This window comes from Fundulus heteroclitus, chromosome 19 (genome assembly GCF_011125445.2).
Source record: "Fundulus heteroclitus isolate FHET01 chromosome 19, MU-UCD_Fhet_4.1, whole genome shotgun sequence".
Taxonomy (NCBI): domain Eukaryota; kingdom Metazoa; phylum Chordata; class Actinopteri; order Cyprinodontiformes; family Fundulidae; genus Fundulus; species Fundulus heteroclitus.
In genome coordinates, this window is record NC_046379.1 from 16,060,133 (window position 1) to 16,132,221 (window position 72,089).

Below are 72,089 nucleotides of genomic sequence, written 5' to 3' on the forward strand. Positions count from 1 at the left end.
CTCAGACACACTATGGGTCATAAAACACTAACTGTGTCTAAAACTTAAATAGACTCTTTGATGGAAGAGTCTATTTCTATTGATGTGTTTGAACTGGAATGAAATGATGATATAAAAGGTCGCTTTCAATCCCTTTTAAAAACAAGAATTTGGGACATGACCTTTCATGTGTGGTGGATTTTCTCTTTGGTCAAAATTCTACATACAAGTTCAAATATATACAAAAATATCCCTTTTATATATATATATATATATATATATATTTATATATATATATATATATATATATATATATATATATATATATATATATATATATATATATATATATATATTGTCACAGTTGTCAGAGTTCATTTAAACTGACTGACTGTCTACTGCCATTGTTTCCACTTTTAAGCACAGTCCACATATTTTCAGTGGGGTTGAGGTGTGGACCACTCCAGAAGCTCAAAAAATTACTTTCTTTTTTCATTGAAGTTGTGCTCAGGTTTCAACCATCAAGCAAAAACAATTTAGGATGAATAAAAAAAAAAAAAAGGATGCAACGCTCCTTGCTCGTTATTCTATGCACTTTGTACAATACATCATTACAACTGGAAGTAAAAAAGACCAACCACAGGATGTGCTTCCACAATGTTGGACTTGGATTTGAATAGTTCATAATCACTCCTCCTTCCTGGGTTGCTTCTTAACATCTGGACAAATTTAATTCTATTTAGAGAAACCAAGAAAAACATTTTAAGCCTATGAACAATGCATCAAATATAAAGTGGTAGTGGTAGCATCATGCAGTGGTCTGCAAGTGGTATGGTTTCATTGGACGAAGTGTGTGGAACAATGGGAATCAAACCTATTTACTTAATCATAAATCAAGAGCTAACTGGTTAAAATTAGGAAAGAATCATCTGGAGTTCAAGCAGGAATTTGACCACAATCCCATCAAAACAGGCCTTAAAATGCTGAAAACATTGATGTTTTGAAAAGGTGCTTGTCTCACCCCTGTCAAAAATATTTGAAGTATCCTTAAAATCCAGTTCTGCACTGGGAAACTGATCTATTTGAGTGAATAATTATTAGACGCAAGTTCTCCTTCCTACTCATTTCACACACCTTTTGCAATGTACCAATATAGAAACAGACCCACAGCCTGATGCTACCACTTCCATACTTGACATTTGGGACTCATTTGAGGACATTTGGTTTGGCGGTTTGGATTAACTTCCGGTGCATCTAGAACATAGATGCGCTGGAAAATCGAAGGCTTCACTTTGTTAATCAGCTCTTTCTACACTAACACAGACCCTATTCTATCAATCTTCTACTCCATGCTACCGTTACTTGCCACAATACTTAAATAGTTCCGCAGTAGGACAAAGTCTGACCTCTAACTTGGAGGGAGTAGTCTAATATTGCATCAAAAACATTTCCCCAATAACTTTCCTGATCTTTGCTTTTTTATTTAATTTTTATTTTTTTATTTTTTTTTACAAAATAAGGATGCATTCTTTTCCAAAAAGACTGCATGCAGAGTTTGACACCCCCTAAAGCTGTTACGCTGTTCCTTTTCATCATGTAGAGCCTCACAGGTTGAACCGGTATTAGCACTGAATTACTTTTCAGACATTAAAAGGAAGAGGAGGGTTGTTAGCTTCCTCTGTCAGTGGGAATTACTGCTGATTTTTCCCTTAAAGCCATGGCACTTCAGATTGGAGATTTATAGCGAACTGGAAGGTGATCATGTAACATTTTTACTTCTGAAATATATCCATAATCCGTTTCCACTCTCAAGAGAAGCAATAAGAAATTTTTTTTCTCAGACATTTACTGTTGATAATGGCAACATTAGGGCTGGGGTGTTGAGGCAAATTAAAGGCTTTGAATTATCTGAGCGGAATTTAGATTTCTGCATGTTTTTTCTTGAGGATAACATGGACTGTTTTGTCCCTCACACATCTCACAACAAAAGCGATATAACGTTTCCAAATGCACAAACATTCTCACTGCAAAGAAAAAACAAACAACCTCAGGGAATGTCAGGTTGTTTGAGTGGAGCTTCCTTCCAGCTTACTTTAATCAGAAATGCAAGTGATTAGCACCTGGAAAACCTGCCTTAGGCCTGTTAGAGCACAGGCAGGGGACCTCTGATTGCCAGCATTTATCAGTTTTTCTCTAGCATACAGTTTGTGTACAGAAAGAAGCCAAGAGGGAAGGTCACACGTCAGCGAGATCCGCAGCTCGCTCCTGCTCCCGGCATGACTTGTAAGTGCTACTGATTTGTAATTTCCATGTGACCGCAGGTTCTCTCAGTGGAGCGGACTCTTGCTGCATGGGCTCGCTCTCTGCATTAACTCTCATGAATGATGGAGGAGACACGTGGCGGCCACGTTCCGAGCCACTTCTTCAAGCGTTCGGATGCTTAAAGCCGCACATGTTGGCTGTATGAACAGAAAAAGATGTGGGCTCGGGTAAGAAAAGAAATACAAAATCAGAAAACAACCTCTTCCTTGTCAAATTTTCAATGAAATACATGATTCTGTGACTCAGTTGAGAGATGACAGGATGTAATAACAGCTTGCAACGAAACCTGCCGGGGCACCTGCTCGGATGTGAAAGTAAAGTGCTATGGCCTTTTTTGTAACTAAATGAGATCATTTAACTTCAGATGTACTTTGAAATAACTGCTTTCTATCTCACACCTATGCATATTCTGCAAAGTCAAACTCAGTCAGATTGAAGCGTTTAGGCCATCCTGACGACGATGATCATCTACTGCGCTCTTATGAAACTGTGTGTCTGCCTCTCATTTTGACATCCAAATGCTCCTCATCAGCTGTCTTCACTGCATTATTCATGAAGCGAGTGGGAATGAGTGACTCGAACACACCCCGTCTATCTGAGATGAGCGGGGGAAGGCTTACCTTGCATTTTCTTTTTTTACTTAACAAGAGAAACTGTACCCAGTAAAGCTGATTTAAAACATGAATTATCTGTAAGAAACAACTATCTGCCAGTTTCATGCACCAGCAATTAACCTAAAGAAGCAATGTATGCATATACAGGACTGTCTCAGAAAATTTGAATATTGTGATAAAGTTCTTTATTTTCTGTAATGCAATTAAAAAACATGAAATGTCATACATTCTGGATTCATTACAAATCAACTGAAATATCGCAAGCCTTTTATTGTTTTATTATCGCTGATTATGGCGAACAGCTGAAGAAAACTCAAAAATCCTATCTCAAAATATTAGAATATTTCCTCAGACCAAGTAAAAAAAAAATTATAACAGCAAAATAAAATCAAACATTTGAAAATGTCCATTAATGCACTCAGTACTTGGTTGGGAATCCTTTTGCACAGATTACTGCATCAATGCGGCGTGGCATGGAGGCAATCAGCCTGTGGCATTGCTGAGGTGTTATGGATGCCCAGGATGCTTCAATAGCGGCCTTTAGCTCATTTGCATTGTTGGGTCTGGTTTCTTTCAGCTTCTTCTTCACAATACCCCACAAATTCTCTATGGGGTTCAGGTCAGGGGAATTGGCAGGCCAATCAAGGACAGTAATGCCATGGTCAGTACACCAGTTACTGTGAGAATCTTATGTCGTCTCTTAACCACTACCATACTTGTGATTTAGTTTACTGAACCAAGCTGAGTGTTTTTTCAAGGCTCAGGAAACCCTGCAGTGTTTCGAGTTAATTAGACGATTCAAGTGATTAGTTGAATAGCCTACTAGTATACTTTTTCACGATATTCTAATATTTTGAGATAGGATATTTGGGTTTCTTAAACTGTAAGCCATAATCAGCGATATTAAAACAATAAAAGGCTTGCGATATTTCAGTTGATTTGTAATGAATCCAGAATGTATGACATTTCATGTTTTTTAATTGCATTACAGAAAATAAAGAACTTTATCACAATATTCTAATTTTCTGAGACAGTCCTGTATGTATTTGAGTGGTCAACAATCACGATTTATTCTGTATTTGAGTGGTCAACGATTTATTCTGTCAATATTATTGACAGAATAAATCCTATATTGCTATATAGGGCGCTGCTTCACAAAACTGGATGCTACATATACTGCACAAATGGTTCTTGCCTCCTTTCCCAAAACTGACTGAAAAAAGATGTTGAGTTGTTTAGGTTGCGGACACTAGAGGGCGCATTAATTCCTCTGAAACAGGGATGGGTACCAATTACTTTTCCCAAAGGAGCCACGTGAAAAGATTGAATGATGTTAGATGTCTGTTTGTCTGTCCATCCATCCATTGTTCCATCTAATTTATCTAATTTGCTTGCAATATTTATCATCATAACTTGATGTAACATAGCAGCATCAACTTACATTGACAAAACGACAGGAAGGCAAACATGTCAAACGATGCATCAAGAGTGGAGCACAAAAGTGTTGCACTGTTTAACATTTATATAACATATTTAGGAAATGTGCATTTGCAGCATTTATTAAATTGCATCATTACTTTATTAAGTAGTTTTCAAAGACCAACATCACATTAACTACATGCAAAAAAACTATAAAGTGACCTATTGTTTTTTTTTTGTTTGATTCACCTCAGTTCTCCTGGTGTTCAGTCAGAGAAATCTAGCCTGTTTTGAATTACTTAGGTGGGTATGCGAAGGAACACGACTGATCATCACTGGGAGACGATCTGTATCAGGATTTATTAAAGTGCTGACAGGATTTATTAAAAGTCGTCACTGAGAGTGATTGTTCACAGATGTGGGTAGATCCAAGAGAACTGACATCCTCTGAACATGCCTCCTCAAGTGTGGAAAGACTTCGCCTTTTAGTGAGAAATAAAACGCTGACAATAATACTGTCTTAAAATGCCCTGACAGTAGATTATCAGACTGCAGATCGATGAGTTCAAATTATCCACACTAGTAAACATTATTTGCTCTGAAGTTTTCCAATCTTCTGGACAACTCGCCATGTAGTGCCCCTAACATGGATGAGTAGTTGTGGAGATAATTAACTGGAAGTGTTACTTTCTGCAGTGCATATATGTGAGAATGTTGTCCTCTAATAATAGTAATAGTGAAACACAGTAATGAGTATTATTAAATAAATTACACTATTGGACCTATATGTTCATCCATAGGAGCACAGTGGTGTGTTTAAATGAGACATAGAGACAGGTATGTGAATTTGAAGAACAATCTAGCTTTAGCGAACCAAACCACAGACAGTGTAGTATTAATAACATTTATTTAACAGGAAATCGCCGACACAATAAATGCACAAAAGCCACCAGGTTACACTGGATGCACCCTGGTAAATGGTTATTGCAGTGTGTTATTAAAACACTTTTTCTAAATTGCAAAATAAACACTTCTCAAAAGACAGTATAAAAACATTAGACTTACCCAACTTTCTCAGTAAAGTTATTTCATATGTAAAGGTTTTTAAACAGCTCAGACCAGTACGATGATTCAACAGAATGAAAAACTAACTAAAATTTATTGCATATGCTCACCAAACACAGTGCAACAACTTCAAAGTGTGTGGCTTCTCTGTCAGAACACATGGAGCTCTAAATAATGTAACAAGGAATATTTTTACTCTTTAATCACAGAAATATGTTTTAAGTTAAATCAAATTATTTGTATTGCATTTTCAATCAGGAAATCAATAGCAAATAAGAGCTAAGGAGCTATAGAAATTTAACTCCAAGCTGTGCTCTTTAAAGTGGGCAGAACAGCTGCAACGCTTGTCTGTTGACTCATTGAAACTATTTTCGCCTCAAAAAACAGCTGAAAAAATGTGAAGTTATCTGCAGATTATGTCCACTCTCCTCTCTTCTCAAAACTTTAGTCTCTCTTGATAAAGAAAGGTATTTATAATCAGATATATGAATTGTGGTTTTTAAATCTCCATTTAGAAATCAGATGTGAAAATACTTATTCAAATTGTAGTATTTAATAATGGATTAATAAATACAATTTCCAATTCCTCTTTAATAATTCTATCTATGTAGAACCTGCTGTATGGTTGGGGACACAGTTGTAATCACTTAATGTATGCTGACGACTTAGTGGTTTTTAGTCCAAGTTCAGCTGGTCTTCAGAAGCTGCTTAGTATATGCTCAGTATACAGTGAACTACACAATGTTAAATTCAATTCATCAAAATGTGATATTCTAACATGTCGCACTAAAGAAGATAAATATAGGGTTTTCCCTAATTCTAAGTTGTCTGGGATCTTGCTGAACATCTCAAATGAAGTAAAATATCTTGGTCATGTGCTGACAGACCATCTATCAGACGATGAGGACATTTACCGTCAGGTTCGAATGTTATATACTAAGCTAATATCCTAGCTCGGAAATTAGGATATCGTTCTGATTAAATTAAACTGCACTTGTTTAGATCATATGGTACCTTACTCTACACGGCACACCTATGGTACAATCATAATAAAGCTAGTCTTCAGAGACTGAAGGTGGCTTTTAATAATACATTAAGACTTTTGTTAATGGCTAATGTCAGCTCTTTGATGGGTTTTAAAGAATCTTATCTATAAATATATTTGCCGACTAAAGTCCAATAACAGAATTATCCTCCTGTTGACTAACATCAAATATAGTGCAGTGAGATATACATCTGTATATTGGAAACTTTGGTATGACTGCCTTTTAAAACATTAGGAATCTTTTTATGTATATTATTTAATGTACTTTTATTCTCCTTTATCTATCTAAATTTAAAATGTGCAATTCCAAAAAAATTAAATAAAAATTTAAATTGTATTTCTAATTGTATGATTCAAATGTTAAATTTGAAATGGATGTATTTATTTTTCAGTGACTCTCCTGATCCTTCAAAGCAATCAGGGGAGTGAGCTAGTTTAAAGAGATGGGTTTTGAGTTTGGATTTGAAATGTGGCAGCGAGTCTCTGCTATGGAGCTAAGAAACAGAGTAACTGAAAGCTATCCTCCCCATGGTAATAGTTAGGGGAGGGGGCAGTGAGATGAAAAGAGGAAGACGATATGATGTAACAGGAATAAGTTGAGAGTTTAGTTTTTATTTGGATTCATGTCTGGACTTTGACTGGGCCATCCTAACACATTATCTTCTTTTGAGCCTTCCATTGCTTCTCTGGCTGAATGTGCATGGATGTTGTCCTGCTGGAAGACAAACCCCCTGCGGACAGCTTTGCCCTTTAGCGATCTGCCTTCTAACGATCTTACAAAGCTTTCTTGTCTTGTCATCTTCCATCTCTATAGAATACAAGGAGTCAAATCCAGTCCAGCTGTTCATAGGGCATGGACCACACTATAATCTTTGTGGTCAGACTATTGTGGAGCAAAACTGCCAAGATGAACATCAAAAAGAGCAGAGCGAGACAATGTACAAAAAGAAAGACGTATTCCTCCCAAACAGAATTCACAGCAGCTCTGTTCCTCCCCAGCAATAAAACCATCATCCAATAAATCTGCAAGTTTCTTTAGTATATTTAAAAGGTGGATAAAATATTTTCCTAGAATTTATTCAGGTTTTTCTTCAAACCATCATGGTAAAAAGTGATAAACATATCAACAGATGATCAAATATGGTGTATTTGAATATAAATGTAATTGGTCAATATGATGGTCTTTACCATTAATTTAGAGCAGTAATACATTACAGGTGTTTCTAACATGTAGGTAGTGAAGGTCTTAATGACATATTTTCAGATAAAATGATCAGATGATGGAAATTGTACAGTGAAGCAGACTCATATTTTTTTTCAAACCTAATAAACAAAGGGCACAAAATGTGGATTCTAATGACTGGTTTGGAGATTTTACAAAAATAATTATCTAATTTGGAGCTAGCAGGTGTTCTCTTTGGCATCAGTAAAGAGGAAATATTATTCAGCCACAGTAAACCTGATGAAGGTTAATTTTTCAGTTAATCTGATTGCAGTGGAGGATGAAGTAACTCCAAGGTTCAGACCATGTTAGGAAAGTCTGCAATCTTGCAAGATTCTTCCTCACTTATTATAAACGCTCCATGTAAATGAATAAAAATATCAAAATATGTACGTATGTAACTTTTCAGATATTGCTCACATCAAAAAGATAAATTACCAATGCAAAGAGTTACAGCATTTTAAAATTTAAAATCATTTTGTAATGAAGAATATTATCTTCAAATTAAATAACCAATTTTGTCATGAATTCGTTTTGTTATTGTGGAAAATGATATGTTCACCATTAAATACAGCGATAGGGTACCTTGTAACATGGAACAAAAGTGGCAATCAGCATCAATCTTTTGGTATTTTGGGAATTTGACTAAAACTTCCTTGCCTCCACTGTAAATCGCACCATCCCTCCAGCTCAGTCCAGAGCTCCTCTGTAGAGCCTTGCTGGCAAAAACAATTTCAATGTTACACAAAAGTCATGCATTATCTCAGAATGTGTTCTTCACCTTTTTTGATCTCAGTCCTATCCCTCCATGTGTGTGTGTGCGTGTGTGTTTTTACTCTAGTCCCACCCAAAGCCCCGTATATTTACTTAAAGGACAAAAGTCCGCGCCCCACAATCACGCTGACCTCCATGACAGTGATCTAGCTCCAGGTCTGCTCCACATGGGGCTCTCAGGGGCCCACGTCTCAAAGGTCACATCATCAAAGGCATCCCAGGTCAGGGGGCCAAGGAGAACCTGCTTCAACCCTCCCATGCCCTTTGCATTATAATATAGAAACACTCACTCACTTTACTCCTTACTTTCCCTACGATATGCAAATACCACTGGAAACCTCAAGAACTTGAAGGATGGCTGCCATTGTTGCCTTTGATTTAAATTGTGACCATTTTTGCACTTCTTAACCTTGAAGACGGTTTTGTTTGGACAGTTGTTTTGAAGAGTTGCCTTTCTTGCCATAAACTGTACGCCACATTTCAAATCTTTCAATGAGAAAAATACAAATTAGAAAATACATGTGCATCCAGTGACTCTGAGTCAATACGTTTCAGATCCACCTCTCACAGCAGTTACAGCTGCAAGTATTTTGTAGAATGTTTGTATGTGCAAACCGAAATGTTGGTGTTAATCAAGAAAATATCTTAAGCTCAGGAAAACTGGATTAACAGCATCTGTGGGCAGTGCTTTTCAAATCTTACCACAGATTCTCAGCTGGATTTAGGTACGGACTTTGACTGGGCCTCGACGGTTCTGCAGCTTTTAGACGTGTCTCTGCTTCAACACACCTGATTCCAATATGAGCTCATTAGCAAAGATCTGCAGAGCTCGACTGCATCCTAGTGAGGCAGTTTAGCCATTTGATTCAGGTGTGTAGAGCAATGGACACTCCTAGGTACAGGACACCAGACCTGAGGGATTTGTTTTTGAGACTTCACCCATTGTAGCCCTAACCTGACTCTGCCAGATGGATTTGCTCCACATATCCATCTGGAAACCTTCCGTTGAAGTAATTTTGGGAAGGGGCGAAAATACTGGTTAGCTGATTGGCCTATGTTGGTGATAGACGGGCCAAATAAACCAGTCAGATCAACGCAGCATATGACGTACTCGTCAACATGCTTCGTCGTCGCTCATAACAGAGCAACAACGAAAACACAACCACAAGCCAAGCTACTCTTGCTGCTGCAGGTAAAGGCTCGTTAGCTCAGCAAAGAAATACTCTGTAATTCCTATAAAACTTGCTCGATAGCCACGCTAACGCTAGTTTCATTGGCTGAAGCCGCCATGTTCTTTAGACTGAACTGTCGTGCTTCTCGTTGCGTCACACCTCAACCCGCCTCAAAGCCAACACTGATTGGACTTTCGTTTGGTGAACTGCTCCAAATTTTCTTTAACGGAAAGTAGCCAGACTGATCTGCAAGTGAAACCTTGAAAGCTCGCGAGATCAGGATGGTCTCACGAGGCTATTGTAGCCCTGCCTGTGTATTTACAGTCACTGTATTGTACACTTCTCTCCTCCAGTCTCAAATGTTGTGCTGCCTCTGAAGTGCAGTCCCTAGAAGTGGCATTGGGTGTATGGTACAAACTATGCCCCCTTTTACTTTTTATTAAACATGTCCCACCAGTGGTCACGATGTTGGAGATTTTATGTAAACCTGTTCTTTTCAGAGGTTTTGGCAATTGTCGCCAGGTAGTTTGTGCTGTGCTGTATTTCTGTAAGATGTGCCCAAAGGCATCTTTTACCATGTGCCGTTTGACGCATTGCCCTTCAGCGCCCCAAATGTATGAGTTCTCCTAAACAGGTTTTCATTGCAAGATTTTCCTGTACCTAGCTACATCCGTCTTATTAAATACAACCAGATGTGTCTGGTGTGGAAAGCCTCCCCATAGCATGTTGCTGCCACCACCATGTGTTGAATTGTGATAGTATTTTTAGGTTGATGCATAGTATACATTTTCTAGAACACAGAGAATCTTGCTTGTATGTCAAAAAGTTGAATTTTGTTCACGTCTGACCAGAACACTTGTTGTTATTCTCTTCCTGATGGGTTGGGCCAAAATTTAAACAGGACTTCTTTTGGCTTTCTTTAAACAGCCACTTTCGACTTATCTGACTTCCATGAAGGCAACATTTTTGGAGTGAGTTTATAGTTTATAGATTCTTTCACCTATTCTGTGGATCTCTGCAGCTCCTCCGAAGAAAACAGTCCTTTTTGAATTGTCAGTTTAGGTGGATGCCCACGTCTTGGTAAGTTTGCAGTTGTCCCATAGTCAATCTCTATTTACAAATGATTGTTTGAATGGTGATTCACGAAACATTCAGAGTTTGGTATACAGCAGAGGGTACACTATTATTCTTGCCCCGCTGCTGTTTTATTTGCTCTTCTTGATGCTGTTTTTCTCTAATGCCCTAACCTTGGAGGTCAAAGAAAAGCATAATTTATACTGACATTAATTAGTCAGTTGAATGACTACTTGAGACATTGGATCGCACTGAGTTTTAATTGGAGATGTTAGTGATCAGAATTAGCTTTATTGGCCAGGATTGTGTGGACACACGTGGACTTTTACTTCAGTTTCACATGCTCATACCAGACAAATGTTAAGTATAAGGGGAGTGGATGAAAAAACACACCACACACTATAATACTGTGAGGTTTGTGACAGTGACATTATAAAATGTATCCGTCTAGAGATCCAACTCATTCCTCGCTGTGGGCGACTTTTAAAAATTGTATGAAACGGGTAAAATTTCCCTAGAAGGACTAAAGCTTCTACCAACCGTATTAACCTATAAAGATGTCAAAGCATCCCGAATCCCATCACCTCTCAGCCATTTCCAAAAGGCTGATGAACGCCGATGCAGAGCGAAACACATTATGCAACACAGTTACAGACTTGCCATTTAGAGTTAATGGGATTATATTTCAGTCTGGGATGCTCTGACATGTCAATAAATGGGGTTTTGCTAACGGGGGGAACTTCTTTCCGTCACCAAGATCTTCCAGGACACAAAGCTTGTGGGATGTGTTTTAAATTGAGGGATTTCCACTTGCTTACTCATTTCTCCATTGAATTGTGCCAATTTAAAAGTTTTGGAAGGAAGTAAGGCACTTTGAAATCAGAAATCTCTGTGAATATTTTTTACATATATTGGATGAAGATTTAGTGTTTTGTCAGGAGTTTACTTTTCAGAATCTAAGTGTTTGCTTTAGAGATAGACTTGTCTGAAAGGAGGAGCGATGGAGGGCAAGGGGCACAATCTTACACGAGTTTCCTTTTACTCCGCAATCCAATAAATTTGTGAAAGGATGTAAAGGGAAAGAGGTCACTGAGCAGCACAAATGTAAGTAAAGGAGAGAGGAAATCTAATCGGCTTGGAGATGCTAATTTTATGGAGCAGCAATTAAGGAGATTTTTTTTATGACGCTTTTTTTGGAGAAGACAAAACAGCAGAGCGAGGGGGGAACATTAGATTGAATGGTTCTCTGCCCCCAGTCCCCCCCCCCAACCTTTCCTCTGCAGGATTGAAACCAGTCTCTAATGGGATGGCACCCACTTTACGCCTGCCCTCGCCCACATTGAAGAAAGGAGGCAGAGTCTGTTTGTTGTTCTGGATGGTCGTGCGTCCCGTTTATCACTGTCACTTCACTAAAAAAGGAGGACCAAGGGGGTGGTGCAGAGTGGGTTGCTGGGGAGTTTAGCCGTACAATCTGTCCTGCTTTTGGTTTTTACGACCACGGGGGCCCCACGTGGCGAGACCCCCACCCTGCACTAATACATCTCCATATCTGCCTTTCGGGCATCGGCGGCCTTTGTATTGGCTCACTCCGCCTGCCAAGATATGTGTCTGCGCTGCTAACTGGGGCCCGGGTGTAGTACCTAACTAGACAATGACGAGAGATCCAAGACTGCCAATATTTAACCAGGGAGCAACCCACTCACGGCCCTGCATGGCCGCATAGCCCCCGGGGCCTTTGTGGACTCTGAGTTAATCTTTCAAAGATCCAATCCTTGCCCACTGTCCCCTAAATATACTACCCCTCAGTCTCTTGAGCAGTACTTTTTATGGGACCTTTTGTCACTCCTTGTGCTGTTTAGTCTGTCTGCACGGCACTCCATAACTCCGTGATCCTTAAATCCTTTTAGGAATGAACCTTTCATTAGAGTGGAAGTGAAGCAGATCAATGCCTGCACTTGGTAAACAGGAATGAAATCTGCAATTGATGATGCTGAAATTGAAAGCTGCACCGAGAAGTTTAGAAACCCAATAGTTAGTTTTTAATCTCACTTCCAGTTCTTGTTTGTTTTCTCTTCTTTTCTTTCCGTCTTTTATATACATCTGGGAAACACTGCTCTTTAATTGGCCTTTCCTTTTATCGAGTATTTATGGACTCTTGTAAATGAGTCCTGATATTTAATGCTGCCCTCGGCAGTGCACTGCTGTTTTTAAGAAGCCCGACACTCATTGAGACAAGAAAACTGAGACAAAGCAATTATATTGAAACCAAAGATTCTACAAACCCAAACTGAACCCTGCTGCATGTGAGATACCACGCAGTCGCATGACTAAGACCTGCTCTGGCAGTTGAGTTACATATTTAGATTACTTTACTTGAGAATGAAGAAATCTCAGTGTTTCATTTCCTTTTACAGAAACTATGCAGTTAAAGCACCATACAAAAGTCTCGAGTAATCTTGTGTTTTCCTTGGACTTTGGATTATTTCATAATTCATTTTTAGGCTATTTCCACAGCATTTTCAGAAAAGAATTACATTGTATTTGTGAAGCCTCCTAAAGCTGACCTATGGAAAACTATTCTGGCTTTAACAGTCCTTTAGTTTGTTTGATCATGTACAATCTTACTCTTGTAGTCAGCTTGGATGTTACGTGATAAATCCAATGTGAGTGCCACGTAATTGTGAGGTGGAAGGCAAAAGATACTTATTTTTTACAAACTAAATGTCATGATTTGGGTTTTGGTTCACGTTTATTTATTTGATCAGCTATCAGGTTTTGGCTTCTTCAGCTTTTGTACCGTTTTAGGTTATCCGGTCTATGTTTATTGTTTTGGTTAAGTAGCTTATTTCTGCCTCTGGGTTTATTTCTGTTTTGAATTCTAGTTTAGCCTTTTTACTTCATTAGTTATCTGGTCCCTGTTTTAGCTCTGCGTTTAGTTCTGTGATCTAGTGTCCTGTCAGTTCTGTATTGCTCCCGCCTTCGGTTAATTACTTTCAATTCCGCTCACCTGTTTATCCGTCTATTTAAGCCTCACTCCCTCCTTAGTTAGTTGTCGGGTCGTCGTCAATTCATACCATGCGTGCATCCCCTGTTTTCCTGGTAAGAGCTCCCAGCGTCTTGATTCATTTTTTGTAACACGTTTTGTATTTTTCTGCCCAGTTTCTGTTTGTCAAGTATCGTCTGGATGTCTGCCTTACCCCTCTTTTGGATCCTGTCTGTTTGCCCGTTTTATTCCCTCAAATAAATCTCCGTAAAGAGCATTCCTAGTGTGTTGGTTGAATTCCGGATTCATCTCCCTGCTATTTCATGACACTAAAATCTGTAAAATGTGTACCTTTTATTTACGACGACCACCAAAGTAAATGATTATCATCCTTATTTGCAGTTTAAGCTTCGTTTAAAGGTGCGTCTCCAGCTTTAAACATCTAGGGATTGAAATTTATGTCTTCATCTTAATAAACATAGTTCAAGGTCATACAAATTGAATGTAGTGTGTTTGTTAACATTAGTGTTCAATTTTTGCCACAGATTCTCAGGTGGATTTAAGTCTGGCCTTTGACTAGGCCACTCAAACACATGGATATGCTGTGATATAAACCATTCAATTGCAGCTGCATGTTAAGAGTCATTGTCCTGCTAGAAGGTCTGTGATTGTCTTTCCCATCAACACTGACCAGCTCCACTGTCTGTGCTGAGGACAGCATGTCTGATGTTTTCAGTTGCTATCTATCAAATCTTCATAGCTGGAGTGGCCCCATATTTGCTTCTGGCAATAAAATATCTATATTGTTCTGTCTTTTAAGTTTAAAGTAACTGAGAGTCATAATGTATAGAGAAAAAATATGTTTCTTCATGCCAATATGTTGGTGCTAGAAAACGTTTAGGGGCTTATTAAAAATATCACTATAACAGAGAAGATAAAAAGACGATCATGCAAAATCACAAAAGGCTAACTTTCTCATAAAAATGTGTTTGCGTTCCATGAAATACAAACGTTTCACTGATATTATCGACTGATCACATTATTTTCAGTGTCCTTTGGACTTTGACTTTAGTTCTCTCAGAGTTCAGTGTTTAGTGATTTTGTTTAGTTGTTGGTCTATTGGTCCATATGTTTCCCTGTGTCTGATCAGATCAGGTATTTTGGGCAGTGTTCTCCATGTAGGAAATTCTAGTTATTCTCTCTCAGATCATGCTCTCCCTCAGCTGCATTTAGACAATCACACACCTTTCTGAATCCTTCTGCTGTTTCTAATCATAGTTCTTGTAATATCCCTGCTGCCATTCCCTGTCTCCTGCTCCTTGTAGTTTCTCACTCCATCTTCCTTGCAGTTTATCCAAATGCTTTTAGACACTGAAATCAACTTCATTGTGTTCCTGCCTCCTGTTTGCATCTAGGTTCTACTAATCTACAAAGTTTGAAAATTATATTTGCACTGGTGTCACATTTATCCAGAAATGATGCTAATATGCTAATTGTGCACAGACTTAAATTCCTATGTTTCTCTACTATTGATGAACATCTTGATGTCTAGTATGAATTTTGAAAATACAAAAAAAACAAAACAAAACAAAAATGCAACCAAAACAATTAAAATCTTTTGTATTTTCTTTTTCTCTGCATTCTCCTTATAGTAAATTACTATATTTTTTCTGAAATGTGCAAATATGGAAATTAGCCTGCTGGGGGAGGTATATCTAGGTGAGACCTGCTGATGTAAAACAATTAATGTATTCACGCTTATGATTGCATAGCACTTCTCATTAATGTGCTAACCAGAATTCACGCCACTTTAATTCTTCTCCTAATGAGGAAATAAATAGAAGGGCTAATGATGGGTTGTAATCATAAAGTGGGGCTGCAGACCGTATAGCTCTGAAATGAGCGGCAAATTACTTTGCCGAGAGCCGCAGAAGACAACACTATAATTACAAAAGAGAGGTGAACATTTAAAAGCAATCGTATCATCCTCCAGCGTCATTAAATGTACAAAACAAAGGATAACTCATACAGACAAAATCTATTTGCATGCAGTCTTCTCGTTATCTTTAACTTCAATTTAGAATTGTTGCAAATGATCCGTGTTTATACACATGCAGATTTGAAATCTGTTCCTCTTACAGCTTATCAAAGGATTTGCGTTTTGTGTAATTAGCAGTCCAATTACAGTCAACTTTTTATTAAACACAATTACTTGCATATTTTGAATTATTCTTTGTCTTGACTTTTCAGATTCTCTCAGACATGCTAAAGATTCACTTCTCAACTTAATTGTGACTGAGGAGGCTTCTTTTATTTCTTGTGCTTGGAGTCCCTCGCAGTTTATTGGCATCTTTTTAATCACCAGCTTTTTGAGAAATGACCACACGTTGTGCATTGGGGTTGACACCTAAGCCCTTTAGGTGTCTTGTGGAAGGAATATTCTATGTTCAGAAGAAAAGGAAAGGTGGAAGGGCTTTAAAGAGCGGCAACAAAGGGATGTCAACATGACAGGAGATGACAGGATCTTCGAAAGAATAAAATAGAATAGATTAATCCTTTATTGTACCACAGTGGGGAAATTCAGGTACACCAGCAGCGAGTAAATGAAAAAGTCCACAACAGAATGTGATAAATCTTTTTTAGTGACTCATAAAACATAAGAGTTGTAGCAGAAAATCTCATTCGTACGGAGCCTGACTCCTGGCAAATAAGAAAACAAATTAGACCTCACTGAAGTTTTTTTTTTTTTTTTTTATCTGTGATCTATTCATTTTTTATCTGTGATCTATTCATTTATATTATTGAAAGAAAGTTTTTTTGTGGCTCGTGTCTGCAATTTTAGATAAGCACAAAGCACAAACCAAAACATCCAATTTTATATCATCAGTTTGAAATCAAGTTTAATGTGTCAGCTTAAGTCACTGTGGTGTAAGATGTGCATACATTACAATTCTATTTATCATTTAATCCTTATTTTAGATTTAGTTTTTTTCTTTTACAGTCTCCGCAAAACTTGAAAGTCAATTATACATTTAACATTACGAGTTAATCAAATGATTTGCTCATATTATTTCCAAGTTTAGATGTTTAAACATATTTACCTGAAAACAGCTCAGTATGATGACTTCATTTAAAGCTGTGAGGGAGCTACTTCGCAACACACCGCACCCAAAAAAATCTGTTCCTCTCAGCTGTTTGTGTCCGCATGTTGCCAGAAGCAGGAATGTACTCTTCTGCCTCACTACTTTAGCCTGATGGCCACATCTGAACAACAGAGACTTAATTAACAACTTCAATTAATCTTGTATGGAAAGTTAGAAGCAGACGTACCAACAGTTCAGCTGAATAAAAAGTGTTCTTTTGGCTCTACGGTAACATTTGTTTTCAGACCTTTGGGAAGCATCCTCAGTGCCTAATAACTGCATGGAAATATCTTCTGCAGCATCCCTATTGGGACCACTGTGTAAAAAGCCTTGGAATTACCTGAAGTTTTATTGAAGTTGCATTAAAAATATAACCTTTATTGAGACTTTAATATATTCAACAGGGAAGAAAAATCCCACATGGAAACAATAACTGTTTTCATAAAATTTCACTGATACCATACATATTCACAATGATTCATTTAAAACACATTTCATTTGTCCATGACTTTTTTTTAAACACTGATTAGAGGAGCTTCTAATTACTAATCCATTATGTCTTGGTTCTCTGGGTTATTAATCTGATGCTAGACCAATTTCAAAATCAACCACTCTTCAAGATGGGAGATGTGGATATGCAATTCAAATGATTTTCCCATGTGGGGCAATAAAGGCATTTCTATTCTATTCTAAAGCAGGTAAGATGTATGTTGATCTTCAAAGATCACAAAGATGATACAATAAAATCACTAATGATTTAAACTTCCTAATGTCAACACAGCAATAATAAGAGGAACAACACGCTGGGTAAAAACCCAAGTTTATGCGGCCAGTACACATGATGAGGATGATAGTAAGAAAGCAAAAGAAAAAAAAATCTTACTGGCTATGAAATACAACAGAATCACCCTATCATCACAAGTGTAAGTTAATGGGTTTGCTTAGAGCTACCGGGACTTTGACTGGGACCTGGAGCCCTGTTTTGATGAGACCATCCAAAAACCTCAACTACAGTTGAGCTTTTGACAACAAACATTCCAGAAAGATTTGGCATGAAACTACGGATGATAATCCTAAAACCTAGCTTATACCTACTGTTAAGTAAGGTAGAGGATCTGATTTTAACTACAACTCAGCTTATCTCTACCAGGATACAAAACAATGGGTCATTACTGAGTCTTCCCGCAGGACAATAATCTGAAATATATGGCCAAGTCTGTACAGAAATAGGAACAGTTCCATGGGAATAGTAAGTGTTTTCCCACTGGCTAAAGGGAGTATAGCAGAGGTGCTAATAAACGTGGCATGACAAAATAATAGGAGACCTTTAATCTCTGAGAGGATTTCTGCATTACAAAAGTCAAAATAAGATATTAAATACATTTTTTATTTGAAAAAACGTTCTTATTTAGAGCAACTGAACCAGATAATAAAAGTTTTGGAGTTGTCCTCCCTTCAAAAGTGCGGTTAACAAATCTTAATGTGTGGTCTCCGATCCCAGATTGATTAAAAATAGAAACACAGGACATAGTTTTTTTTTGGTGAAGTTTAAATTGCTTAACTATTAAGCATTTGTGCAGTTTTTCTGAAGTCCTGTTGATTTAGGAGCCATCTGAGCTGTAATAACAGCCATTTCAGAACATCAAGCTAACAGCCCAGGAAGTCAATTGTGTCTTACTAACTACTCTGATGCCCTCAACAGACAAAAACTAACAACACAGCATGCTTTACTCAATGAGCCTGCAGAGGCTGTATACCAACCGAACACATGTGGGCGCACACAGAAACCATTGATCAGCCCGTCAATCACTGGTCAATGAGGATGGCCAGTGGCCACCAACACTTGGATCATTGTGCCTGGTGACCCTGAGGTCAGCGGTAAGTAGTTAAGAGTGGAGCCCCCCTTACAAAAGGACTGCATCATGTATTTTCCACATACAGTGCTGCCGGCGGCACCGTTATGAATGGACACATGGCAGGCCTGCCCACAGATGGGACGTGAAAGTGTGTTTGTGTGTGGTGGGGGGCTGTTGCTGTGGAGAAGGAGCACAAGCCGAGGTAACAGACTGAGACAATGGTGCTGATGAAAGGCAGGTTTCGTGCCTGGGCTTCTAGGAGGGAGATTATTGGGGAGAGAAGTTCCCCATCAAAATGGATAGCACAGAGCATGGGGGGGAGAAAGGGGACGTGTAGTAGGCAGCAGAACGCTGACACAAAGCCTCCCCCATGCACCCAGGAGCTGCCAACTGTTCAAATGTGACCAACACAATACCAAACAGATACACTGAGCTGCCATGCTGCCATGTAGGTATTTGGTTTTTGTCTGAAAGTACTTTTGCAGATGTATGTCCTATTTCACAATAACGCGTACTCAGAAACACTTTTGCTGTATACTTTATTGAACTAAACCAGCTTTTCTTTGATAATGGTTAGGATAAGTCGTTTAAAAAAAAAAAATGTTTACACCCCTTTCCTTAAAAAAAAACTAATGAAAAAAACACGTCTTTCAAAATAAATCCTCCTTCATAATCATATTTTTAAAGACATTTCTCATTCAATGTGTTCTTATGCCAATTCTGGGGAAAGCCAATTTGCAGTTTATGGTGTTGTGCTATAAACAAAAGTATTTTCCCCATTTACATCACATTCAAATGTTTTTATAACAGACAAAGATAATCAGAGTAAACAAAAAAATCGAAATTCAAATATACATCATTGATCCCAAAGGGAAATTAAATGCAATTAAAAGCAGTTCATCAATGATGACATAAAGAGTCAAGAAATCACTTAAATAGAATGTATTTGAAGACATTGAAAAGGATAAAAGATGTCAAAAAGCAGCACTTTGTCCTCTGATTTGATTCAGGAACAGATGAGGAAAAATAGTAATAGTAACTATTAGTAGCATCTAGCAATCTGGAAAGAGTACAAATACATTTTAAGGTGTTGGGACTCTGGTGAGCTACAGTAAAATGAGTTTTTCCACAAATGGAACAATGAAAAAATAAACATGGAACAGTCAGAAACCTTCCCAGGACTGGCCTGCCTACTAAATCTTCTCTTATAGTGCACCAATGACTCATCCAGGAGGTCACAAAGGAACACAGAACGTCATTTAAAGCACTGCCAGCTTTACTTGCCTCGGTTAAAGTTGGTTTTCAACATTTACACGAAAGAGATGGGCAAAACTCCGTCCATGTGAGAGCTCAGAGTCCAGAATCCCTGCTGAACTGAGAGGCTTAATGATCCCTAAGACTGTTGAGGAATATTTTCTGTGATCTGACAGGATAAAGGGGAATTTTCTGAACAAATTCTGTCCTGGTCCATCTATTAAAAAATTAAGTACTTCAGAAAAAAAACAAACATAATCCTTATCTTCAAACATGGTGGTGGTAGATGTGACATGATAATTGCCCCGTGTAGCAAATGCTTGACTGTTAGCTGTTGCTACCAAGTTTGGTACAACTAGTGGTCAGATTTGCAGGGCAGTTACTTTTTAACATAGAGACAGGTTGGTTTGGATAGCTTGGATGGTTTAAGGTGTTCCAACCAATGCCACAGCCACAGGTTTATAAAACCAAACACCCAGGCATGTATGCTGCTTCTACAAACATTTGGGAAAGAATGGAGCACTCTCAGGAGCTCACTAAATTGTATCCTGATGCCATGATAGGATGCCACTTTGCAATAAATACAGAAGCAAATGTGCTTCTGAAAGAATGGTTAAAAAGTCCCATAAACATACCCGATTAATGGAAAACCTTCCCTCAAGAGATAAAACTGATTATAGATGCTTAAGATCAAGTCCAGATTGACTTTCTCACCAATCTTCTACTTACTTTCAGTTTCATCTATTTCAGATTAGATTTAATAATTTTGTTTTCCTTGGTTAGGTCTTATTGTTACAAGGACATGGAAAAACACTGCCTTAAACAAAACTGCAATTTGTAATAAAAAAAAAATTGTTGCTCTGACTTTTTTACTCGTAAATATAGTTGCATGCTTTGGAGAGCAAATCATTTTTGCTGTATAGTTTTGTTTTTACTTTTTGTTTCAGTACTTACCTTTTGCGTATGGCAAGCAAGGTAAAGTGCATCGACTCTGTTACTGGTACAGCTGCTTAACATACTAGGTATCACAGCAAAGCTGTTTTTTAGCTAAGCATACACCACCTGTCAAAGGTTTGGACTCACCTGTCAATCAGTGGCTTTTCCTTATTTTTATGACATTCTACATTGTATATATATATATATATATATATATATATATATATATATATATATATATATAGTGAAGACATCACAAAATTATTAGTCAGCAGTATATAAAATCATGTATCAAACACAAAAGTGTGAAATAATTTAAATCAGCTTGTATATTTTAGTTTTTCTAAATACCAATCACACTAACCTCATAAAGCTCTCAGTGAGATTTATGAGGTTAGTCACCTGAAATGGTTTTCCAACTGTCTTGAAGGAGTTCCCATAGGTAGTAATAAAAATAAAGACAAATTACTGAATAAGAAGGTTAGTCCAAACTTTGGACTGCTGTGTTTCTTAAGTAACTCTTTTTGCACTTCTGTTTCGATAATCATCCTCCATCCAGGTGACCATCATCTGCACGTTGCTATCGCTCGCCCTTCCACTAACCTGAAGGCCAACATCTGGATACGGTCCCCGCACCTCCTGCTCGGCAACATGTTTGGCTCTGTCCCCTTTCACTCTTTCTCTCCCCCCTTTAGGCTGTCTGTCCTCCCTCAGTGTTTCCCCCTGGGGTAATTGCGGGGTAATTTATGAAGTTCTAGCAGCATGGAGCAGGCCAGTGTATGAGGCAGCCTGCTGACCAAGCCCCATTCAGCTCCTGGACTCCTTTCATTCCCCTGCGCCTGGACGCCTCCTCCTGACTACCCTCGCCCCGCAGCCTTCCACAGCATGCAATCCTCCACGGCCCCTTAAAGATGAAGGCGAAAGTTATTGGAGTCTTTACTGACTCATAAACATCCTGGGGGATTTTCATACCGCCTTTGTCTCCTTTTGTTGTGCGTGAGATAATGCAATTGTTTCAGGCAGTGTAAATGAATAAATCACAGAGCAGTTTGCGATAACAAAAGGCTGCACTCCCTGTTCTCAGAAACACTTGTCGGCCTGTTCAGACGGTGGGGGAAACAATTTTATACCTTTTCCCCCCGCTAAATCTACAGATAAGAGCAGCTAAATTCCATTTAAAGTAGGATTTTATTCAGGTGTATCAGAATAAAGGTAAATTAAAATGTTCCACTTCACAATTATGTGCTATTCTTTGCCGGCCAGTTACACACAATCCCAATAAAACATTTTGCGGTTGTAATGTGATGTGGTGAGGGAAATTTCAAGGAATATACAAACCTTTGCAATGGGCTGTACATAACCTCATGCGAGAGCCATAATACGCGAACCACGCTGAGAAAACTGTAAACAAACATCTCCTGTTGTTTATTCTCCGCAGGATCTTCTTCCAGCCACATGCCCAGATTAAAGCCTGGTGGGTGTAGGGAAGATCAAGCCACTGATCCCGTTAAACAATGACCAGCAGAGAGCAAAAAGAGGCCTTATGCTGAACAGCAGCGGTTTGCTCTTCAGCTCAGCGCTTTATTGAGCTATGATGGGCCCTAATCTCGACTGATCCTCTGTCACTGCAAACATATGCCTGTGATAATGCTCTCATTTTATGGTCACCTGAGCACTTTCATTGGAGTGCACCCCACGAGGCGTCAGAAAGCGGGTCTGTAAAGCCGGATAGGGAGGGGAGGTGGGTGTCTTAGAGCTCAGAACTGGATGAAGGGTCCTGAAAGGTGGTATCTAGAGAAGAAAGTCAAACACTCTGATGGAGGGTTAAAAACTGAAGGATTATATCGAAACATGGATGGTGGCTACGCTTTCATTTGTAAAATGCAAAGCTCGGGGGTCCTTCTGTCTCTCTGTGTGGCCCGTTGCCTATGCAAACACATGAATGAGAATAAGAATGACTCGGAGAATGGGATTTATTTGGCTCATGCATATAAAAATGGAGTAATAGAAGGACTGCTGATTCACTCCATTGATCAACTAGGGTCCACATGTTTTCCTATTCTTGGTCTCTTTGACACCAAGATACTTCTTCTGTAAGATTTTTTTTTCAAATAATTATCTCCAAATATTTAGCTTTTTTTTTATCGCATGTCAAAATCATTTATTTTCTTCTGAATGTTCTGCACTGAACTCTTAAAAGACTAAAATATTGTGGCTAACATCTTTAATTAGGATCTGACTCAATTAACGGATCAGAATCCAGCAGCTATGCTGGCTCGGAGCCTAACGATGGGAAAATCCATATGCTTCAAATAAATGGCTTATGTTAGCTCTCAAGGTTCCCCTTATTATCATATCGCTTAATACTGGCTGATCCAAAGCCCCCTGATGGAGCAGTGATTGATTCACGCTTGAGACGCTCCTCTTTAAGTCCGTGAGTGGAATCAGTTTGGGAGGATTTCTTGCTTTGAGGTTGCACACGAAGCAACATGCAAAACACTGAGATTCATCTGGCATGTAAAAATGGGCAAATAAGGGGAGAAATTATCGTTGTCTGCATCCGTTCTTCTCTGGTGATGATGGTGTAGCGTCCAAACGTGGGTTCATCTGCACTTACCTGAGTGGCCGTGAGGAGCAAAATATATTCAGCACAAAATGCATAATTGTTTTCTTTACCTGTCTTTATGGTGAAAAGATTATACAATATCATCAAAGCATGAAAGAACTTTTACCAGTTCAAATATTTGATCATTAAATGAGGAGGGAGTCGTTTTTTTTAATCTGCTTGATAAAGATTAACCTCATATCAAAAACATTAACATGTATTCTGTTGATGGTCTTGTAATAACTTTGATTTTCATTTATGTGGATACAAAGAAGGAAGATTGTATGCAAATAAGAATCAAGAATTTTTTATTGTCACCACGTTTTACCATGGTGAACTCACCTCTGAGGCAGACACCGGTTTGGCATGTACACAAATAACATGGCACACATACACAACAGACTTAGTATTTATAGTTTTCTTTTTTCACACATTAGAATATGTAAGTTTGTATTAGATATATGCAAAACAGTTGTGGCAACATTTTTCCAAAATCTTTACCACTTGCTTTTACTACTGATGTTTTAAGCACACATGAGAGTTTTACAGCTTTCGAGTTAATAATATAATATTCAACAATGTTATGGACTGTTGGGAGATTTCATAGTTATGATAATATTGAGTAAAAATACCAGAGTTTCATTGTTCTGCAGTATTGTCACTAAACTTTAGAACAACACCTAACTGCTTTGTCTTGAAACAGAAAAGAAAATATTAATTATCCCGCTACTAAAATACCATAACAAATCAATTATCATAGTTGTATTCTATCACATTTTATTGTTGTTTTTATTTAGGTACTCCAAACTTAATGAAAAAAGGTTTAAATAAAAACCTGTTGTATTTATCCATAATTTACCAATCAACATAGCAGGACACACCCAAGACAGGTTAGAGGCAGAGGAAGATAAAGAGATGCACGGGACAAATGACCATGCATGCGCACACTTACACTTATTCCTAAGGGCAATTTAGAGAGACCAATTAGCAGTCATGCACCATGAGAACCATGGTGCATGCATGGTGCTTGCAAGGAGAACGTGTAAATGCCATGCAGAATGGCCCCAGGGCAGGATTTAAATCCAGGACCTTCTTGCTGCAAAGCTACAGTTTCAATAACTGTGCCAAAATACAATAGCACAGTTATTGAATTTAGAAACTTTCAGGTTTTGAGACAAGGCCAAGAGACAGAAATATGGTCAATCAGTGGATTTTCTAAGCACCACTTTGAGTTAGCTTCAAATATGCTTTAATTCCCCCTCCTTCAAAACATCAAACCCCTGTTAAAGCAGGTATAGATAACATACAGTTTTCAGTTTTCCTATTTTGTCCTTTTGCGTTTGAAAGCCTCCAAATATGTCATGAGATTGTTTTGAAACGGGGAGCCGGACAAAGCCACAAAAACACAACTATCCAAATGTCAGCTTTAAACAGTTAAAATGTTTCTTTTGAAGGATCTGAATGAAAGCGGTGTGGCCGCTGCTCCCTGCAGTAAGCTTTGCAATAGAATCTCTCTTACTGCTCTGGAGACTGCAGCTCCTGTTCTCCTGCCACGATCGCATGTACTCACTAGAGGATTCATTTGGTGCTGCAGGAAGAAAATCATGTCTTCGTTCAAAGATGTTTGTCCCAAAACAACAGAAAATACAAGCTGTATATGAATTTGTATCCCAAAAGACATTTTTAGTGTGTGTCAAACTTTTAAAGCTGAAAAATGGAAGATTTCATGGAAGTATTCATTGTGTGAACTGAAATAGGCTTGAAATTCAACTGTATGGTTAATTTAATTAACCATACAGTTGAATTATCAGGAGAAAGTGTTTTTTCCTGTGGCTAAGTGTCTTTTTAACTAGCTTTACTCAAATGAAGGACCCCCTTCCAGTGATGGGATTTCACAGACTGTTCGGAGAGCTGAGTCAAATTTATTTGACCTTCTTTGTCTTAACTACGAGTTGAATTGTACCAAGTCTCCCATTAACGCTCCTCTTTACATGTTTAAGCCACCTCATACGGTGCCTCATACCTTTCTCCAAAGTGTCTCATAGAAACCATATGTAAATAAGGCCTGGGAGGCATCATCTATCTGGTGCAATGGGAGACGGCAATAAAAATGGTGGCCTGTTGAACCCGGAGGTCACTACTTTCACTTTCTTTTCAGTCAAAATACAAAACTGCAAATAAATCTATTCTATTTTTGATTCATCTTTGTTTTTAGTACTAACCATCCATATCTTTTGCACGCCCGTGGATGATTCCTGTGAGTAGCCTATAGCTCAAAAAAGTATGTGAACAAATCCCGACTTGGTTAATGTGTAAGGGACTCATTAGATTGGGGGGGGGGGGAGTTATAAACGGGGTGTGGGAAGGTGAAGTGGGGGCTGCTAGAAGGAGGTGTGAAAGGGGGGGTGAAAGTGTGTCCCTTCTGCAATTGGCTATGGCCCTAAGTGTCTCATTATGCAGCTTATTGTTCCTTTGTTGTGTCCGCAATATAAAAACACGCCAGCAGGCCCACGGCGTGACAGATTTCAAGCACTTTCACTCCTGTGGACGGACTGTGTAGCAAGAACTCCGTGACTCTTTTAAAGTTAAGGGTTTTGGACGATTTAAAAAAAAAAAAAACCTGAAATGGATTCAGATGCCAGCTCCACGTGTAGCCGATCCTCGTCTCCAGACCTGGTGGTGGACGACTCTGCCGGGAGCTTCTTCTCCAACAACATGTTTCAGAAATACTGCCAGGAGAACAGAAGTGGCAGTGAGGCGGACCAAGGCAGGACGGACCGCTGCGACGGAGGTGGGAAGACCAAGAGCCGTTCTGAGCTCAGCAAGGAGGAGGTGCAGGACTTGAGGCTCAAAGTCAACAGCCGGGAGAGGAAGAGGATGCACGACCTGAACCAGGCAATGGATGGCCTGAGGGAGGTGATGCCCTACGCTCATGGACCTTCTGTTCGCAAACTCTCCAAAATCTCCACCTTGCTTCTAGCTCGAAACTACATCCTCATGCTGTCCAGCTCTTTAGAGGAGATGAAAAAGCTGGTCGGGGACGTTTATGGAGGTGGTGCTGCTGCCCAGAGCCGCTCCACTGCCCACCCAACTATCAACCCCGCAACCGCATCTGTTCACCTGCCTCTGCATCCTCTGGCCCAGTCCCTTCACTCTCTGGTGGGCAGCACCCCCGCAGCTCTGCAGCATCACTCCTCTCCTCCCTCTGCAGCTCCAGCTCCTCATTCTCCGCCATTAGCTAGCTTCCTGGGTTTTCACGCTCCGGTGCAGGGCCTTCTTAAGGACCCGCTACACCTCGGTGGCTCCTACAGGCACTTCCCTGGCATGCCATGCCCATGCGCGCTCTGCCAGCCTCTGCCGACCGCCACCTCCACGTTGCACAGTTTGTCTATGAACAAATGATGGGGGGACTCACAACAAACAGACTGATGCCAACCTTGTACATACTGTACATACAAACAGCTGCTATTTTAAGAAAAAAAACAAATATTTTGTGCTTTGTTGATGGAGGAACATTTGGGCGATTGGTGGAGAAACAAAATCTGTAACTTATCCAATGTTTGTTGTAAGGAAAGCTTGTAAAAAAATTGGAACAGATGTGTTCAGGATTTCTATTTTCCTAAATTAAAAAATAAATTTGAAACTAACTCTTGTTTCCCTCATTTTTATTATTAATTGTATCACTTTATCCCGATTCATGTTGAACAGATAGTACAACACGTAATGGTTATCCTGCTAGAATAAAAATCCCAGAGCAGAACTTGCACGCACATGACTTTTGAGACTTGGCAATGCAACACAACAGCCTCTGATTTTATTAATAAAAACTCGTAAAAGTTGGTCATTTGTTGCTAACCAGCTTTGGACACACTGACCTCTGAAGAGCTAAAGAGGGACAGGAGGGTGAGACAATACAGCGGCACAGAAGCTGAATGTGGGACCATCAATCTTCACCTCAACAGGGTGTTGGAGATGAAAGAGCGACACAGGCGCCACAAAGGCGCGTCACTTTTGTCAGACACAGGCGAGGGACACAACGATGTCCTCAGCTGCAGGCCAGCCATTTGTCACTGTCTCGTATGATTATGGTTATAGGCATACAAAAAGATTAAATTAAAGGAAAAGTCATAATGCAGTTTCAGGACCATTTCCACATATCACCCAGATTATGCTTTCAGTTTTTGCTGTGTAGGTCATAAAAGTCAAAACTCAGCTGATCCTTTAGAAAAATGACTCAAATAAATCACAAACATGGCTGTTATGCAAACAACACCCTCGGAGGGCCATGAACATGATTTAGGCAAACAAGTCAGCAATGGCTGGCCTTCACTTAGCAACAAATCAAGCGTGTAAAATACATGCTTATCCTCCCACGGCTGACAGATGAGCTGGAGATCAGGGAGAATGAAGAGATGTAAGTCATTCTCACCCACCTCCTCCTCATCACAGAGCTGAAGAGGGTGTGAACAATGGCCATGCGTGGGACACAAAGACAAGGGGAGTCAAAGCTCTCGTGCCTGGGACATAGACCCCCCTCCATTCAATCACATTTCATCATGGTAACAAGCGCTGTCGGGCCAAAAGGCCTGACACTCTCGCTCGCCACAAAGGCGGTTAGCTCAAATATATGAGGCTATTGACACTGTAAAGAGCGCCTGTCAGCGCCGGGGGTTTGTCAGCTGTGGGACGTCTCAGTGGGGGGAGGCAGCTGCCAGCCAAACCAAGCGGTACAGCTTCTGTCATGGGGACCGGCACTGCGCCGTCACCTGGTCCCTGGTCCCATGACACAGAGGCCCCCGGACCTCCCCCTCTTTACTGGGGCACAGGTGGGAATGGGAAGCCGAACACATTGAGTAGATTAGTGGGGATCGGCCTCCCTTTGCTGGAGGTAGATAATTAGAGACACTGACTTGTGCAAAGCTGGTGTTTTCTGATTGGCACCAGATGGTGTTAACCCACAATATGGCATCAGTGGTCTGGAAAGAGCATGTGTGTGTGTTTGTGTGTGTGTGTATAGGTGGGTGGGTGTGATGACTGTGATGTGTAACGGATATGCTTCTTAAATCATGCAATATGGGCATGTCCTCTGTGTACCATTATGATCAGCCTCTGTTGTCATCCCTCTGGTCCTGAGCAAACGCTATCCAGCAGAGGAAGCTTAAGTTAGATTGAAAAAGTAGCATGTAAGTAAGTCCTCAAAATCAAATCTTTTCTGCAATCATAAAGTGGTATAATAGTGTGAGAATCAGCTACTACATCTTAATTTATTCTTTAGTAGACAGTAAATCTGATTTCCTTGGACAGTAGAGATTTTAGTAGCATTATGATGATGCAGATGTTACTAGCTTTAAAAAATTGTCTTAAAAATATAACCAAAGATTTTTCAAATTTAGGATTGTTAAAAAGTATAAAACAGATAAATGTTTTCTGATATAACTTCACTTTAATCCTAACTGTTTGACCCCTTTGAACAAAGTTTCATATTCTAAGAAAAACATGTTATGTTTTTTTTTTTCTTTTTTGTAAAACACTCCAAGTAAGGTATCTTAATAATGTCAAAAATATATGTCAGTAAGGAAGCTCTGATGATTTCAAAGTAAATGTTCTGAAAAGTATTTTGGAAATGTAGTTTGTTGATGTAAAAACAACAGACATTTACATACACTGTTAATAAAAGGCACAAAGTATTTTTTTCCTTTTATAGGTCATTTAGGATTCCCAACATTACTTCTATTTGCAAATCAGCAGAAAAATAAGATATTTTTTAGAGAAATTCTTTTTGAACTTTCAAACTCAGAAGTTTATATGCATGTCCTTTTAAACTAGAATTGGGTGCATTATTTCCAAGGCCTAACCTGACTAGCCATGTTGATAATGTGTAGCACTCTTCGTTCTGCACATTATCAATCTGGTCCTGCTCCCATTGAATCTGTTGAGGAAAAGAGGGACATTCAACAGGACTTTCCGAACTGATCAAGCCAAGCAATGCCTAATTTTTTTTTGCCAATTACGGTATCAAATTAAAATGTTTTAAGCAGCAGGTGCCACGAGAAACCATAGCAATTTATGCTGGTCAAGGCACTTCTTGCTGCTCTTCTTTCAAAGAAAAAAATTGTGAATTCTGACAAAACAGATGTGATGGCAGAAACTACGCTTGTCCTCCTGCGCTGCTGTGTTTATTTTGGCTCGGCTGTGGGCTGGGCAGCTCTTGGTTTCGTCACACCCGTAATTCCTGTCTTAAATCATAACACTGCAATATGACTGGCCCAACCAGTTTTTGGTTCAGGCCGAGCAGTTTAGATGGGAGCGGGACATCTAAACTGCGGTATTTGTGAACGCACAAATACCGCGAGAATTCAGCCTGTAGGCAAGGTTATCGTAGGCCTCCTTAGTCACACAGATTCAGCTCCCAGATTTCACATGCGACTGAGATCAGGACTTGATGGACAACCATTAACTTGCTGGTCCTTAAGCCACTGGGTAACTATGGCGGTATGTTTTGGGTGATCGTTCATTTTAGAAGACCCATTTGTATCCAAGTTTTAACTCCCTGCCTGCTATCTTAAGACATTGTTTCAATATTTCCATATGATGTTCCTTGTCACGATGCCATCTAATCCGTGCAGTGTACCCAGTTCTTAACCTTGCCTGCAAGCTGAATTATTGTGGCATTTGTGTGTTCGTAAACACATGAGAATCCATCTTGTACCACTCCGGCTTCAACCATTTCTGTTCTGCTGATTGGCCCTCCTTTTCCCAAACCAATTTAATGGGAACAGTCTCAAATGTATTATGTGAAGAACATAGAGAGCTACACATTATCAATATGGCTGGCTGGGTTACCTAGGACTCACTTTAACATATAATTATTTAAATTGAAGTACCTTCAGGCATCTGGAAATTGTACCCAAAAAATCAACCAGTTGCTTGTTACTAAACAGTAGCGAGAGCTTAAATAAACCCTCATTGGAATACCATCTCTGACTGCACATCAACCTTGAAACAGATGAGGATACTGGGTGCTACTCCTGTTAGCTCATAACTGCAAACTTAGGCTACAAACAGGATAACCAAAACTGGAAAATAACAGATTGAGAAAACAAAGGTGGGTCTGTTGAGCCTTGTATCAGTGGTTTAGGCTGCTGATCTTGGTGTATTGATGTGTCGGATAGTTTCATGGCATAATTTTGGGTCTATTAGTACCAACCTAGCAACAGTGTACCCATCTTCTTCTACTTACATTCAGCTCAACAATGTACCAATTCCATCCATCCATCTATTTTCCGACACACTTATCCCTGCTGGGGTCGCGAGGGGTGCTGGTGCCTATCTCCAGCTGTCAGTGGGCGAGAGGCGCGGTACACCCTGGACAGGTTGCCAGTCTATCCAAGGGCAACTCAAAAAAAGTAAAAAACAAAGCAACTGGACCTGTTTTCCGTAGTTGAAGACGTTTTGCTTCCTCTCCAGGAAGCTTTCTCAATTCAATTGCTTTGTTTTTTACTTTTTTTGGAATGACCATGACCTGGATGACTGAGAATCTTCACATGCATATCCAAGGGCAAAACAGAGACATGTAGCAATTTACAAAGTTTACATGATTTCTAACTGGTTTCTTGAATGTAACAAGGATTTTGCTGTACTCTAAAGGCCTCCACAGTCTCCACAGTTATCCTGCTCCAACAGAACTTGCTTGGAAGGTGGCAAAAGGGGAGAGCCTCACAGATATCAGCTGACAAATCTGCCATAACTGTGCAATGCTATCATGTCAATCTCAACCAAAATCTCTGATTATTGTTTTACCTTTACATATTTGCTACACCTCAAACCTGGGAGTTCGAATGAATAAATTATTTAAATGCATTTGATTAACTAAGCTGCAGTCCACCAATTATGTGCTCCCATAGAAATGCCTTTAACAACCCAAGAATGCTGCGATATAGTATTACACATTCCCCTTTGTGTTAATGTCCATGCCCATGTGGACAGATGGATAAGTTAACTGCTCCAGATTCTGATCAATAGTGGGCTGCTTATCCCAACTTGGCTCAGGCCGACCTGCGCTGACAGAGTTAATTAGGGAGCTGAAAGGCCCAATTAAGGGGACTGAGGGGCCGGACAGGGGGAGACATATTGGAGGACATACGCACACATTGTGCGGCGTCTGGAGAAGGGGGAACTTCAATTAAGGGAGGACACACTTCCAGAGGCTTGTTGCTTGTTCTTATTCATTTTATGCTCAGTAAAAACACCCCCTACCACCCCTTTTTTTCCTACACAGAATACTGATGAGGGGAACAGCACAGCTGCTCGGGGTCAACACACATATCCAATAGGGTGAACACATTTGCTCACATATGCACAGAGAGAAGAAGACTGATGACAGGGCTTAGGCTGGAATTGCTAAACGCTGATTAGTTTACATAATGGCAGAGAAAAGAAAGCTCTGGTCTCGGTACATTTGGCTTATTGCTTAAATTGGGTTTAATTGAAAGGAATCTATTTGAATGTGCTCAAAGTGTTGTAATCCCCTTACTAAACGTTTACTCTGAATATTATCCTCTTTTTTATCCATGAAAATTATGTTCCTTTGCTCACATTACCTTGCAAAAGTATTCATAATCCTTAAACTTTTTCACATTTTTATCACATTGCAAATACACACCTTAGTTGTTTTTTTTTGTTTTTTTTTTTTGGATTTTATGTCATAGAAGGCAAGAAATTATACAAGGTTTACAAATAAACATATGAAAGGTTTATACTGGGTATTTGTATTAATTTTAAATGGGTGAATACTTTTCTGCAAGTCTTCTGGGTTATATATCTATGGCTTTCCACAGCCAGAATCAGATTTTTTTTTCTTGTACTTCTTTGCTAAATAGATTAAGGGTTGGTCAATGTAGGTTGAGAGCATCTGTGAAAAGCAATTTTCAGGTCTTACCACAGATTCTCAATTGGATTTAGGTCTCAATTTATTAACTGAGCCATTTCAAACAGAGTATAAAGCATCCGGAAGGTTCTGATAGCTTTTCTTCCCTGTGTGCAATTAAATCCATCTTCTCTATCCGTGCATTTAAATGCAGGCATTAAGGTAAATTCGGAAAGTTTTCTTACCGAGGGAATAGCTGATGTCCATGAAATGATATTTGAATTATTTTACTAATATTACTTAATTTTAAATAATTGTAATTGTTTAAGCTGATGCTGATTTCATTAGGGATGATAAATTATCTGATTTATCACGTAATTTCCTATCTGAAATTAAGTTATGCTTTCTTATTTGAGTAATCCTGGCACCTGAAAAATCAAGATTTTGCGTAATATTAAACCCTCATTTAAAGACATCTTGAGTGTGCTTTATGATATATATCATAAATCATAAATAGTCCTTTATGATATATATATCATATATCATATATCATATATCATATATATATATATATATATATATATATATATATATATATATATATATATATATATATATATATATATATATATATATATACCATGACTGTCACATTCTCACATTCTGGATGCAATGTTTACATGTGCAAGCAGGCACTTTCCTTTCATTTGTATACATTTTGCAAAATACCTGATATTATATAAACATAAAGGATTATATATATATATATATATATATATATATATATATATATATATATATATATATATATATATATATATATATATATATATATATAATGAACTATATACAGCTATGTACAATTATATAGTTCACGTTTTGTAGTAGAAATACATAGTCTAACAACTACCGTAAATTTCAAACAACATAACAGTTTTATGACAAATCAAAGCATTTAAATAAACTGCAAGGTCCTTTGTTGATTTTGAAATACACGATATAAAGTAAAATAAAAAATATTAAATACGTCATCGTGTTATGTCGGCGTTTTGCGTTGCAGCACAGATTGGTTCTCTGCAGCCACCGTAGCCAGCGATTTCTTTTATTTATTTATTTATTTTTTATTTCTAACACTAAACACGTTTTGTAACATTTTTTAATTTTATTTTATGTGTTCCACTGCAGAAATAATGACACATATATATGTATATGGATAATAAAAGACGTCCGACATCATGACATGCAAAACATTAGAAATCTACGGATCGGGGTCGGAGTTCACCAAATACTGATGATGTCATCGTCTGAAGATGGCTGAAGGGTGAGAGAGAAGTCGCAAAATACACTTTGTTTTTCGTTTTATTTGCTCTGATAACGGTGGAATATTACAGCCGATGTGTTTATTGATGGCTTATGTGTCTAATGGTTGTTTATGTGAGAGGTTTGCGGTTGCTGTGGTGATCTTTAGCTTCTGAAACGAGTTCAGGAAGTAGATTTGTTTACCAAAACATAGCAGTGATAGCTTTAGCTTGTGCTCGTTAGCTTTCTAATAAAACTGTTTAAGTCGCCGTGTCAAAGCTCCTAGACTGCACACATTCGTAGTTGTTACGCCAATTCTTCATACTCGGCCGTTCAAATTGTAATAAACACCCTTCGTCGACGTTTAATCTCATAATTGCCCTAACAGCTGACGCTAGCGTTGACGTTATCTCGATCGGCTGTGTATGACTAACAGAGACATGGAGAAAAGCCGTACCTAGACCGTGCAAACACTAACAAGCTGTTTCTGTTCACATCTGCTATGCTTTGATGTGTGTTTTCTACAGAGAAGGCTGGTGGGGAGGCTGGTTTCAGCAGAGCTTCCAGGCAGTAAAAGACAAGGTAACCGCTTATATAAATAAACCCTCTTAAAATAAATTATTGTACTGTCTTTATCTAAAGCGTTCTCTTTGGCCTGTCCAGATATGTGCTGTATTCAATTGTGCTGTCATTTTCCTTCGCTTTGGGGACATTTTAGATTACATTAAAAATAATAATTGTATGCCAAAATGATTGGTTTAACTTTACAGTGCTATTTTTAATCTACCTAATACCATGATTAAATGTTTAAGTACTAATTAGGTAAAATTATGGGAGATTCTGGGATATTGTCTTTTAATTCTAGTTAAACATGTTGAAGTTTGTGACCTAACACCGGCTATTCATCCATTAAACATCCATTAAAGGGTTTTACTGAATCTTCTGCCAATGTCTCTGACACATATTTTAGAAATACATTTTGATTAAATAAGTTAAACACATTTGAAAAAAGCATTAATCTAGTTCTGGGGTCTTCATCCTGCAGCTCTAAAGCCACATGTGGCTCTCCTTAGCCTTGACCAAAAGTTTTTGTAAATGAGCAGTAATTTATACATAACAGTAATGGTTCTTTTAGCAGTTCTTCTATCTATCAAGGCAAGGCAAGGCACATTTATTTGAATAGCACATTTAGTACAGAGACAATGCAAAGTGCTTTACATGATTAAAATACGGGAAAAACAGAATAAAAGCAAGTAGGAATAAAATGTAGAAACAAAATAGAACATGGAAAAAAATTTTAACTAAATGCAAACATTAAAAACAGTTGGACTACAAAGTTGAACTAATGATGTTTCAGTAAAACAGTTTAGCTAGAGCAGTCGAAGGCAATCCTAAACAAATGTGTTTTTAATCTTGATTTAAAGGAACTCAGGGTTTTAGCATTTAACAGTTTTCTGGAAGTTTGTTCCAGATAAGTGGAGCCTAGGAACTAAATGCTGCTTCTCCTTGTTTGGTTCTGGTTCTGGTTCTGCAGAGAAAGCTGGAGCCAGACGACCTGAGTGGTCTGGAGGGTTGATACACTGATAACAAGTCTGTGATGTATTTAGGTGCTAAGCCATTCAGGGATTCATAGACTAACAGAAGTATTTTAAAGTCTATTCTCTGAGATACAGGGAGCCAGTGTAATGACTTTAGAACTGGGGTGATGTTCTCTACTTTCTTAGTCTTAGTGAGGACGCACGCAGCAGCGTTCTGGATCAGCTGCAGCTGTCTGATCCACTTTTTAGGCAGACCTGTGAAAACACAGTTGCAGTAATCAATTCTACTAAAAATAAACACATGGATTAGTTCCAGATCCTGCTGAGACATTAGTCCTTTAATCCTGGAAATGTTCTTCAGGTGATAGAAGGCCGACTTTGTAATTGTGTTTAGATGCTTTTGGAGGTTCAGGTCAGAGTCCATCACTACCCTCAGGACATATGGCACAAGTTTAATATGCTTTCGTGTTATACCATTAGGCTATCATCTGTAAATATAGAAAAGACTCACTTGGCCTTTCTCTACCCAAAAGTGTCTTCTTCCTTTATGTTTTTCTTTGTTTTTAACTCAAAACTCTGCATTTAATTTTATAATGAAACAAAAACAGCATATAGTAGAGTAGCTATGACTTAAAAAAAAAAAAAAAAACTTGGTGGATTATTATTTCGTAAGTATTTTGGTCGGAGTCTGGGCAAACTTGGCTCTTTGGATTGTAAAGTTAGCTGTTTTCTGGTTTAGATGGTCAAAATGTAGCAGTGCACTCAGTTTGAGAGGCTCTTGAACTAGGTGTGTTTTTAATTAAGTGAGTAACAGTATTTTGAAAATCATGAACACAAAATGTTGCAAGGGCTAAAAAAAGTATTCTAATATATTAATGTGAACTTTATTTATGAACTTTACAACAAGCAAGTCTCTCAGCAAGAAAAAAATAATTGATAGTAGTTAAAAAAGGAAAAAAAAACAAGACATGAGACAAATGTTTAATTAGTTTAAAAATAAAATAAGTAAAAGTTAAACTAGAAATAGTTAAGATAGCAATCTCCCATTTAATTCGAAAGCCAAAGAATCAGAGATGGATCCTGGAAAGCACCCTATATTTTTTAAGATTATGAGCAGCTCTATGGATCGGTAAATAATTTCACAATTCTGGGGCTGCAACAGAGAAGGCATGCTCTCCTCTACTTTTCTGTTTTTTACCTTGCAGCATCTAAGAGCAACTGGATTAATAGAGTTTATTTTTTCCAACATGGGTAACTGAAGGAAAATCAATCAGAACTAAGTTTCGAAGGTTTGCCAAAGCAACAGGCTTCTTTCTAGATGGATGCCACATGTTGCTGAGAGCAGAAAAGTTCAGTTCTATTAATATCCTGAAGGAAAATTTGATTGGCAGCGGACATGATAAACACAAAAAGACACAATTGCAAATTTCATGCTTCTACTTTTCTGATTCAAATCAGAAAATCTTGTTTTAAAGGAGCTTGGAAAATATGAACAGACTAAGTTTCTTTTACAATGTATGGTTCCTAGCGGGGTGGTACTGAGTACGTTACATTGATGTATTTCCCCCAAGTGTTTGTTTAGCACCAAACATAATTCTGTGCCAATATGTCTGGATATTTTCATTGTTTTGATGAAACTAAAGAGAAAGTGTAAATTACTATCAACACTTTTGCAAAATCCTAATGTACTTACTATTTAACCTGTAATTTCTGAATCTCAATGCTAAAATGTAAATATGATCATATTTGAAATTAGTCTCCTGTGTCGTCATATACCTTGCCGTTATACTGACTGCAACGGTTCAGGCTGTGAGATGTGTAAATTGATGCAACTACGCAGCAGAATACCCACCTGAACATAACTGAGGTGGAAACAATCATTTGGAACCAGATTAGTGGAAACTGTTAAAGGATGACAGTAGTGAATCGCAGCGTGGGACATTTTTATTCACCTTTTTTTTATTTTATTATTATTCTCAGTGTTGGATTTCATAGGGGAGGTGTTGGCCTAGTGGTTAGAGCAGTGCGCTTGCACTCAGAGAAGGATGCAAGTACCTGGTTCAATCCCCACTGCCTGCACTCTGGGTCCCTGAGCAAGACCCTTAACCCCTGATTGCTCCCCAGGCGCCGCACAGTGGCCGCCCACTGCTCCCCAAGGGGATGGGTTAAGATGCAGAAGTGAATTTCTCCATTGTGAGATCAATAAAGTTCAGTTATTTTTATTATTTGTATAACCAATAAATATGAAAACTAATTAGTGATTGCTCACTATATTTGGAAAGCCATAAAAAAAAATCTGTTACACTTCACAAAATTAAATTTTTGTTCAAAATGCTTGGAGGTGGGGGGGTGTTGGTATGAACTTATTATATGGTGAAGTTGACATTTGCCTCCTGATCCCGGTTTTTCTTTCTGAGCATATTTGAGCTCTTGTAGTGGTTTACATATTTATCTTTAAAACTTAGAGGTATTGATGTCGACGTTTAGTTGTCCTTATCTTGTCACGACTTCCGGTTTAAGCACAGAATATTTCCTAACACTTAGGAAGACCTTTTTTTAAGACCTTTTTTCCCTTGATGTGTTTTTAGTTCATCTCCCACATCAGCATGAGTTCACTATTTGCCCGAACTCTGTCCTCATGTTTTCTTAATAATAGTCGGTCACTTTGTTTTCAAAGTCATGGTGTTACTGTAATTAATAATGACAAATGACTTTTGATTTTCTTCATCTGACTCTCTCTTCCTTGCAGTCATCTGAGGCCTTAGAGTTCATAAAGCGAGACCTGACTGAGTTCTCCACTGTAGTTCAGCATGACACGGCCTGCTCGATTGTGGCTACAGCCAATGCTGTCAAAAACAAGCTCGCTGTAAGTCTCAGTCTTCGACTTCGCCATTGTCATAAAAAAAAATGTGTTTAGATGAAGATGGACTATGCTTCTACCCTCCAATGTTTCTTTCCAGGTGGAAGGGTCTTCTGACACGACAGAAAAGGTGAAGAAGGGCCTGTCTAGCTTCTTGGGGGTAATAACGGACACTCTTGCGCCACCTCCTGATAAAACCATTGATTGCGATGTGATCACATTGGTGGCAACGCCAGCAGGAACCACAGAGGTCTACGACAGTTCTAAGGTCAGTGTTGAATGGTTGGAGCAGATGTTTAGAAAAAGTAGTAAAACAAGTGAATCAAAATGAGATTATTATCTAATCTTTATAAGATGCTCTTGTCATCAGTTAAAGCTATGCAAACCTATCAAAGGGCTTCATTTAGTACCACTTTAAGACGTTTTTAAAACTACAAAAAAAGACCCATGAAGTAAAAGTGCAGTGCCTTGCACAGCAACTTTTTCATGTTTTTTCTCTCATATGACAGAGCATTAAAAGCAGAGCGTTAGACTGAAAAGCAGCTGTGAGGCAAATTGCAATTTGTATGGGATCCACTGCCCAGGGGGAGGAATTTGTGGATGAGACAGCTTAGTTGTGCATTCCACAAATTGTGTGTTCATGGAAAATTGGCAAGAAGAGAGCCACTGCTGAAAGAAAGCTATAAGAATTTCAGTTTAAAGTTCGCCACAAACAATGCAGGGGACATGGCAGACACGGCCAAGAAGGGGCTCTGGTTAGATAAATCCAAAAGTAAAACCTTTGCCCTACATTGGAAAACCCTTTGTTTGGCTGAAAGCTCCTCAACACCCTGAACACATCGTCTTCACAGTGAAAAATGGCAGTGGCAGCACCAAGCTGAAGGGATGGATTTCTTCAAGAGGGACGGAGAGGTCAATAAGGGACAACCCTGGATAAAATCCTGTTAGAGGGTGCCATAGACTTGAGACAGGGCAAAGGTTCAATTTAAAGTAAGACTTAATACCAGATGTGTCAAATTAATTTCTATATTGGGTCACGTTGGCATCATGAAGTCATTAAAAGGGCCTGTTGCACTTGTATAGATGATACTCTTGATTTCATAATTTCATTTCAGTTCACATAGAAATATAAAAAAAAATCACAGTAACATAAAAGTGGCACCCCCAGGTACAGTTTATACAGTTTATCTGCAAAAAAGTTGATATTGGGTTGAGTTACACTTTAAACTCATCATTCTGCATCACTTTTTCAGACATTTCTGTTCTTTTTTAATGTGTTGTAGGAAAACTGACATCTAGTGACAGGATGCTGTCACTACACAGTTTTTAAAAATCAACATTTGTTACCGGAGGCACAGTTTTAGCCACTTTATACAAGTTAAAAGAAAATATGCCTCTACTTTATGACATGATTTGCCTTTTCTGGCTCTTGAGGGCCAGATAAATTGCCTTGACGGGCCGGATTCGGCCCGCGAGCCTTGAGATTGACACATGTGCCCCAAACATACAGCCAGAGCTACGATGAAATAGTTAAGAGAAAAACCTATTTGAGTTTGAATAGCCAAAAAGGAAATCCAATAAAGAATTTGTTGAAAGACTTCAAAATTGATGTTCATGGTAGAGACATAACCCAAGACCTGTTGCAGTAATTGAACATAAAGGTGATTCTACAAATTATTGGTTCAGGGGGTGGACCTGAAGTGATAGACACCAGTGTTGAATCAGAACTTACTTGAACTCGTGTGATACTTGAGCCAAGGCTGCAGGACTGCAGCAGGTTGCATGACTGATAGAGACCAGTGATTAAGATCCGGTGCTGCAGAACCTCTATCACCTGCACAGGCTTTCCACAACATGTGTGACTTTAAAACTTGACCCTTGATGATTGAAGGCATGTATGATCTGTGGTACTTCATCTTTTTCAGCTTGATACTTTCTCTTTTTGTGTGGTTATCCGTGAAGAAGCAGTATTTCATGAGGTTATTCCTCCCCGCTCTGCGGGGGGACACAAAACATTGTGGTTTTCAATTTCAGCTGGCAGCTTGTAAGAACAACTTGTTTTAAGAGTTAGTGTGCCATTACAGTAAAGAAATAATGCCCACGAGGCTCATACTTTTTTTTTTCCTGTTTCACTTGAAAATTTCTCTTCACTCTCTTGGCAGTATGATTTCATAGTACTCTCAAGTATATGGGTCAATAAAACCCAAACAATAAAAATGCGGAGTCTGGCATCAGCAGGTATTCCTCTGAGATCAGCTGCTAACCTGACAGCTGGCTTTTAAGGCTTTACAGAATACAACCTGCTTTTGTGCAGGTTTTATATTGAATTCCTCTGCAAGCATTCAGCAGCGCGCTTGTTCAGCATATCTTTGGTTTTAATTCTGGAGCCGCAGTTGAAAGGTAGCACATGATTTGTATGTGTGGATAAAACGACCCGTGTTCACTGATTTATTTTTTTTCCCACAGGCCCGTCTCTACAGTTTGCAAGCTGACCCGGCTACATACTGCAACGAGCCTGACGGTGAGACGAGAGTCCAGTGAAGCAGTTTCTATGTTGACTGAGATGTTTTCTTTAACGTGTAACTCACCCCGATGTAAAAGCATAACCCTCCCCTCAAACAAATTTTGAAAAATGCCACCAAAGCGGGCAGTGCCAAGAGACCCTGAGGGGGGGATGTGGTCAGGACAAGGGAAAGTGACATGTTGAAACATGAAGAGCGACCAGGGTACATGGGTGGTTTAGCCACCGATGGGTCTTTTGACCCTTTTGAGGTGGAGGATTTTCCAACCTCATTGTCATCGAAGATTGAGGGAGACTTTGTTGAGCCCAGCGGGGCTGAGAGACATCAGCTCCAGCCGCTGGCTCCAGGAGCTGACTCAGCGAAGTCCGGCGCCGGTGCTGCCGAGGCAGTGGAGGACAGAATGGTTGCAGTTTCTGTGTGTGAATTACGGGTCGTAGAGTCTGTACGGCAGGATCATACCCCACTTCCACATTCGTGAAGGCTGCTAGTTCTCATATACCCCGTTTACACTACCCTTTTTTAACCAAGTGTAAACGGTAAGCAGACTGAACTGAACCGAGCTAGACATAACCGTACCACGCTAAATGCAAACCAGTTCCAGATGTTGTCTCGGCCTGGCTTTTTTCTGTCCCGGTTATCTTATACCGAAGAGCGCATGAGCAGACCGCGTCATCCCCTTACAGTCAGCTGACTGTCCGCGTTTTTTCCGGTGTGTCTGGCTGCATGTCCCGATTCACTCTCCATTCAGACAAATTTCAGACATTCATAATAATACTAGCTTCCTTACCGTGCCACACGATTTCCAGAGATGATTCTGCTTAGCAATGTGATGAACCTCAGCGTCTGTCGTTGTTTCCTGCGTCTGTAAATCCTTATCAGACGTTAGTTTGTCTTATCCACGTCCCAAAAGCCGACTGTCCAACCATAACTTCCTGAATGTTACGGGCGCCGCCGTTTTGATTTGCTTTGTCCCGCCTTCAATCCCAGAGAACAGTAGTACCGCAGATCGTCACTAGGAGTCGAGGAGCAACCAAGGAACCGGGATAGCGTGGTGTGTAAACGGTCCTCAGAACGAGGCTCGGCTTGGTTAACTGATCCAAGCTCGGACTGCTCTGGGCTCGGATCGGTTTAACAAGGGTAGTGTAAATGGGGCTATACAGTCATGCTTTGACTCTTTCTAACAGTTCTTTATTACTTATGTAACAGTTAATCATACAAGTGCTACTTTTTTTTTCTCATTAGTGGGGCTGTTTCAGCACTATTTATATGCAGAAAATACGACATAGAATGGGGATATTCTCATTGTTATTGTTTTAACAGCAGTTGCCATAGTGGCTAAACAAGCATTGAGGATTCACCTCCTATCGTTTAACATTTCATGTTCGGTTGAACAGTTTAGCACGGCTTGAAGAAGTACAAATATTTTACCATAAAGTGTAACTTTAAAATGGGTTCTGAGACTCAGGTTGGGTGTATTCGTGCGTTTAACAATGGCTTTAAGGCGAGCGGCCATGTTTTTTCCTACTGTCCGACAAGAGTAGGAAAGTAATCTGCGATTCGGTAGTTTCAAGTTCTGAGGCAAATGGAACGCAGCGGCAAAATGCACGGCTATGATGACGAAAGCATGTACCCTTTGAACCAATAGGAAAATTCAGCAGCAGCACTAAGATGGTTTTAAGGCAAATCTGTTCACGTCAAAATGTAAAAAAATTGCACAGTCACATTAAAGTAGCCCAGTTTATAAAGTTTATCTGCAAAAAAGTTTCTTTTGAGATGAGTTACACTTCAACATTTGATTTTTTTTTTATGTGGGAAATATATTCTGGCTGGACTCTTTTCTGATTTTTATTTCCTTCCCTTCATTCTTTGAAGAGAACTGAATGAGGTTACATTTACATCAGATGTTATTGACACTTCCCAAAGTTTCCTCTGACATTTTATATGTTTAAATTTCAATGCTACAATATTATTGTTTAACATTTTGGGGTTTGGTGGAGCCTTACTAGATATTGGTCATTATTTTCATTACTGCAGGTCCTGCTGAGCAGTTTGACTGCTGGCTATCCAGTTTCAGTCTGGAAGAGAAGAAAGGAGAGATCTCAGAGCTTTTGGTCAACAGTCCATCTATACGAGCGCTTTACACCAAAATGGTATCGCCTGTGGTTCTCAACACTTTTAACTTGTCTTATTTTGAGCTAAGAAATCTAAAGCTAAGCTGAGCTAAGAAAGCTAAAAGGAGTTTTTCTTTACTTTACTCCAGGTTCCAGCTGCTGTTTCCCATTCAGAATTCTGGCAGAGATATTTCTACAAGGTCTTCCAGCTGGATCAGGTAAACTGGAATGTTTTACTTGAAAATCTAGACGATGTGCAATAAAGTCATGGTGACAAAAACTGCAACCTAATGGCTTATTGGGGAACTATATGCGGCATTTGAGCAATAAATTCAATAGTAAGAACTTTGACTGACACGAGACACTGTGAAGAAAGGTGCACACCAAGCTTATTAGCATTGGGACAAGAGTATATATTTTGTGATAAATATCCTGTTCATTTTTGTACATTTGTGGAGTGCCACCTGCTGGACAGTTTTGGTATCACCGGGGTTTTGAACGCATTTAAGCATAGATAGGTTCTTAAGCTCAATAGTTACACCATGCATATACAAAAGGGATTTTTTTAAGTCCTACTTTCTCTCTTTGACAATCAGAAAATATAATCTTATCTCCAAATGGGGGATTCACAAATAAGCTGTGGCTAAACACTTGGCACATAGCGTTTTCGACCTGCAGTTCATTCAGGCTTTACACCTGGAGGCATGGGTAGGAGAATTAATGCTGGTGCATGCAAAAGATAAATTAATCTCTAGCTATCTCTTTTTTCTTTCTTTATGCTAAATAGAAAATGCACTGATCAGTTTTTGTGAACAATTTTTAAACTCTTGACCTGCCAATTCAGATTTCGGATGGACTTAAACCCTCTTAAAAATATATATTTGCTGTAAGATGTTATAAAAGTGACATTTGTATTTTTCCTTATCAAGCCTTAATTGTTTGTTTGGAGTGATAATTGTTTATTTATTTGAGTTATTAAGATTAGCGGTTGCTGTGTAAAACCGGGTTTTACTTTAATAATAACCGTCCTGTTACGTTTAGATGCATCTGTGGAAAAACACGCTTGAATCAAATTCTTCCTCTGACTTCTTTTCAAACAGCCCACTTTGAGTCTTCCTCCCTCAGTAACAGTCTCTGCTCACTTGTTACGGCTCAGGTGTGTCGCACTGACTGATCAGTAAAAGATCACATTTGTGTGTTTCCTACTGGTTGGCCAGGCTGAACACCATCTGACTCTTACCAGAAGTTTTCATGGTGCATCTATGATATGTATCAGAAAAATCTCTATTTTTTTTGAAAAAAAACATCTACCTAGTGACCAGATTTCATTAACTTTGTTGCAGTGGTTGATTTTCTGTTAAGTGCCTAATCATGCAGCATCAATATCATAATATCACTTTATTATTCCCCCTGTAGGGAAATCTAAATGGCAGCCAGGTGAAAAACGCATCCGCAATAACTATGAGGCTGTAGCCAAAACATTAAAGGAAACTTTAATGTTTTTTTTCTAAAAAGAAAAAAACAATTATGTTTTAAGTACCTAATCTATGTTTATTCTTTCAGAGGTCATTAGCTTATCCTTAGGTATTTCCTAATCTCCTAATTATCCTCCTGAAAAGTTTTTTTTAATTTATTCTGGATTGAAATGAAAACAGCTCATGACGTTTGATGCTTAGATTCCCTTGATCAGGAGGAGATGAATAAAGTTCAATGAAGTGGAACATTTTCCTCCCAAAGTATGTTGCAGGTCTGTGTTGAAGCGCTCACGCACATAGAATACAAGTTTGATCTAAACTTCAGACATTTATTTAGCATATGATTTTAGTTTCTGTTTGTCAGTAAAGACAGTTTGACAGAACGGGAGAAACTCTATAGAGACTTTTAGACCATTTAAAAATCTTCTGGTTCCTCGGAAGCAAAGTATAAAGGAAGAAGGCGTGGTATAAGACGTTGACAGTACTGTAAAATGGCAACAACAAATTAAATTGTTTAAATGTGGAGCAATAAAATGTCATTTTTTTTCTGTACCGTCTGTAGGAGGAGGCGAGGAGGGTGGCCCTGAAGCAAAGAGCAGAGCAAAGTGCCCACACAGAGACACTCGGCTGGGAGGAGGAAGAGGAGGGTATGCAAGCAACATTTTTAAAACGCGTCGGCTTTACTGTGAAACCTCTCACCGACTCTCCCTCTCTGTTGTTTCTGATCAGACGATTTTATCGGCGCCGCCTCACCGTCTCCTCTCAACCTCAAGCCGCCGTCTGACAGCGTCCCGCCCGGCGCCTCTGCGGCTCCCGCAGACGCGACACTGATGAGCCCTGTCCTTTCCCCCGGCGAGGAGCCGAACACCACCCTCTCAGTCAGCAGCGACAGCATCAGCCTGCCGACGCAGGTGGAGCTGCAGCCTCCGCCCGTCGCCACAGAGCTCACCAAGAAACTGAACGAAGCCACGTTGGAGGATGTTGTCGAGAAGAAGGCAGAAGAGCAGAAGCCGGGAAAGGTTGATTCACCCCCCGAGGCTCAGGCCGAACCCTCCGGCGGGACGGCGGCGCGGGGTCCCGGTTCCAAACAAGCAGAGATGGCGAAAGACGACGGGCCGCAAGACCTGAGAGTGTTTGAGCTCAACTCTGACAGCGGAAAGTCGACGCCCTCCAACAACGGCAAGAAAGGTACGGAGTCATTAAACGTCAGTGAAGCTAATCGTTTGAGAAGAAGCAGCGGGAATAAAACGCCTTCTTCCTCCAGGGTCCAGCACAGATGTGAGTGAGGACTGGGAGAAGGACTTTGACCTGGACATGACAGAGGAAGAGGTCCAGCTGGCTCTGTCTAAAATAGAGGGTTCTGGAGAGGTAAGTGATTCTAGTGCAATATGCAGCTGCAATCATACGCACCATGATACACTTTTTAATAGTTAAATTATAACCACAGAATGTATGTATTTTATCAGGATTGTTTCCCTATTTATTGCAAATTAGCTCAAGGTCAGGCAGATTGGATGGAGAGCGTCTATGAATGTCAATTTTCATATTGTGCCCAAAATTCTCAATTAGATATGAATATGCTTTGATCTAAACCAGTGGGTGTGTAACATGTGGTTCTGGCACCACGTGCTCTTTGGACCTTTCCACACAGGCTAAAAATGATAAAGAACCAACTCATGTTTTTAAATACAGATGTAATACCAAATGCAGGTTTAAGCAGTTTTGTAAGTTTTTTTTCATGGAATAATTGCCTTGAATTTTCACAATTGAATGGTAGTCACATGAAAATATATATATTTTTAATGTAGTTTTCTGCTTTATGAGGTTGGGACCTTTATTACGTAATTTTCCACAAATATCAACATTCCATAGAGTGAAATGTATCCGTCCTCTTTTTGCAAGTGTTATGTTATGTTATGTTTTTCTCTCTTTCAGAAAGAGGGAAATAGAAATAAAATGGTGGTTCTTTACAAATGGCAACAAATATCTTATAGTGGATGTTTCTCTGGAATTAGAAGTTGTCTTTTTTTCACCAAAGGCCACGTAACTTAGTGCCTCTAAACATATTTTAGGTAGCTGGACTTAAGGCACACATGACAATCGATTCTGAATTGAAAAGCTTGCAGACCTGAACCATTTCTTTTTAGCTCTGGCTGTGAGTGTCTCAGTTCAGCAGGTTCACACACTTTGATTATTGGGCTTCTTGCTGAAAGTATTTTGGATTGAAATGGAAGTTTCTGGACAGGAGCTTAAATTGGTGGGTTTCTTATCAGATTTTCCTCCAGGATTGCCCCTTATTTAGCTTCATCCATCTTTCTATCTACTCTGACCGCCTTCCATGTTCCTGCTGACGAGAAGCTGACCCACAGCATGATGCTGCCAGTATTCTCACCATTGTGTGTTCACAATGCTCCGTGTGCAGCGGAGAAATCCTTTTAACTTCAACTTCAACCTTGTCACTCTTCCGTAAGATGACATTTGTAGAGCCCACGACTAATAGAAGCCCTGTCAACAGATTCTCCTACCTTAGCTGTGCAACTCTGCAGCTCCTCCAGAGTTACTCTGGGCCTCTTGGCTTCTTCTCTGATTAAAGCTCCGTCCCTAGCCCGTCCGTTTCAGTGGCCACAACCTGGCTGGTCTGCAGTTGTGTCACGCGCTTTCTATCCTTAGGTGATGATTGAACAGCTGAAGGTCTTCACTGAACAGCTGGATTTAAATTGACGTTAAATACCTTCCGGTGGAGGCAGTTTACTTATTATGTGACTTTTCAAGGCAGTTGGTTTCTTCTAAATCTATTCAGGGTTATCAGAGTAAAGGGGCCTAAGAACATATGGCTGTCACATTTTTAGAATTTTATTCCGCAATTATGTTGTTTTATCATAAATATTAAATACTTTCAAGTTTGTGATCATTAAGCAATCACGTGTGGAAAAGCTGAAGTGCCTTTTTATAAGTCACATTTATACAATAATGAAGACATTATGGCTGTGACATTATATCTTGTCATAAGCGTTATACAAAAAATAAAATAAAATGCTAGTTAAAAACAGAAAAAAATCAGAAAAACAGAAACAGAAAACGGCTGCAATGGTAAAAATTGTGAGCAACATTTAATTCCTATACAAAACTCTAAATGCATAAAAATATATTAACACTGAAGCAATACAATGCTGAATAATTGTTTAGGTGACAATAATAAACTAAATAATAGAATAATAAGAATATTTAAATAAAGTCTTGAGAGTTTTTTTTAGGATAAAAAAAGGTGCATTAAGAGTAGTTGATATATGAGGTGGAGGCTGTTTTAGTAACTCTCTCCCTTCTTCTCTCGCCAGCTGGATGAAGACTGGGAGAACTGGGAGTGAGATCCTCACTAGCAGAAAAGTGTCTCGCCGTCAAAGCGGTTCTGGGCAGATAAACCATGCTTCTCGTGTTTTAACTCTTTTTCCACTCTGTCACCATGTCATGATTGTCAGTGGGGGATTTTCTGGCTGGTTCGGACCACGTGGCAAACCTGTTGAAAAGAGAAACAGGAAGAACCCAAGGGCAATAAGAATTGGACCGCTTCATCAGCTGTCAGATTAGTGCAGATAAACCTCTGGAGAGGGTCTCCGAGCGCCCTCTCATCTAGAACGCTTAACGACACTACGGCAAGGTTGCAATTCTTCTGACCTTGAAGCTAATCAGCATTCGTAGTCAGGATGTTACGCAGATGAGCTGTTTTTTTTTCTCTCTCTTTATGCCATTAAATGCATCTCATGTTGCAAGTCTTAAACGTTGGCCATAAACTTTAATGCTGCTTGTCACCTTTCTAAGATGAGAGAGATCGTCGATTGGTGATGCATCTTGTGTCCCTGTCCTTCCTCATTTTTCATCTTTCTTATGCAAGTGAATCCAGGAAAATTGGAAAAAAAGATATTCTGGCCTTTTTTTTTTTTTTCATTTTGGAATCCTAATGATTTTGGTTTAGAAGGCCTTGCAAAACACAAACAGCAGCGCAGCAACTTCATCCTAACGTTTCCCCTCCGTGTTTGCTCCCTCTCATCAACTAATTCTGTATTTAAGCCCACTACCCTTTATGTTAGTTTGTGTTACTTTCAAACATGCCACATGGGTTGTGAATTTCTTAACGAGAGGGAACTTGCCAATCACCGGGCGCATTCGATGACGGAGGATTCAAACTGATGTGATATCAGATCCTTGAGCTTGAGGGTAGCATCTCTTTTTATGCGTTTAGTTGAGAAAGGACATTTTAAGTTTCTCTGTTGGTTGGGAAAGCTCAGCAGATGGTGTGCCAAGCAGACCAAATAACGTTCTTCGCACGCTCCTGTACCGTACCTGAGAAAAGTAAGCCTAGAGGTGTAATATTTATACTGGAATAAATGCTTAATTATTGTAATTATCTGCTTTCGATTGCATGTCTGTAAAACGACATTATGCAAAACATTGTACAGATGGTTACGGTTGAGTTGTCTGTGTTTTCGTTTGTTGTTTTTAGGCTGTTATTCACGTCTTTGTTGCATGTCTGTAATTTTCAGCTGTGTATTTCCCTCAGTTTAAGCTAATCAGATCTGTTCTGCACACATCTGTCTTAAGAGCTGTCAGGGTTTTGTTTTTGTTTTTTTTCGCAGAATTTCAGTCGATCTTTCAAACGATTATAATCATTAAAAAAAAATCATGCCTAATATAATTTGTGTGATGAATTACAGCATATTTCTGATTAGGTAGTGGTTGCTCTCTATGCGTGAATACAAACCCCTCCTGCACCCCATCGTCATACACAACACAGAAGACTTGGTTAATGGAGGTGAGAAGTGAGAGGCTCTTCTTCTGGTTTTCACAAATGAGGTTTCCTAAAATCAAATTGTGTTTTAAAGAATCTGTAATCAGTGCTGAATAGTCCTCTACACATTATGGTTTTTATTCTTTTTGTCAAAGACTCTTATGTAAGAAAAAAAATGATGATCAATTTTTGTTTTCAAAAATAGAATAAAAGGTAAACATATCTCAAGTTATGTTTTAGAGAATGGTCGATGAGTGCAGATTTATCCAGGTCATCTTTGATGTGTGGACTGGTGACCTGTCCAGGGTGTACCCTGCCTCTCCACCAATGACCGCTGAAGATGGGCACCAGCCTCCCGCAGCCCTGCTGATGGATGGATGTTTAATCTGTCTAAACGATTCAGATCTTGAACTGAAACTAATTTGTTGCAGTCCAGATTCTTTAAAAAAAATTATATTATAATGGTCGCAATTGCATCAATATCCAGCTATGTTTTCTTAAAGCACTTTGCATTGTGCACAATACATTCACTTCCTGTTGACGTGCCAAATGACTGTCCCTCCCCTGTCTTCTTATGCTGCACCTGGCACAGTGGCGCCCTGGGCACAGAGCCATATCAACAATCGCTACAGGTAATAAGTTAACATTTTTAGACATTTGACAAAAGAAACCTAACATCACTCACTGCTCAGGTTTCTGCATCATTCAAGCTGGAGTCAACAATTTTAGGAAACTTTGCCCTAACTCGGGCGTGACCAAAGTGTGGCCCTCTGGGGGCAATTTTTAGTCAGAAAATGGATGGATGGATGGAATAATTCTGTGTGGCCCCAACCAAAGGACCAGAATGGTACAAATGTGGTCCTCTCATCAAATGGTCCTGATGTAAATGGACACTCTCTGTAATTGCTTTGGATGAGATTTTAATGACAAATTTATTTCTCACTAAATGGAAAATGTTTGCTTCACCTCAGTGTCTTGCTTTTATTAACCACATGTTTGTGGTTCCACTTTAAAATCAGAAGGGCCACTACCGTCAAGTGACTTTTTACTCAAAAACAGACTTCGCCACACCATTTATTAAACTTGGCTAAAAACAGGGCAGGTTTTTGAAGACAGCTCTTGTTTTTGTCTCTGAGAATAAACTTACAAAAATCCTTCTGGACAAACAGAATAGAAAACATTTGACCCAAAACTTTAAGACAAACATCTTAGACCCTTTTCATCACCTACCATAATTGCTTCTTTCGCTACTTTTTTCTATTTAAACATTGAATGTTTAATTTATTGCTGAACAGATTAACTGAAAGGAATTCAAAGTGAAATTATTTTGCATTTCTTACTGAAAACATAAAACTTGAAAAAATGGCTTCTCAGAGCATTCAACTTAGAAATTTTGGCCTGCGATGCAACAGGTTTGGACACCATGCCTTAAGTACACAAAACATACTCCACAGATTTTTTATAACTGATCGTTAGTTGCCCTGATTTTCTGAGTTTCTTAAGAGTACAACACAGTTTTGCTGCATTGTAGTCTATTTTTAAAATTCTAAGGCCTTCAAAAAGGCCTGATAAATATTGATCGTCATTTTTAATGATGCCTGACTTTTGTAAATATTTTGTAATATTTATTCATTAAGGTTAGAAAAAGTTTCTTTGTGCACATTGTGCGGCATTCATTATTTTACAATAGTTGATACATTTTGTAATTGCAAATCCAACCACCAGTCGGTGCTGTTGCTCCATTTAGTGGTCCTCAGAGCTTGCCACTCCTTTTCTTTCAGCAGCATCCATCTCATCTCTCATTAGCCACGTTTCCCTCCAAAAAACAAAAAAAACAAAAAACTGATGTTCGAGTTTCCACATTTCTACAAAGAATCGTTTAATAAATTATCTTGACTTGGAGTCTCAAGGGAGGAATTTGTGAAATGTGTTGTGAGGGTGTGTATTTGGAGGCATCAGATGGGTAAAATGTAGGTCACGGTGAAGGGACACCTGTGCAGCGGGCTGCCTCTGCAACATGGATGCTGCTTCTAAAAATGGCTACTGTCTGAGTATGTCTGGCTGGGATTTTTTTTTCTTGTTTGCAAACCAGAATGAGTGTGACAGGTGTGTTTTCTTTCAGGGAAAGGGGGGCACTTAAGACTGAGAGGAAGATAATTCAGCTTTTGCACCAGTGTTGAAATCTTGTATGGGAAAAGGCTGCATTTAATGCTCCTCTCTCTCTACAGAAGCATCTCAATAAATACAATTATTGAGATTTAATTAGTTTCAGTAATTCAATTTAAAAGGTACTATTTAGGTTAATTGATCAATATTCAAAAAACCTGGAAAAACTTTATAATGGTAGATTAGAAAAGTTTCTAAATAAGAATGAAATACTAAATAAGCCATTTAGATGAATGAGTACAATATTGTATGCAGGTATGGAAGCAACGGAGATAACAAATGCTCATCAATCAAGCAAGGGATTATGCAGTTTAAAGAGTTTAACAAAGCATTTGACACAATAAATCACTCTATACTTATCAACAAACTACAGCTATATGATGTTAGGTGAGAGGCTCTGGACTGGATTATTTCTGAGAGGCAACAGTTTGTGAATATGGGTCTCTGAGTGAAAGAAGACTTCTTGTGGAGTTCCCCAGGGGTTGGTGTTGGGTCCTAAACTATTCAACATATACATACATGACATGTTTCAAGTCTCTAATTTACTTTAATTGATTGCTGATGATACGAATATGTTTTATTATGGAAATGATTATAGTGAAGTAATTAATACAGTAAATACTGAATTGGGTAGATCAAAACATGGACTGCAATAAGTTATTAAACATAGAGAAAACCAAATTTATAAAAATTTGGTAATATAAGAATAAAGATGATGTATGTTTAAAATTTATAATATTACTATTGGAAATGTAAAGGAAATTAAAGTTCTTGGTATGATGATAGATGTAACTCTGTTAGAAGATCCATATTAGACACATACAAAATAAAGTAGCAAATAACATTGCAATCAAAAATAAAATTGTATTGCTCATTAGTTCTTCAGTATTTCACCTACTCTGTGGAGATCGGGGGAAATAATTATAAATATGTGCTATACTCTGTCAATGTTGCAGAAACGGGCACTTCGCATCTTACACAAAGTTGGGTATCAGAACCATAGAAATTCTTTGTTTTTTACATTCTAAATTACTGAAACTTCAGGACCTGGTTCTTTATCACACAACACAGATTATGTTTAAAGCTAAAAAACATTTACAGCCATTTAATATCCAAAGTTATTTTAGCCTGGGAGTTATGATTTACGACGGAGCACAAGCTTCAAAATGCACTTAGTGAAAACCACTGGGAAGAGTTTGTGTATGTCTGTATGTGGCGTTAAACTGTGGAATAGATTTGAGTGCAAACTCAGGTAATCTCCAGATATAAATGTTTTTAAATCTTCATACAAGAAAATGGTCCTCAATAAATACAAAAATGAGGGGCAGTGATGTATATCCGCCTTTTATGACTTTTATTTTTTATTTTTTTTATTTTTGTTTTAGGTGATGACGAAAACATTAACATTTTACTCTCACTATTAATGTTTAGTTGTTGTAGTTCGATTTTTGCAAATATTATTGTCAATATTAAACTTGATGACAGTAAATTAGGAAGTATTTACGTAAATATATATATATATATATATATATATATATATATGGCTTACAGTTTATGAAAAACCAGTTAAAAATAACACTAATACTAAAATAAATTGGAAGCAGAAGTGTCATGTTCTCGCCAACACAATCGTGCAAAACTCTGCTGACTTGACAGCTGTTCAGCAGACGGTCATTGACACCATCCACCAGGAGTCTAAGCCACAAAATAGTTCTTGCTAAATAAGCTATCTGTTTACAGAATGATGTATGTAAGCAATTTGATGGAAAGTTGAGTGAAAGGAAAAAATAAGTAGAACATAAGAGTTTCTCTTTTAAAATGTAAATTGTTGAACTACATAATTTTTCAATAATATCATTTTTTTTATATATTTGTCTGTATATTCAATTAACTGCTCAATTACTCAGCTTATTTTGTAACATTGTGAATATAACAACATCCCTGGGTGTTATTAAATCCACTGCTATACTTTTCCAGACATTTTCTTTCCAGACATACTTTGTTCATTTGTGAACAAAGTATTAGCTTTGAACCTGCTTGAAGAATAGTCAGGCAGGCCATATTCTCTGCTGGTTTCAGCGATTATGAAACAATTAACTACTGAAAGTTCACTGCTTTCTCGGCTTGTGCCTGATCAGCTGTATTTTAAAATCTTGAGGAATGTGTAAGGACTGTATAATACCACATTATCGATCCCTTAAGCAGAACTTTCCGAACTGATTGGACGAAGAGACATCTAGGGCCTGTCTACCAAAGGTAGGTTTTAGCCAATATTTGCCATCCAAACATGTACAAAGCGTTTCTTGCTGGTCTTCTAAAGAAGAAATTGTGTATTCTGACAAAGCAGATGTGATAGCAGCAGCTACGTGTGCGTCCTCCTGTGCTGCCATGTCTGTTTTGGTTCGGCTGTGGGCCTGTAACTTCTTGCTTTGGTCACAGCTGCATGTCCCATAATACCCCAACGTGATTGGCCGACTCTTGATGGGTCACATCTTTGTGAAAGCAAAAATAACCTTGCGTGTTCAGTATGCATGCAAGGTTAGAGTATCAGTGCTTTGTTTGGAATTTTAGATTCGGTTTAAGAACTTTAAGCTCAGTTAAAACTGAACTTAAAGTTTCCCTTTTACATTGTTGAATGACTCGGAGAGTAAGTCAAAAGTTTTCTAAATGTTAAAATCAAGGCATGTTTTGCAAATCGAAAATAAAGCACGTCATATTATAAATAAATAAAACTATGTGAAAACCACTGTATTAATTAAGCATAACTACAACTTTGCACTTTGAAAAAGAAAAGAAGGTTGGAAAATTGTACATTTCTATTTTAATTAGGTTTGTTTCCATAATTGTTCCAATCTGGAATGCGATAAAAGTGAATTTAATACTTTGTAGCAGTTTAAAATAAATAGAGTATGAGGGGAATTGCTGAAAGGAAGATGAGAGACTTCAGACCCAACGAGTTATATTGGCTGATGTACAGAACATGGTAGTACACAGACTGACTTTAATGTATTGATTTTTTATTTTATTTTGTATGATGTTTTGGGTCTTTAATTGCTGTAAACCATGCCATCGCTAGATATATATCACTCTTTGTTTAATGAATCTCTATAAGGCTTGACTGTCACTTTATGGGTTAATATGGGAAATAAATGAACACATTTTTATTTACAGAGATGCACCAGTAAGAATGTTGTCGGTTATATTGAAAAGAGACTTTTCTTCTGGCATTGTCTGACGTTAACATTCTTCTCTTTCATGCTTGCGCCTCGATGGTAATGGCTTGCACGCCTGCTGCCCTAAGCGGACCCCAAATGACCAAACACCATATACGTTACATTCTTCCTCACTCTGTTCCCACTCTGAGGCCTTAGTCAGCAGAAAGGATGTAAAGGAATTTCCTGTTGTAGCCAAATGCTCCCTGCGCCTGCTGCCAACTGTGTCTATGTGTGTTTTACATTAGCACCGACTCCCATCGACATCAAGCACAGACCATTTCACAGAGGACAGGCAATAAAGAGGAGGCAGGCCAATCAGACTGTTGAGAGAAATACTTCTCTCCTGAGGATCCTCGCAGCTCCGCTTGCACCCCCCCCCTCCACCCCTCACCCTCCATAACCATCCTCGTTCTTCCCTCAACGACTCCACGTACTGTTCGAAGATGCAAATCGAGTAGCGGTTCCTAAAAAAAAATGCACGCACAATCAGAGGGAGTCAGGATGAGGTCATTGTCATCATAGCGAGCATTATTCTTGACACCCTGAAGGGAGAAACCCTGTAACCCCTTCCGCCTTTCAGCAAGCACAAAAGAGCCCCTCTGAGGGAGGAGGCGAGCTATGGAATGTGTTACCAGGGTTTTCTATGGAACTGGTCCTCAAATTCAAATCCAGTCCAGACTGGCCACATGTCAGGAAATTACTTGTGTATATTTTAGGTCCTGAATTCTGTTTATACAACTTTACTGTCATACAGGAGCTAAAATCTGAGTAAAGCTAATTCTTTTGAGGCATAAAGCGCTGATGCATCCTTGAGCATTGTGGGGGGGAATAAAAAAAAAAAAACTTCTGAAGAGCTCTTGAGATGCCTCAGGATTTTTCCATGACAAACCCATCGCCTTTCCCAACGCGGAGCAGTGGGAACTGGCTACTTTGTTTGTCTGGGAAGAATGCAGGGTTTAGCCCAGGAGGGGATGGCTGGGTGGGGGGAAAAAGCATGATAACTCCCACTCCCATTCAGATTTATGGTGAAGACAGAGGGGCTCCTCTGGATGTACGTCAAGGGACCGGCAGAGCGCCGCCCCCTCTGTTCCGGGCCAGCCAAAGCAAATGTTTAGCTGAACAAACCCCTGGCTATTCCTTACATCCCTGGCTCTTTGTCTTCCTGTTGTGCGTGCCTCTCTGCTCCATCATATGGGAAAGCAGGCAGCAGTCCTCCTGTAGAGCATTTAACATGTTGACTGCATTCATATTTCAGTATATGCTTGGTGTCAGCAGGGGTCACGAGGTTTGTTTGAAAAAAAAAAAAAAAAAAAGCTGAAGCGGTTTAATGTGAGAGGTTTGGGGAGAGGAGAAGGAAATAGTTTAAAATCTCCTGAACAGACTCTTCTGTGTTTTTCCAGTTGTGGCTGCCCCACAGAAGAAAACTGGAAATTCAACAAATACTCATGACAAAAAAGAATTTATACGAAGAAATCTGAATGTTCATTTAAAAAAAAAAATAATACAACAAGAAATTTATTTTATACACACCTGTTAGTCAATTTTAACATTCCTCTATTATATTTCCAGTTTTATGTTGAAGTGCATCAACATTTAGTAATATTTTATCAAAGTATGAGATGAATATGCCTTTTGAATATCTGAAGCTGTCAGAATTCCTCCAAATGAGTCCAACATAAGTTTTAACGAACCTCAACTGGAACCGTTTTCAGTTTATCATCCCTTTCAGTCCCTTTGAATAACCCGTTCCTTTTAACTCCCACTACTTTGTTCTCCTTCCTGCCTTTTCATTACTGTCCCATTTATTCTTCTATCCATTCATTTAATCCCAGTCGTTGTAGGTTTAATTGTGAAAAACCCCAGGCATTAAAAACTTAGGAGGACTTTACTGATGTAAAGTTTTTTATATTTTTGAACAAACTCTTTTTAGCCTACATAATGTGTTTTTAAATAAAGAAATAATTAAGTAAATTACCTGTCTAACATGTGACTCTCTTCTTAGCAAAGGTTAACGTCTGATTGGTTGATCAGCTCCTTGTGGCAACCTCTTTCCCTGGAGTCGCATGCCGCCAGGAGGTCTGATGAGCAGAGATTCATTAAGACTGAACCAGAGAACCCATTAGAAGCCGCAGAACAGTTGGGTCAGGGCTGATCAGATTACGATGCAATAAATGCATTTGTTTGCATTGCACCCTTTACTACAACCGTCTAATTTGTCTGCAATGTTCCTGCAAGTTTTTTGTTGTGTTTTTCCAACACACTTTGAACTTGAGCCTTTAAATCCTGTTTGAATCCCACCTGACTCTGAATGGAGGAACCAGGAGACCACCAGTACCCTTTCAGTCGGAGTGACCTTCTGAACGAAACAGCTGTTTGTACTGAGATATTTGCATTGCCGTGCCATGATGTTGAAAACCAGCAAGGCAAGGCAAGGCAAATTTATTTATATAGCACAATTCAGTACAAAGACAATGCAAAGTGCTTTACATGATTAAAATATAGCAAAATAAAACAGAATAAAAGCAAGTAGGAATAAAATATAGATAGAAAATAGAACAAAAAAGTGGTGATTCAGTTAACTAGTACAGTTGAAGGCAATTTTAAACAAATGTGTTTTTAATCTTGATTTAAAGGAACTAAGGTTTTCCACATCTTTACAGTTTTCTGGAAGTTTGTTCCAGATAATTGGAGCATAGGAACTAAATGCTGCTTCTCCATGTTTGGTTCTGGTTCTAGGTATGCAGAGTAGGCTGGAGCCAGAAGACCTTAGTGGTCTGGATGGTTGATACACTGATAACAAGTCTGTGATGTATTTAGGAGCTAAGCCATTTAAGGATTTATAGACTAACAGAAGTATTTTAAAGTCTATTCTCTGAGATACAGGGAGCCAGTGTAAGGACTTTAGAACTGGTGTGATGTGCTCTACTTTCTTAGTCTTAGTGAGGACGCGGGCAGCAGCGTTCTGGATCAGCTGCAGCTGTCTGGTCCACTTTTTAGGCAAACCTGTGAAAACACCGTTGCAGTAATCAATTTGACTAAAAATAAACGCATGGATTAGTTTTTCTAGATCCTGCTGAGACATCAGTCCTTTAATCCTAGAAATGTTCTTCAGGTGATAGAAAGCCGACCTTGTAATTGTCTTTAGATGCTTTTGGAGGTTCAGGTCTGAGTCCATCACTACTCCCAGATTTCGGGCCTGATTAGTGGTTTTTAGCTGAAGCGACTGAAGCTGTGTGTTAACTTTTGATCTCTCCTCTATTGGTCCAAATATTATTACTTCTGTTTTGTTTTTATTCAATTGAAGAAAATTTTGGCACATCCACGTATTGATTTCTTCTAGGCATTTACTCAGTGCCTGAACTGGTTCATAGTCACCTGGTGACATAGTGATGTAGAGCTGTGTGTCGTCTGCATAGTTATGGTAGCTGATGTTGTTGTTTTTTATGATCTGAGCTAGAGGGAGGTTTCAAAGCACCCAATACTTTGTCTTTGGTGCCAGAGACTTTTAATTCTTCTTCCCTTTATGTCTTCCCGCCTGAGAAAAACAGAAGTTAGAATCCAAAACCTCTCCTTTAAGCCTGTTGTGGTAGAGTTGTAGTGTAGAATTAATGTTGTTTCTCATTGTCTTTTTTTTTTAGATATCTTTGTCTTTCTTTACCTTCAGCCATTTGTTGTAAATCTAAATGCAATTAATAATGGACACAATTCCTGATAACCCATTCCCACTGAATAAAAAATAAATAATAATTTAGTGTTGATATTATAAAAAAATTTGTCTTAAGAGATACAAAGAAATCTTCTTCCTCAATGGAAATCTGAGGAATTTGTCCTTCCAACAGATTTTGAGTTAATGGGACTGATTGATTTGTTAATCTAATTCAATATAGCTAAAACCATGCTAAACCAGTGATATAAGGTTGACTAGTTGTCTGCTGCAGGGAGGAATAACTTGCTGCCAGAGAATTTGTTGATGCAAGAAACATTTGGTGACGAGGACATGTTTTGGGCCAAAGGTTAAAAAGACGAATGCCTTCTGCTGTCTAACATTGACCATGCGAGTGAAATGTGGCTTCTGTTAAATGTTATTTCTGAAAATATTTCCCGGAAAAACTTTTAAGTTCCTTTACAGTATTATTTAACCTGCATCTCCACTAATTTGAAGCAGTTGTAATATAAGGTCATGTATTATTGCTTAAGTGAATTGGCCAAAAACAAAAGAAACAATCAGACTTGGAAACTAAACTGCACCACTGACATATAAATGAGCAATAAATATGTTTTTCTATAACATGCTATGACAGACTTTTATGTAAGGCATTTTTTAATCTTTAAGCTAGTTTGCTTTTTCAGTGGTTTATTATTTGGAAGCTTGTTCTACTTTACCCAATGTGGTAAAACGCATACTTTAATATGAAAAAAAAAACACTGTCACAGAGAAATATTCACCTTTGGACTAAGTATCGCTTCAAGTCTTGGAATGCTAAGAATGACTTAATAGAAAGTGGAGCATGTTTGTGTCATTGTGACATTTTCTGCGACCAAAAATATGTCTGGGAGCACGTATTCTAGACCAAAGGGTGTTTTGATACCACATCCCCTAAAATACAACTTTAAAGAGCGAAGGCTAATTGTAGAGTTTGCATGCAAGTCTTTTTATATAAAGAAAGACAGAACAAGACAGGCTAATCCTTTTCCTAGTGACCTAGTCTGTTTCCATGCCCAACGTCAACCACTGTGCTCAAAGTCATTTGTAGGCCTTGGATTAGCTTTAGGGGGTGGAGCAACTGGACTGTCTGCATTCAGGCTCCTGACACAGCTTCTGTGTCCACCAAAGCTGATCCTGGCACTGAGGATGGCGGCTTCCAAAAACCCCCCCTCCACACAAAAAAAACCCTCCTCTTCTGCCTCTGTCCCAATCCAGGACATCTGATTGATGCTGCGCGAGGGCCATCTGCCCCCGGACAAGATTACACAGTGCACTGGGCCAAGAAATCCTCCAGATTAAATATGAAATATAGGGCAGGAATGGCTCTGTCTAGATTTAGTTGTGCCATGTCGTCCTATCCATGTTCATGCTTCTGAAAAATTGTTATTTTTTATTTTTTTTGCAAAATACATGTTAGAAGTTTTTTTCAGGTTGTCTGGAAATCTTCCAAAAGTCATCTTAATCTTGTTCCTTTTCAGCGATATACAATACAGTTCATATTTCTTTTATTCATACCATTTAACCAGTTGGCAGGTTAAACTGCAGGAGGTTCGGAAAGCTAATCGCTGAAAGCAGAGAATGAGCAAAAACAACAACTTAATCCAAAATTGGTTTTACAGGAACTATGCCCCCCTAACACCTCCCATTTAAATGATTTGAAGTTGCACATTTCGAACTGCGGGAATAATTTAGCACCACCCACTTGTTTTGTAATCCGTGACTTTGCCAGTCGCGTTGAAGTAGTCAACTCAGGATGCCTCACTGAAGCTACAAAGGTTTTAATTCGTCAGAAAACAATATTCTTTGACACTAATCAAGGAACATTTACAGAAATCCTAGAGCATTGAATAGCTCAGATTTTTGAAAGTCTCCCCTTTCTGTTTATTTTATTACAGTATAAATAAAATTACTGAGCAGTCTCTAAAGAAAATCCATTTCTCAGTAGTCTATTAAGAAAAAAAGCTGGTTTATTTAGTTTGAAATGATAGAGATCTTCCCAACCACAACCTTTACGGTCAGGGCTCTACAGCTCATCACATGACTGTGGTTAAAACCCTGAGAAATTGTCTTTTTTTTTTCTCTTTGTTTTAAGCAAATTAGTTTTTATGTTATTTAAGTCAGTTTTTGCTGATAGCTCTCTGGCTCTGGTTACAGCTGCATCAACTTTTACCGCAAAGAAAAAAAGGCGCTGTAAGCTTTAAATATACAGCGTTTAGTTTGCCTAAACGCACCGTTTCAATTTGCTGAAAATTAATTAGTGAGAATTCATTATCTGTTATAGTTCCCATACCTGTAAACACAGATGTCGCATTGCCATTGTTTTTTGTTTTTTTGATCTGAGCAATTAAGTAATTTCCCCAGGGTCGAATTAGAAAGAGGGGAGCAAAAAAATAAGAAACAAACAAATGTTTCTTGTCACTCATTTTACAAGGAGAAACTCATAAACTATATACATTTATTACACATAGGTTGAGATACATTAAGCCTAGATTTTTTTTTGTAATTTTGATGAGTATGACTTACAGATAATGAAAAACCCAAGAGCATGTGTGTCAGAAAATTAGAAAATGACATAGCATCAGTAGAAAAAGGGTATTTCACAGCAAAATGTCAGGCTACAAATGTTTATTTTCATGCATTCAATATGTGATTATGCCTCCTTTTGCATGAATGATTGCATTAATACGATGTGGCATGGAGGTGATCTGCCAGTAGATCTGCTGAGGTGTAAAGGGAGCCCTGGTTGCTTTGATAGATTCCTTCATGTCATCTGCATTGCTCTAGTGTCTCATCGTCCTCCTGACAACATCCCATAGTTTCTCGCTGAGATTCAGGTCGGGCCAATTTGCTGGCCAATCAAGCATAGTATTACCATGGTCACTGAATCAGCTTTTGGTACCTTTGGTACCTTTGGAAGTATGGGAAGGTGTCAAGTCCTGCTGGTAAATAAAATCAGCATCTCCATAAAGCTTGTCAGCAGAGGAAAGTATGACATTTTCTTAAAATCTTGTAGGTTGTTGCTCCTGCTGTGTCTTCAGCAAATGACATTGGGTCCCAACTTATCACTAACTGTCTTCCTTCCACTCAACTTTCTATGAATATGCTTAGATACAGCTCTCTTTGAACAACCAGCTTCCCTAGCAGGGAGTTTTTGTGTCTTATCATCCTTGGGAAGGTGGTCAGTCAGCAGTATTTCCCATTTGTTTTATTTTATTTTGTTTATTTGTACAGATTTTCATTCAGAGACAATACCACAAACATGACTCATTTATACTTAATTTGGGGTCTGCTTTAGAGCAAAAAACATTTTTTTATTCTATTATAATTTAGGTACTTGTAAATAAATACAGCTAGTGATAACTGAAATGTTACATGCTCTTGCCAGTTAACATTTTTGTTGTAATAGTGCCATTTCTTTATAGTTTTCCAGTTTCCATCTACGTTATTACAATAGAAAACATTGGGTTTATGATCCTGATGTAGCTTATTTATATATAATATTTTGTTGTTGCAGTGTTTCTGTACTTTCTATACATTGTATTATAATTCTCTTCCCACTACATAGATCCAATGTATTCCCCAACACACACTTTCTCCCCACTGTCGTCCTCCCGAGCTCATCAGGCCTGAATGCCAAGCTGTTCTCGCTGAGTGCCCATTTGTAGATTACTCACTAAGAAATCATGTGGCATGATTGAATTACCAGGGTTTATAGAGACTGCTGAGGCTTCGTAGGAATGCACTTCTTAACCGTTCAATTGCAGTCGGAAATATCCATGATCGTAAACAAAGACCCCTTTTTCTGTAGCCCCTGCAGCCCCAGAGGCACTTCTGTATAAAGGTGGCATTTGGTCCAGATGAACGTCTTCACACAAAAGGAGATAGAGAACCCAGAACAAAGAACTTTCACATCCGAAAACTAAGTTATGAGTCCATGTTGTGTTTTCCGAATCTGTTGTTTCCATCAATCCATCCATTTATTCCATCTTTTACCTCCGTCTTAACAGTCCAGAAGTTACTGAAGGCTCATCCACTCCTCCAGATGTTTTTTTTTCCCTATAAAAGGAATCCCACATAAATATTTTATTTGGAGTTTTAAGTGTTGGATTTACCTACACATACAGCAACACTGTACAAAAAACCCTGCATCTGTCCTTAGCGGGGGGATTCATACTTTTATCCTTCAAGTTAATCTCTTATGGAAATTAGAAAAAACTCAGGTCATGTTAACCATTTCTTTATTTTAAGAATCTAACTTTATTTTATTAGTTTTGTATGGTTTAATAAATCCTTTTCAAACTGTCAATTGTTGCAGGGCTCTCTTTTACCTCTAATCTCATATGTTATATTTTAGGTTCAACTGCAACAACGACTAATGTTGAGATTGAGCCGCTGCTCAGTCTCAACATTAGGAAGGCAGATGGAGCTAGGCAGGTGTTGAGCAAATGTGTTGTTTATGTGGATAACTATAGGAGGAAAAGTATGCACTACAGATGAGTTGTGTCATTCATTTTAGGAACAGTGTGTTTGGCAAGTTGCAATCTCTCTCTTTGGTGGTTTTTCTAAATGTGCAAAAAATCCACCAAAAAAAACATTATAAACTCACACATGAAGCGCCAGCCTCACCGGAACACAACAGTGTGAGAATGGTTTCACTGTTAAACCCCCTGAACACTGTTGTGTTTATGCCTTTTGTTTCAGAGGTGTAGTAAGACATGGAGACACAGGAAAATAACGCTTATTGCCTTGGGATGGATTTAACATTACTGTATTTGGTCTCCAAAGAAGCCAGGCCTCTAAACTCGGCCACATCAGCTCACACACTATGTAGACTCCCTATTGCTATAAAACCAATGTAACTCTGTCTCAAATAGTGTGCAAATAACCCAGGGATGACATTACTTAATCTAATGCTATACAGATGCTTCACTCAACTCTAGATGCTAAACGTTTGAAACTGAAACTTGGGGCTTCACTTGCTGTCTTAATTAATCAAGCTAAGAATTGTCTGACCACTTAAAGGCATCCTTGAATCCAGAAAAAGAAGAATTCAAAGAGACTACGGATTAATAACATATTCATGATGCAGCAGAACATTGAAAAATAGGAAATGACATAACAGCAGTTTGAGGGATGTCTGTCCTGACATTTTTAGTATAGTCCAATCAGATCAACCAATTCCAGAATTCAATATTGCTTCGCAGGCATTGCAGGTGCTCATTTTGTTTGACAAAACTAACAGCAGGTGTATATAAGCATACCAAAGGAAGACAAGGAATTTTTTTTTTAGATCATGTGATCATGCTGTGAAACAACTCCCATTTAAAAGGGGTACCATAGACAACACAGACAAGGTGACCATGGGGTCTGGTGTATTTATTTTGTACACCACAGTCAAAATTCCCATTTGAACATTACCTTGGCAACTTCAAATTTTAAACTGTCAATGGCTTCCAGACTAAACTGTTTATCAGCAAGTCTGACGATTTGTATTTGAACAAATAAGTGACACCATCTCTATTTTTGTACATGTTCCTTTGGTGTTTAGGGCATAAAAAGGAGAGGATAAATGGGTGTCAGTTTATATCACGTGTTAGCTGTTGGCTTGATTGCTGACCACAACAAATAGGAAATCTCAATGATTTTTCAACTTGTGACTGGAGCTTAAAAAAGTTGAACGGAAAGGCATTTCTCAGTACAAGCTCTGATTTCCAAAGGTGAATAAAGTGCATAACGAGAACTGAAAAGGAAGATTTGTAATGTTTTTATAAAAGGTTGTAGTACTTTAGGGAATGAGTTGCTGCTCTCCGAAAAAAACCAAAAGAAAAAAAAAACTGCCAATGGCTTTGTGAGAGTTGACCAAGAAACCCTGCAGAAAAGCTGGTGGTATCAGCTCGTGTGGAGAGGTTAGCATAGCTATAGATCCACTTATTACACACACACACACATATATATATATATATATATATATATATATATATATATATATATATATATATATATATATATATATATATATATATTTTTTTTTTTTTTTTTATTGCAAAAACCTGTCAGCACCATAAAAAACTGACAATTGCTTCATGACTTTTTGAATGTAAACACTCATTGGAGCTATGGATGTAAACTTTAGGACCGCCTTAAATCTGCGCCATTATAAGTTAAAATGCATAATTTTAGAGGTTCATGTTGGCAGAATACTTTGTAAGTCACAAACCCCAACCACAATCTACAGCGCGGTTAGTTCAGGCATAAGAAGGGGAGTTATAGCAGAAATTATAGGCTGTTATTAAATTAATTATTCTGTCCAGTTAATCAGTCACACTTGTGTTGTCTCAGATTGTGATTCATTAAAAAAAAGAATATTCCTGCTTCACAATTACTGTGCTGGTTTATCACATACAATCTCCAAAAAATACACAAGAGTTTGTTGTTTTTATGTTCAGGGAGTATGACTACTTTTGCAAGACAATATCTTTCTGTAAGAGGTGTTCCATTTTCACTGCAGAGTTGAACATTTTAAATAATTTCCCCCTGCAGCCAAAAGACACTGAGGTAGCAGGATTCAATTTCTGGGTAACATGAACGGTTGTGCAGTGAAAAGTGGACTGAATCAGTTTAGTCTGGATCCAAGTGGCAGACTCACCACTGGATGACTGTTCACACCTCCAAAAAGCAACGAACCTAAAAAAGGAGAGGGGGCAAAGCACGAGGGTGTATGCTTTTCAATATGTGGGTGTTGTTCCCCAGACGTTTTACTACTTGGCCATTTCCCTTTTCAGAATGACAAATGTATTTTCATAGTCCTGCCATTGAAATAAATACCAAGTCTTTTAAAGGTTAATGAAACTGCCCAGCCACTCTCCCTCTACCGTCGCCAGCGCTGACCTACTGCAGGCTGCCTTGGCAACACAAACTCACTTGATTTATGCTTCAGATAATTAGGAGCAAAGATGACAGAGCCCAGAGGTGTGAACACAAACACTCACACTCATTAATACAAGCGATCAAAAACGCACTGCTACAAAAACTCATTACGTAGTAGTTTTCATTCTTAGATTTAATGTCCTATCCAGATTTGGCAAGCCTAATCATTGTCCTCCGTTCTCATTCAGACTGGCAATCTGGCTGGCTTTCACTGCAGATCCACTTGCTCATGTTACACGCACACATCTGCCACTCCCGACACGACATCGTCTACGCCCCTTTTACCGGGCAGAAAGAAGTGGCGGCCCTTTGTAAGGAGGAGGTGGAGCGAGGAGGTTTTTCTACCTCTTCACTCAGATTTCTGAAGCTAGCTAATCCTGATTGGAGGCTCCCCCATTACCTCAGGGTCCTACCGAGAGTGTGAAACTAATCCAGCCAAATGGGTTTCATCAAGCAAAATGGGAAGGTAATGATACCTCTGGCACTTTGGGCCTCTAACTGTCTCCTTCGCTATTTCTCTTTTTCCCTTTTCATCTCCTCCTCCTCCCATGTTTTGAGAAGTTTCAGGTTCCTGCTGGACATGGGTGGGGGCCTCTCCAAGTGTTTTTATGCAGTAATGCTTCTCTACTTATGGTATGGCACACCCGTGCGTACGCTACAACTAATGGGTATAGGGCAAAGGAGAGCTGGGAAGTATAATCCTTCCAGCTGACAACTGTTAACCTCCCTCTGTACTCCCCAAAGAGACTTACTAAAGGGGATACCGAATAAAGTGAGTTTCAGCACTCAAACCTGCAGACATAAAAACACACTCACAGCTGACATCAACAGACGGATGATGGGGGCCACTGAGAGGCTGAGGGTCAGATTGTCTCAAATGAAAACACACACACACTTTTACCTGAGGCACTTTTAATAAACACACTGCTGCATTGCAAAAAAAAAATGAAAATGTGCAACCTCAATTTTAAGATCGGTGCATTAAATTTGACCCCCTTTTTTTAATTTGTCTTCCTTTCACACTCTCCTGCTTCTATGGTTTGCAGCAACAACATGCCATTCACATTTTATTAAAATGAAAAAGAGGCATGTTTTTAAAAGCTTCAGCAGCCAAAGATATGAAGTACAAAAATATGTGTGTTATGCATTTGTATTCAATCACCTCTAAGTCCATACGTCGAGCTACCTTTCACTGCAGTTACAGTTGCAGGTCTTTTGGGGTTTGCCTTGACAAGCTTTGCACATATAAGGACTTTTTATTCATTCTTTTTTGCAAAATAGCTCAATACCTTTATACTGGATGGAGAGAAATAGTGAAACTCAGTTCACAAGATTTGTCATAGAGTTGTTGGATTTTTAAGGATGGTTGTGTTGATGTCTAAGGTTGAACCTCCACTCCGGTCTCAAGTCTTCTTCCATCTTCCAATCATCTTTGAACATGCCTGTGTCTGCAAAGGAATAGCATCCCCAAAGCATAGTGCTGCCACTACCATACGGATTGTGTGTAAGGTTTCCTCCGCACATTGCATTATGCATGTAAGGTAAAAATTATTAATTTGTTTTCTCAGTTTACCACAGCACCATCTTCCACATATTTGCTCTTCAGCAGATGTTGTGACAAATGATATTTCTCCTGGCTTTCTTTGAATAATGCCTTTCTTTTTGCCACTCTCATAAATGCCAGATGAATGCAGGACTAATTGCTGTCCTGTCAACAGATTCTAAGTGGGGAGTTTTGGGTCTCTGCTACTCCTCCAGCATTACCATTGGCCTCCTGGCTGCTTCTCTGATTAAGGTCTCACCTTGCCTAGCCTGTTGGATTGGGTGAGTAACCATGTCCTGGTGGGTTTAGAGTTGTGCCATACTCTTTCCATTTTCAGATGATGGATGAACAGTTCTCTGTGGGATGTTCAAAGCTTGTTATATTACAGTATATCATAACCTCACCTTTTTTATGATCTCCACAACTTTATCCTTAACCTGTGCCACATGCTCCTTGGTCTTCATGACACGGTTTGCTCAATAATGTTCGCCAACAAATCTTTGATGATTTGAAAGATCAGCTGTCTTTATGGTGTGATTACAGTAAATAGCACAGATGGCGTGTATTTATAAAGAAACGGACATCTGAAGTAATTGGGGTTAAAAGGTTCTAAACCCAAATGTGTTGCGCGCATTTAAAATTAGTATCAGTAAAATATTTTGAAAATCACGTTCCTTCCACTTCCGTTGTGCACAGATTGGAGTCAGTCTAGCTCATGAAACCTCAGTAAAACATACAATACATATTTAGGGTTGTATGAAGACAAAATGAGAACATTTTTATTTGGTGTTAATAATTGTGCAAGACTGTAGATTAATCTCTGAAAAATGGCCAGGAGTCTTTCTTTGAGCTCCAGAAGCACCTAGAGAGGAATGTGGACTGTCTGGTCATTAGATGTACAATTATGATTCACTGTCTTATAAAGGGCTAACATAGAACTATGTATAAAGGATCATCAAAACAAAATAGTGCCCATACAGTTTCTTTGACAATGAGGAAGGAATGTCTGTTAGGCATTCAGGTGAGTTTGTTAATATGTACTGCAACCATCTCTATGACTTCCAGGGCCAGGAGAGAAAAAGCAAACTTAAAAAACAACTTTCAGTCCTATTTGTCATTCTGTCACCTGGCGACCCCCTCCTAGATATCCACTTCCTCAACCGCCCACTGCCAATATCAACATGTTTGAGCATACAGGCAAAATTGCTGCACAAAACATCAAAACACCTTGCACACATTTCATGTTTTACACTACAACCACAACACTCAAAGCCAAATTAGTCTTCTCAGCAAAAAGCTATGGCACATGGCTCCTCAGCTGTTTCACATCGCCAAAGACTTGATGCTCAAAAAACAAAACAAGAAAAAATAAAAGTGTGAGGCATCAGCTCCAAAGCAGAACATCACAATAAACTTCCACACCCCAAACTCTGTCTCCTTGCCAAACCTCAGATATTTCCCTTTTGTCGACAAGACACTTTTCATTCCAGCGCTTCCTCCTCCCCCCCCCCCCCCCCTTTACTGCGCCCTTCTCCCCTGTTCTCTCTCCTCACTCTAAAACTATTCGTCCCCATGTGTGCAGTGCTTCATGCATATTGAAAACTTGGATTAGGAGTTATCGCAGATGTTTTGTTGGACGACCACGCCGTGGCCGAGGCTGCTCTTTAACGCATTTTTCAGGTTGCATATGGAAGTGTTTACATTGGGGAGAAACAGAAACTGTGTTAAGGGTCGGAGTCTCTCGAGTCCACAAGATTGAATGTGGGATGGTGCGGGGAGTGGGGGGGGGGATCCATTATATTCTTTTGGCTCATACAAAAATGATTGAATTATGGTAAAGGCAAACTTCCCCTCTGACCGCATCTTTAACTCACATATGTTTCTTATTACACCCCCCCCCCCACCCCCTTCCACTAATTCCTGTCCTCCTCTTTTCCACTTGGAACGCTGGCCACCTGGAATGTATTCATGCATAACCAATGCGATAGCAAAACTGAGAAATCAAAGTTTTATTTCACCCCAAAGCCATTTTCTCAAAGGTCCCACATCTTTTTGTTCAGCCCCTTAAACATCTACAGGCCTGAGTGATAAAAAAGGGAGGCTTATCTCTTGGCCTGCTCCCTGTCCATGAATGAATAGAGCTGTCGTCGCTTTGATGTGTGGAACAACTCAGGACTCATCTCTGCTATCTGGATTTCCTCAAACACGAATTAAATCCTCAAGCCGACTGAAAAGAAGAGCCCATGCTTTCCATTAAACTGGACTTACATTGGCCAGCTGTCCACCCGTTGCTGCGTCTTCTCAGCCGCTTCCTCCCGGGTATCTCCATTTTCTCAATTCTAGGATTGAGCTTGATGGAATAGCGCAACTGAGCTGTTTTGTAGAACGCAAAAATAATGAGTAAAATTATTAAGGCCTCAAAACGTTCAAATTCTGCAGATCAAGTATCAAAGTACAGGACCGTGCTTTTACAAATAATGCAGCATTACATGGTACCACAGTGCCGTCCAAATGTATTTATAACCTTGACATTTTTTCACAGACTTTATTTGTTATAACCACAAACTTAAATGTATTTTATTGGGATTTCAAGTTATTGACAAGGAATTCATGTATTTTCCCCAAATATAAGCATGGAAAGGGTGGCATTATAAGTAGAGGTGGGTAGAGTAGCCAATTTTACTCAAGCTAAGAGTAGCACAACTTCAACACATTTTTACTCAAGTCAAAACAAAACGTAACCAAGAAATTACTCAAGTGTGAGCAAAAAAGTATTTGGTAAGAAGGCTACTCAAGTACTGAGTAAATATTTAGAACAACTGGTTTAATATTTTAAAATGATGTTATTGGTCAGGCAATAATATTAATCGATGTACAAATTCTGGTATTTTACCGACTAACATAAAAAGTTACAAACAATAACAATTACAAAGTAACACATTCAGGCAGAAGAAACACTTTTCTAAACAATATTTTTCAACATAAAACCAAGCAGGTAATGTACATGCAGTAAGTTAGGACAGTGCAAAGTACTTCCAGTAACAATATCTGCTGTTTTCTGTTTGGTTACTTGACCTGTAAATGCCTCGCTGAGCTCAGCAGACAGAAAATAACATTAAAACCACAAAGCTTGTGTACAAATAAGTTTCATCTTAATATAAACTTTAGATGTGTGTCTCTTTTTGGTTCAAACAATTTTGCTCTTTATTCAGTGAAGTTACTCACAGTGCATAGAGTAGCCAAAAACTTTACCCACGTAAGAATTGATACTTCTCCATAATGTTTACTCAAGTAAAAGTAAGAAGTACAGTGCAGTAAAACTACACCCAGAAGTACATTTTGTTCAAAAAGTAACAAGTAAATGTAACTGAGTAAATGTAACTAGTGACTACCCACCTGTGATTATATGTATTCAAATGCTTTAGCTCTGATACCCCTTAAAAAATCCTGTTCCACTAAGTACCGTTATAAGCATCCTAATTAGTAGTTTAATCTCAGATTAAAGGCTGCTGTTCTGTGATGGCTTTAGTAGAGGTATACTTCCAAAAAGTTGCAGCTGCAATTGAAGTTAACTTCTTGAGCTCTGCTGAACCTACTTTGTGGTATTCAATTACATATCATCTCAATAAAATACACCAAAGTTTGTAGATTCAGGATGAAAAATGTAAAAATGCTAGGGGGGTTTAAAGGTTTCTGTAAAGGCAGTGTCTGCAAAAGTCTTGATTTGTTTCTTGCTTCCAAGCAGATAGACATTTTTAGACCTCCTGGCAGTCTAGAGCAGTTGATGAAGCTCTCTTTATTAAAGACTGAATGGCCTTCTGGCTTTTTGGAAGAAAATAAAGAGATTTGTGACTGTTTAAACTTCTTCTCTTTACTGTAGATTTTTCTAAGAGAACTTTACTCAACAATGTTTATAATAAGACTGCAATAGATTATCAAAGGCTCAAGCCAAACTGTCTCATACTGTTAATATATTCTCTAAAGACACTCCACACCCCAGCCCTTCCTTGGCCTGTGGCTGGGATGAGTGGGTGGGTTGACCCATGGTGAGCGTAGAAGTTGTCTCAGATGGCTTTTTTAGCTGTGAGTAATGAATGCACAGGAAAACTCCCCTTGCAGCAGATCAGCGCCACATTCACGTCCTCCAACGTCCGGCCTTTTGTACAGCTCCCTCAGCTCCTACTCTTTGAATACTGAGAGCAGATCTTACATCAGGGCCAAACGTCACACCCATCTACAACACACATGGAAAATTCGCTCAAGTTTTGGGCAGTCAAACGCGGATTCTTGAGTGTTTTTGGACCATTCTTGTAACTATTGAAGCTTATTGGGTATTGGCAGCAGCTTTGGGTCTTCACAGAAATGACCCTACCATCTTAGCACACCTTAAATCTTCTTGAAAGAAACAATGTAGTCTTTTCTCTGTCTTCTCTAACTTGAGGAGTTCAAACTGAGCCTGGTTCTGTTGGAAGTTTTCCATCCTGTTAAAGGGGACTTTTTCTCTCCACTGTTGCTTCATGCATGTTCAGCATCAGGGGTTGCTGCAAAGTCATCAACAATGCAAACGACTGTTCACTGGCTCTACGCTCTTTCAGGAGGAGTGAATGCAGCTTGGAGAGACTCAATGCAATATGCTGGGTTTCCTTAGATAGGAAACTTTCTGACCAGTATGTCTGTATGATTTGATTGAATTTGACTTTGTAAAGTGCCTTTAGATGACACATATTGTGAATTGGCGCTATATAAATACAATTTAATTGACTTGAAAATAGACTGGATGAAGTAGATCACTTCTATTGTGACTGAAAAGATGCCCAACTGGGTTTCTGTTATGATTTTGGATCTTTGACTAATGGTATTTTGCAGTGTTTCCCTAAACACTCGGCTGAAGCTGTTGGAAGGTTGCCATGCTGTGTGGAAAGAGAAAGAGTGGAAAAATAGCAAGAGGTAAGTAGGTCAATGTAAATGTGTGGCCCACTGTTCTTATTATTTGTAAAATAAAAGTCAACACCACATATCTTTTTTCCAACCACTTGACAATTATGTACTACTTTGTGTTGGTCTATCACAGCAATCGCTTTAAGATAAACTGAACTCTGTGGTTTCTTTGTGACTCTGTAAACACATAGGAGGGTGGGTGTTGCTTTGGAAAGCACTCCTATTTCTACTGGTGTAGATAATGACTACATGCAGCCATTCAAATTTGGGCACAGATATGTAGGGAAAGCGGGGGGGGGAAAGCCTGGAAGCTTAAAAGGTTTATCTTTTTTCTAAGAAATCTGCACCAAGAGGTCACATAAAGGCAGACACACAAAATAAAAAAAATAAAAAAATATTTAAAAGGAAACCGTAAAGCATAGTAGACGATAACAGGGTGAGCATCTTTCAGGGGCAACTCTTTGGGAATTTGCGATTACATCTTCTACTTCATTCTGGCTGCCAGAGAAGAAGAAATACCATCTGGACCTTTCGCTGAGCTCCCCCCTGAGACCTGGCTCCGATGCTGACTACAAGCTGCAAATCACCTTCTAAGCATGAAACAAACTAACGTGGAAGGCGTTTGATGTTTCAAAACCAAAAACAGCTGCTAATCAGATATAGAGTCTTGTTGCTGC

At 38.9% G+C, this 72,089-nt stretch overlaps 2 protein-coding genes across 2 annotated transcripts; both read left to right on the forward strand.

The window, feature by feature from the left end:
* The first annotated feature begins 25,987 nt into the window (after positions 1-25,987).
* olig4 (oligodendrocyte transcription factor 4) lies at positions 25,988-27,110 on the forward strand. The gene has a single exon (XM_012862039.3). The coding sequence runs from the start codon at positions 26,089-26,091 to the stop codon at positions 26,863-26,865; it is 777 nt and encodes a 258-aa protein (XP_012717493.2). The 5' UTR covers positions 25,988-26,088; the 3' UTR covers positions 26,866-27,110.
* A 6,489-nt stretch (positions 27,111-33,599) lies between these two features.
* On the forward strand, positions 33,600-47,838 carry bsdc1 (BSD domain containing 1). Its single transcript, XM_036150649.1, has 11 exons — positions 33,600-33,650; positions 34,156-34,210; positions 37,916-38,032; positions 38,127-38,294; positions 40,493-40,547; positions 42,583-42,698; positions 42,809-42,877; positions 44,697-44,781; positions 44,864-45,322; positions 45,399-45,502; positions 47,470-47,838. The coding sequence occupies exons 1-11, from the start codon at positions 33,640-33,642 to the stop codon at positions 47,497-47,499; spliced, it is 1,269 nt and encodes a 422-aa protein (XP_036006542.1). The 5' UTR covers positions 33,600-33,639; the 3' UTR covers positions 47,500-47,838.
* The last annotated feature ends 24,251 nt before the right edge of the window (positions 47,839-72,089 follow it).

Excerpts from the sequence above, each read along its gene's own strand:
- olig4 (XM_012862039.3), top strand. The coding sequence starts at position 26,089 with ATGGATTCAGATGCCAGCTCCACGTGTAGCCGATCCTCGTCTCCAGAC.
- bsdc1 (XM_036150649.1), top strand. Across the intron at positions 38,295-40,492 it reads AGGTCTACGACAGTTCTAAG|GCCCGTCTCTACAGTTTGCA; the intron begins GTCAGTGTTGAA and ends TTTTTCCCACAG. Across the intron at positions 44,782-44,863 it reads CTGGGAGGAGGAAGAGGAGG|ACGATTTTATCGGCGCCGCC; the intron begins GTATGCAAGCAA and ends GTTTCTGATCAG.